We start from the raw sequence: 64,553 nt of genomic DNA on the forward strand, positions 1-64,553 counted from the left end.
GGATTTGATGACTTTTGCAGACCTATGCAGTCCTGTAACATCACACAGTCAAGCTACGGAAGATTTTCATCATTATAAAATGTTACGAGGTACGTCTTTGTAGTCAGTCTCCTATGTAGTCAATCTCCTATCTCACTCCCACCTGAATCACCTGGCAACCACGGATATGTTTTCTGCCCCAGTTGTCTTGCTTTTGAAGAATATTGCATAAATGCGATAATATAAGGGGGTTAACAACCCACAAGTTTGGGGTCAATGCAGTGCAACTTTAATTGGCAGTTTTAGCTCCAGAGCTCCCCATGGGGTGAACCAAAGGAGACTCGGAACTCAATTTCTCCCGCTGGCCAATCTTGTTTCTTTTGCCTTCCTTCCACAAGTTTGTTTCTCTAATAAACATTCTTTGCACTATACCATCTTTCTCTTCTCCCCAAGATAGAGAACTAAAACAGTCATCGATAGAGGTTTTCCTTGAGGACATCCTTGCAAGATGACTACAGTGCCTCTAAAAAGAAGCCTCTGTGATAATGATTCTAGAATGGAAAAAGTCCTCACAAATAGCCTGCATCAAATAATAGAATGGAAATTTCAGCTAAATTCAAGCTAAATTAAATTATTAGCTATAAATTAATAAATTTAAATTCAAATTAATTCTTATTTGAGAATGTACATTTTGTTTCCAGAGAGAAAATAAAAGTGAGAATCCAGGAGAAAAAAATTACAGAAAAAGAATAAAATTGTTTTTGTTTGAAGGTAATCATGACAGAGAGGAAAAGGTAAAATTAAATTAAATTAAATGAAATCTAAGTTCATTCCATTGAGACTTGAAGTGATAAAATGAGAGGTATCATGTAGAAGGGGTGATAAGGCTTATTTCTTCAGTTTCTCCCCATTTTGGAGGGAAAGAATTCAGTCTTTCAAACTAAGTGGGATGCTAGTTGTAGGATCTATGATGAATTTTCTTAGTTTGATGAGAGATTTTATATGATTCGATGTTGTTGTATTTTGTTAAACTCTTTTATGTACCTACTGGAATGATGATATGGTATTCTTTAGTCTCTTGATATGGTCAGTTAATGGTTGGGTTTTGAATGCTATACGAACCTTGTAATCCTGGGAAATTTTATCTGGTCATGATGTATTTACATATAAGATTAAAAAAATGTGAAAAAAATATAACACACTAACCCTAATCAACACAAAGTGAAAGTAACTATATAAATAAACCTTAGAAAAACAGACTTCTGACAAAGGAATATTACCGAAGATACAGAATGATATTACATGTTAATACAGAAAACATTCACAAAGGAGAGTAAAAATCTAAAAATGCACTTAACGCAGAACCCAATAACACAAGTATAAGAACAGGAAATAACTAAAAGGAAATGTGGACAAATTCATAATTATGGTAGATAGTTCACTAGATCTCTCATTATTTGAAGGGAATAAAAGTAGGCAGAGAATCTGTAAGGATACTGAAGCATTGAAGAACACTAACAACTAATGAGTGAAATGACACTGATCGAATGTACGGACTTAAAGAACACAAAACATATTCTTTCAAGTTCACGTGGGACATCACTAAAATAGACCATTTCCTACACCGTAATACAAAAGGTGTTAGTCTTAACCAGTGTTGAAGAATTACCCCCTCTTACGAAGTATTCCCCAGGCCACAATAGAATTCAGTTAAACATCAATAACAGAAAAAGGTCTAGAATATCTTATCTGAAAATAATTGGAGACTACATACCATACTTCTAAATATCAAATGGGCCAAAAAAGAAGTCACAATAGATATTAGAAAAAAGTAAAAATAAATGGCAACCAAACACAACATCCAGATTTGTGAGGTGCGCCTAAAGATGTTTAGAAGGAAACTGAGACAATTAAATACTTATACTAAAAAGAAAGAAATTTTCTCAAATCAGTGATCTTAGCTTCCAACACATAAAATATCCTATCTTCAAAGTTGTAACAAAAAGTCAAGGTAAAAAAATATCACCAGCATCGTGTATTTTTTTTTAATTTTTATCAGTGATATTGAAAAACACTGCACAGAACCCCTTATTTCTGTCATTTTAACTCTAACATAGTACTCATAACAAATAGAACACATAGTCAAGACATTTAAAACTTGCTCTACATTTGCTCAGTGAATCTGTACTTTGCCTAAAATATATATCAGCTTTTCAGGTCCAAGAAATAAATATATATTCGTGACTTTTAAGTTATAAAATTAATGCCGTGAGTATAGAACAGATTAATAGATTTTATTAAACATTTTTAAGATTTGACTTTTTGAATTAACTTTATATTGTGTAACAAATAACTGTTGTGCAATTAATGTTTGAAAATGTGGCTAATGATTCTATAAAGATATACCTAAACTAACCTAAAGACAGAGTTCGTATGCCATTAGTAAGTATATTCTGCAATGTCTTCCATATACACATCCTGAATTTTCAAGGGCACCTCTGCTTAGCATTATTGCAAGACATTCATGTGAAATTTCAATAAATTGGCAAAGTATGTTCTTTGTCCACAGTCTCCGTGGACCTGAATTTTCTTCTTCCACTGGCAGGCTCTTTTCCATTTCAGAAATGCATGTAAATAAAAAAAAAAAAAAAATGTAAAAAAACAAAAAACTCACAAAAATGTAAAAAACTACTCATAATTGAAGTATTTAATAAAAATGTACAATTATTCACCTGTATTACTTAACCATAAATAGTGCGTTTTAAACATAGACACCTTAACTGTTTATCGGAAGGCAAATGATATAATCTCTTAATATGAATATTAAGTAATCTTGGTCAAAATTTAAAAAATATGTCAGGAAAACTAGATCTTTCCCCAGGCTAGCTTATCTTTTAAATGTAAGCTCAGACAAAGCCTTTTCTCTGCCTTCTTTCAGAAAAAGTCCATGGTTTTTTGTTTGTTCGTTTTGTTTTGTTTTCAATTTTAGTTAGTAAACATACAGTGCAATATTAGTTCCAGCAGAATTCAGTGATTTTTCACTTCCACACAACACCTAGTGCTCATCACAACAAGTGCCCTCCTTAATAGCCATCACTCACCTAGCCCATCTCCCACCCACCTATCTCCACCAACCCCGTTTGCTATCATTAAGAGCCTCTTGTGGTTTGTTTCTCTCTCTCCTCTTCCCCCCTTCCCATATGTTCATCTGTATTGTTTCTTAAATTTCACATATGAGTGAAATCATATGGTATTTCTCTTTGTATGATTAACTTATTTAACTTAGCATAATACATTCTAGCTCCATCCACATTGCTGCAAATGGCAAAATTTCATTCTTTTTGATGGCTGGGTAATATTCCAATATTAGCAACATTTTCTTCTAATATTCCAACTAGACATTCTTGCTGTATAACTGAGAGGACCATGTCCCCTTGAGATGGACCCACTGTATGATGCCATTTGGGTCATTTTATTTCTATTGTCATTGATTCAGTAGCCCCTCTTACTACCTTATTCGCAGAAACTAGAATTCTCATAAAGCATATCAATAATGTCATAAATTACATCAGTCTTGTCATTGATATAATGTTGTTTTCTCAAAGTTCTAAGTGCTGGAATTTCAGTTTTCTAAATCCATTGTAATATGGTAATGATATTGCACATTTCATCAGAAACTTTGAACTCTAGAAAGCAAGAGTCATTTTATCAACAGTATAGTCATAACTTTTATGTTATATAACACTAAGGATAAGGCAAGCACTGATGAATAAAGTGTAAAATATGGGGAGTTTTTGTTTATTCTAATTTTATTATCAGTATTTAGTGTAAGACTAGTAAGACATTGCTAACTTAATCTCTATTCATTGACATTTTTGATCTAAGATAAAGAAAATAATAACAGTAGTATACATATAAATAGGATATGTCTATAATGGTGAATTAATATCAATAGTTGAATTAAAGATATCAGAGGAGCAAAGTTGAAGGTGTTCAGAATAAAAAAAAAAGCTAGGAAACTTACAAATTTGTACTAATTATGTTCCTTGAAATTTGAACAGTTGCTGGCACATCATAAAAGTCTAATATGTTTAAGAAAAATTATTTAAATGAATAATTGAATGGCATGATAGCTCAATTAAAAAATAATGTTTATTTTTGAGAGAGAGAAATAGAGAATGAGTGGGGGAGGGGCAGAGAGAGAGGGAGACACAGAATCTAAAGCAGGCTCCAGACGTGGAGCTCGAACTCACAAACTACAAGATCATGACCTCAACTGAAGTCAGACACTTAAAAGACTGAGACACCCAGGTGCCCCGTGATTGAACAAGTTTTAAAGATAAAACATGGGATAATACTTGTGCATTTTATTAAGAAGACCATGATTCATCATTTCTTATGAATAAGAACTGTCTTGATTCATAGGAACTATCTTCTCTGTTAACTGATACTTTCTACTTTATATATATTTTATATATATATATATGTTAGAATATAAACATGACAATGTTTAGCAAACTATTTCATATCTCATCATATACTCTTTCAAAGGTTGTTTATATCTCATCTCACATTTAAGTCTCATCCATTTTGAATTTATTCTTGTGTATAGTGTAAGAAAGTGGTCCATTTTCATTCTTCTACATGTCATTGTCCAGTTTTCCTTGCACCACTGGCTGAAGGGACTGTCTTTTTCCCATTGGATATTTTTCCCTGGTTAGCCAAAGATTAACTGGTCATACATTTGTGGGTCCATTTCTGGGTTCTCAATTCTGTTCTATCAATCTATGTGTCTGTTTTTATGCCAGTACCATACTGTCTTAATGATTACAGCTTTAGAATACAGATTGAAGTCCTGAATTGTGATGCCTCCAGCTTTGCTTTTCTTCTTCAAGATTGCTTAGGCTATTTGGGGTCTTTCCTGGTTCCATACAAATTTTAGAATTGTTTGTTCTAGCTCTGTGAAGAATGCTAGTGTTATGTTGATAAGGATTGCTTTGAATATGCAGATTGCTTCGGATAGTATAGTCATTTTAACAATATTTCCCTTCCAATCCATGAGCATGGAATGTCTTCTCATTTCTTTGTGTATTCTTCAATTTCTTTTATAAGATTTCTATAGTGTTTAGCATTCAGCTATTTTAACTGTTTGGTTAGGTTTATTCTTAGGTATCTTATGGTGTTGGTGCAATTGTAAGTGGGATAAATTCCTTGATTTCTTTTTCTGTTTCTTCATTATTGGTGTATAAGAATGCAGTTGATTTCTGTACATTGATTTTATACCCTGTGACTTTGCTAAATTCATGTATCAGTTCTATCAGTTTTTGGTAGAGTCTTTCAGGTGTTAAATAACTTGAATTCAAACAAATATTTTTTTTTTAAAGTTGCTATTTAAAATAGATCTCTTTTTCTAGATTGTATGCCATTTAGAGAAGACAGATTTTTTTTTTTTACTTTGATGGTAATTGTTACTAAATCTATATTTGAGGATTTACTTCCTATAATTCAATCTGATTCCTGAATGGTGAAAAAATTAAGCTATGAATTAAGAAAATTATTTAAAATATCTGTATTTCAATAAAGAAAGGCTTTTTTCAAGATTATTATCTTCAGGTGACTCTAATATTTGTTCATTTTGTGAAGACCTTTCAAAATTTTTGAAACTGTAGGAATTGGGAAAATTTACTCTCCCAGCACACCTTTTTTTATTCATTTCATACCCATTTTGCACTTTCTATTGCTTCTCTATCACACTTAGAGAAAAGACAACCAGCCTTTAGAGAATTTAAGAAAACCAAGAGTAATTTGATAAACTGTTAAATGGGAAATAGCTAACCTCAGCTGTGATAGATACTGACTGCTGTTTCCTCTTATTTGCCCCAAGGTCTAGCCATTCTCTTTTCAAGGTCAGTTTACCTTGTCCTAGGCTCAAATCCAGATCAAGCTTATTTCCTACTTTCTGAAAATAAATAGAATTTGTGAAACTAATAAGATAATCAATGTAAGTTGACTCATTAAATAGTTAACGAATTATTAACCAAGAAGCGAAACAAACAAGCCTGACCACTGTCAAGTTAAATACAGGTTTACTGAAGACATTGATCTTCAAACAGGTAGCCATACTCGTGGGGGCTACACAAGTTTTCCAAAAATAACAGCGTACTAATAATCTTAAAGAAATCGGTCCAGATAATCTGCCTATATTTACTGTGTACTAGCGGTCCTTTGCCATATCCACTTTTGCAAACTGTCTCCCACTTTACAAAACAAAAGCATACTTCTCACCTGGCATCAATCTTACTGTGGTACATTACTCCATATATAAAAACTTCCAGGGAATCAAACAAAAAGCGCAACAGGAAATATTATTTTCAGAGAAGACTCCTTTTATGGTTAATCAAGGCACAGTAAACAACTCTGAAACTTTTCTATATAAGCATGGTGTTAGAAATGGTGTACTTCACCTTCTACACTGCTAAATTCAATCTTGTACAGAATATGGACAGTGGGGGATTTTACATGTTCCATTTCCTCAATATTGTCAAGTAACATATTGCCCTTATGAAAGACTGTGAGAACAAAGTAAAGAAAGCACCGACTTTTTTCAAAAGTGCTATTTCTTCCACAAACATAAGAAATTTAAACATAAGAAATTCTCTCCTCAGCTATAACTGCTGAAATAAAAGTATCTACAAACAGCAGAAGAAATTCAATGTAGTGACACTGACACAACTGAATGTAACTGAATGTTTTCAAAACTACGGTTTTTTGTTATATTGGCTATGAGTCAAGGTTATGATTTTATATACTTTCTATTACATGTAATATGCTCAATATTTACAATGGTACTTATAATCTATTTACCCAAATCAAATTCTGAAATATTTATTCCAATTACAGTCTAATCTCATTTCATTTCTAAATTTTTACTGTATTTTAACTTCTAATAACAAAACTACAAATTAACAGTTAAAGATGTTAATTTAAAATAGTATAGACCTTCATCTTTCCTTAATTGCTTTAAAGAATTTCATGATGTCTCATGAAATTAATGGAATTATAACTGAATTTTTATCACTGATCTGATTTATCACTGATCTGTAAGTATTTTTAAATCAGAATACCAGACATCAACATACTCATGTCTAAAGTAATTACTACTAAAGTAATAACATGCCTTATATCCTAATTATTATTTTATAAATATCTTATAACATTAGTTATGCATTATAAGTTTTTGGCTATTTAGTAGTGACAAACAATATGTATTTATGCTAATAAAACTACTGTTAAACTTGAGTTAATTATGATTTAATTCCTATCAATAATATTTTCATTGTATTTGTGTCATTTCATGCTATAATATAAACAGCTTTATCTATTTCATAAATGATGTTCCTTCTTGTCTGGCAAAAAGTATATCAGATTTGGCTGATTGGTACAAGATTGATCACTGACTTTGCTAATATAATGTGGTAGATATATTCATTCTGTACACTGGATAAGATAAATATGTACATACAATATTTTGACAAAAATATGTAAAGTTCAAAGAATATAAAAATATTTTGTCCAAAAACATAGTGTTGTCATAGGTATATTAACTTCTAAAAATTATATCCATAACTCTTTCTAACTAAATTGGGCAATGAAGTTGCCATGGGTTGAAACAAAACTCATTACAGAAATTTTTATTACTCTTGTTAGAACCTTTTAAGACATGAAATTAACAAAGTTCATAGTTCTACTGAGTGGGTACAAATGCTTTATAGACACAATAATAATTTTTAATTTTTATCTTTAACGAAGAATGAGGAAAAACTAAAATCTAAGAGATTTCAGTTTTTATATTATTGCGATATGTCACTATTTTATGTCTCAATCATAATCTGAGATAAGTTTAAAGAATTCAGAGGCTTTTCTTTAACAATCCGCCTCTATAAAAGTGAAAATCAGTAACAAAATTGATTACAAACTCAATCTAATTTTTAAAAATTTTAGTGTCATTAGCATACACTATGTTAGTTTCAGGTGTAAAATATAATGATTCAATAATGCTATATGTTACTCAGTACTCATCATGATAAGGATACTCAATCCCCTTCAGCTTTCAGTCATCCCCCGCACACACCGCTCCTCTCCTAGCCATCATTTGTTCCCTATACTTAAGAGTATGGTTTTTTGTTTGTCTCTTTTTTTGGGGGGGGGGGGGGGGTTGTTGTTCATTTTATTCTTTATTAAGATTCTTTTTTTTTTAATTCCAATATTAACATACAGTGCTATATTAGTTCAGATATACAATATAGTGATTCAACAATTCTATAGATTACACAGTGCTCATCATGGTAACTGTACTCTTTAATCCCTATTGCCCCGCCCTCCTTGCCTCTGGTAACCGTTTGTTCTCTAGTTGAGTCTGTTTTTTGGTCTGTCTCTATTTCTGCTTTGTTCATTTGTTTTGTTTCTCAAATTACATATGAGTGAAATCATATGATATTTGTCTTTCTCTAATTGACTTATTTCATTTAGCATTATACTCTGTAGATCCATTCATGTGCAAATGTCAGGATTTCATTCTTTTTTATGGCTAAGTAATATTATGTTATATATATATTATATATATATATGTGTATATATATATATATACACATATATATATATATACACATATATATATATATATAATATGTATATATATGCAGAGTCCAAATGTGGGGCTATAATTCACAAACTGAGAGATCTTGACCTTAGCCAACATCCAGAGTCAGAAGCTTAAATGACTGAGCCATCCAGGCACCCCTAATGCATGGATTTTTAAAAAATTATCTCACTGATCTCATTAAGAGATTGAGTTACAATAAATTCTTAGTTACACTAATAATTATTAGTATTTAACACTTTTCATTTTATTAAATTATTTATAAATATTAATAATCCAATACAACTGATTTTTTTTTCCTATTTATATATAACTTTAAAGTCACAAGATTGTTGAAAATACCAAAATATTAATTTGCCTATTTCCATTGCCAAACTTTGGTCACCATGAATAAGTCTTCTTACACTAAGATACATGAAACTAGAAAAAAATTCTGAGGCATAAGTGAAATGGAAATACATACTCAAAAGAATGACATAAAATTGCCTACTGTTAAAAAATCTGTTTGCATATATTTTAAATGGATAATGTTGTATGTCACATCACTATGGTGAAAGAATGAGTTAACATTTTTATTTTAAAATGTAGATATTGACAACATTCTGAAAAGTATGCCATTTGAAACAAATATTGAAAAGCTGCCCTATGACAACCACTAGACTGTGAAAAAGTCATGACAACACTGAAAACAAAATTCTTACCCTGAAAACTTACATTACATTCTAGCTGGAGATAGGGTAAACATTTATGACTATGGATTAAGTATATTAATAAATTATTTAAAGGTGTTATGACAAACAAGACAAGAGAAGGAATAGTAATGCCACAATGATTATAGCATTACTGCTATAGTGAATTAATTATATTCATACATGATATTTTATTTTTTACAGTATGTTATGTAATTTATGAATATGATGAGGTGGCTTTGAACAACTTTAAAATTAACCTGATATTTGCTAACTTGGTAACAAATGCACATCCTAAAGTCTATTGATACTTTTATATATTATTCTAGGTGTAGTTGATAGTTTTACTTAATTGATGTTTATCTAAGGTATATGATACATAAATTAGTTAATATAGGTAATATAAATTTATAAAATTTCAAGAAATTAATATGCTCATATATTTATATTTCTTCATGTAGGCTATTCTTCAGTGGTGTGAAATTCTGCGTCGCTTTTTCAAGGAAAGTACCTTGCCCTCCATTCTGTCTTTTCTCCTTCCCTGGGGCTGCGGAGTGTACATGTAGGTGGTAAGACAGTTTTAATCATGTAAATAAAGAATATGCCCTAGAGGATAACAGGGCAAGTTAGAAGTAATCTGGATGCAAAATTACATTATATAGTAGAACACATATATCTATCCTAGAATATTCAGGTATCCTACACTGTACACAGAAGAAATACATTTCTATATTTTTTGACCCACTGCATTTCCTCTTTACAGTAACATAACCAGTGACAGATTCCTTTCAATTTATTGATATAAGGAGACAAGTAAGCCTGTTGATGGGCGAAAATATCATAAAACTATGTGAATTTAGAATGAATGAAAAAAGTTCAGATTAGTCAATGTGGGAGAATGTAATAAGAAAACCCCATGCATGTTTCATTGTCCCTAAAAAAAAAAAATACATATGGTTTCTATTTTTGAAAGCATATTACTGAGACAGGGTAGGAAAGGTAGATGGCATATTTATAAACTTTTCAGGAATGAGGTTACAGAACATTTCTCCAGGAAAGATTACTTTTGTCATCAGTATTTGACTGAGAAATTCTACATCATCAATGCCCCATCATTTTGGTGATATATGATACTAATAAAGCATCTTGATGACCATGATGATGTATATGTGAGTCAAAATATATCATCACAATGGTATCTCTGAAATGATTTATCAGAATACTATATCACTATGGTGGACATTGGATTGATGTTGAAGTACCAGCAAGAAAACACCCCTTAGACTTAAAATCTTATTTTCATAATAAATATTTTCTTTTTATGAATTCATTTTTTATGAGAAATGAACAGTTACAGTGTGTCAAGTTGGTGAAAAAACATAAGAAATTCAATATATTAAATCTGTATACTTTACTACCATGAAAAAGATATTATTATATAAAGAAATATTTAAGTACAGCAATCACATGAACAATTCAATTGTTTCTGGAAATGTTTTACTTCCATAATCCAATTAAATATAGCTAAAATTTTGTCCCAGAATTCCAATTTCCTTTTTTCTTTTTGACACATGTTGTAGATTAAACTCATATTAGTTCACAATGATGTTGTGAACAGGGGTTTTATGTTCAAGTTTATTCCTGAGAACCATCAAAATAGTTATATCTGAACATCAAAACCCAGATGTCCTTCTGAAATTATCAGCCCTTGGTGACAGGTGAATGTATGTGTTCTTCTGATTCTCTGAGGACTTGAAAAACAAACAAAAAGCAGATATCCATGGTCTTATTAATTTAGGGCAGAGACCTAATTGGTTTGGAAAAGTATGTGGGTGCAAGCTGAAAATTTACTGTACACACTACAGCCCCAGCTAAGGGGGATCCTGAATGAGGGTAGTACAGGGAAATCTTCCATTTGGGCACAACTTTGGGTGTAGCTGCTGATTATCTACTCTGTTTGGAAAGAGGAATCACTCAAGGTAGGGATAAACTTGGCCTTACAGGCAGGGGGAAATGTCTTGGCTTACTTTATAGCAGACTGAGAAAAGCAAAATTAAAACATGGAGAAGAGTATGTCAATGGACATACCAGGTGAGGAGCAAAGTACGAGAATCTTTTTTACTGCACAGTAGTATCCACCAGAGAGCAGTCACTAAACACAGTTATGGAAAAAAAAATGTATTTCTAAAAGTCTGTTGGATATTTCCAATTTGAAAACTTGAGGATATCTCAAGTTGTCCCCAAATGAATACATCGTGTTACTTCTTAAAGCTTGCTTCTGTTCATTACTTTATTAATGTTAGTTAATTTGCAACACAATGTTCTAGATTTTGGAGAATTTTATCAGGATAAAGGTCAATCTCCTCATAAGGTTTCTGGAAATGTTGGCTTGAATGTTCCAGTTGTAAATTAAGAGAGAGTGGGCTTCCAGTTATTAAATGAATAAGTCACAGGAAGAAAAGGTACAGCATACAGAATATAGCCAATGGTGTTGTAGTAGTTACATGGTGAAAGACAGTATCTACACTTGTGGTAAGCATAGAATATTGTATACAGTAGTTGAATCATTATGTTGCACACTGAAGTTAATGTAACATCACCTATAACTATACTCAAAAAAAAAAAAAAGCAAGAGTGAAAGAGAGAGAATTTGGGGGGAGAGTTTGAAGTAGCTCTGATACACTCAAAATTAATTAAATACTTATTCTCTATTAGGAAGATAAACTTCTCTATGTAGAAATCACATACACGTAGATAATTGAGAATGGGAAACTTTTCCTGATACCAAGGGTTGAAGTTACAGAATCAAAGAAAATACCTACTTGAGAATTTTGTCTTCAAAATAGAATCTATGAGAACACAGGGATACTCTTGAACTTTATATGGTTTCTCATGTACTCAAATAAATATTTGAAAAGCTTGCTTTTTAGTTAAGCCACTTTCACTAAAGCGGCTAAAAGCAGAGGAATTGAAAAGGAATATGTTTAAAAGTATTTTTTTGACAGTGTGCAATGTGTATCCAGGCAACCACTGGTCGATTAATGATCCCTCTCGATACTTACTCGTCAGAGAAGCCTGAGTGTAAAAGGCAAAGAACTTCAGCTTAAATATATTTTTTATGAGTAGGTCATAGTAAATAATTACATAATATTCATTCATTCGCAAGTCAACCATTAAATATCTAAATATCTAAGGACTGAGACTGGGATTTGGTCCTCAAGGAGATTTAAACTGCAATATTATGAAGGAAACAGATGGGAACGTTCAGGAGGAGAATTTATTGGGATTGCTTCTGTTAAATTAAGATTATATTTAAAGAATTTAATAAAAATATATATACCAGTAAATTAAATAAATTGAAGTAAAGAGAAAAAAAATGTGTGACCCCATTAGGAAATAAGGTATATTCATGGTGGAACTATTTTTTTTACCTTTTTTCTAATGTTAAATATCATAAAAACTTATTCAATTGATCTAAAAAAAAGCATAATTGACATTTTTTTCTTACATCACTACATGTTTTATTTTGCTTTTTATTTGGGGAGGTTGGCCATTTTGGGAAGAAAATACCGTCAAAACCAATGATTAAACCCTTAGGTACAGATGTTTTTGAAATTTACCAAATTTTAGGCGGGTCCCTTCGTGTAATGGTTAGCCCTCTGGACTCTGAACTTTATCAAATTTTTATTTTTTTTATTTCTAGAAATTCTTCTTTGAACATATTCATCCTCATGTAAATTTCTTACCTTAGAATAATTTACAAACAAATGACACTTCATTGCTAGGAATTAACTCAAAAACATAACTTGTTAAACCTATTATTTTAGTGGCTTCCATCATTTCATTGTTAGCAAACTTGGAAGCATGGAATTTAATTTTTAAAAGACTAATTTTCTGATATTTTTATTAGTATATTTCAAAGACAGTGTTATATTAGAAATATACTCTGGATGTGTGACAGAATTCATAGAAAGAGAAGAGAGGAGAACCTCAAGGTCAAAAATCAGGTGTTAATAAGAACAGAGTTTTTCAAAGCCTTCCTAGCACTTCAGTTGAATCCCCAGATGTTCCAAACTTGTAAAGGCAGGGAAAAGGGTAAAAAGAGGTTATTGCTTTCAGGGTTTATATATTGAGGATCATTTTATTGTTGATGGTATTTTTAGATATTTTACATGTCAGAGATAATGGATGACTTTTTTCACCTTTATTTTCATATTTTATAAATACATGTATAAACTACATAATATATTTATAACCACATATACATAGTTACATGCATACATGGTTATGATTTTTGTGAGTAGAATTTTGAATTACATGAATTATTCATTTAAAACTAAATAATGGAGAATTAAATCTTATGTACAAGCATATGAAGTCACATCCAAAAATGGCTGATGGGAAAATATAAAAATAGTATTTCAAGCTGAGCATAGCATCGCATTTGAATATCAAACAAATAAATTGACACAGCTATACAAATTACAGCGAATCTAAATTGCTTTACCAAGTATAGATGACACTGTCACCTGGGGAACAAACTTGTAAGTTATACATAAGGAATGCACATTAGATTTTAGAATCTTTCTTTCTCTACATTCTCAGTTGCACACACAAAAAATAATAATCAACTGCATTATTTAAAGAAACCATTGTGGCATATTGTTGACATGTGTGTCTGTGTGTTTCTGTGTGCATGTGTGGCCATTCCTGCGTTTCTGATCCAAGAAAAAAATCACAGCTATTTACACTTGTTTAAAGAAATGCTCAGCATTGCAAGTTTCCTCCTTGGAAAAGACAATCCGTTATTATTTCTCGAGACACTAACTGAAACCTAGCAAACGGTGTTTTTGTGATTCAAGTCATATACTCCTGTGTCCTTTTATGAAGAAGAAAACATGTGGAGTAGGGTAATGATTTAAACTTTTCTTTTTTCAGAAACACCCTTTTCTATTGTGCTTACAACTTTTGTGATAATAACAAACGTTACATTTCCACTTACAGAGACTATAATAGCAATAATGAAGTCCCTAAGCCGATATAACTAAAGCTCAAAGAGTTAAAGTTGTCATTTTAATTTGAGAATCAAGACCACAGAAGGAATACCAATCTCCTGGTAACAAAATGCAGTTGAGAGAGAATCAAAGAATGGAAAACACGGAAAAGGGAAGGGAATTAAAAACTAAAATGAAATGAGGGTTAATGCAGTAGAAATGCACTATACTTGAAATCAATTCTTAATTTTTCATTAAAGATTTTGGGGTTTGTTTTGTACTGAGGTAAAAAAAATGATCAATATAATTTCTCTCATAGTTTTTAAATTTTTTAATATTTATTTATTTTTGGGGGGGAGAGAGAGAGAAAGAGAGAGAGAGAGAGAGAGAGAGAGAGAGAGTGAGAGAGAGGGAATGTGAGCCAGGGAGGGCCAGAGAGAGGGAGTCACAGAATCCGAAGCAGGCTCCAGGCTCTGAGCTTTTAGCACAGAGCCAGACGCGGGGCTTGAACATGCGAACCGTGAGATCGTGACCTGAGCCCAGATGGGGGCTTAACTGACTGAGCCACCCAGGTGCCCCTCATAGTTTTTACAGCAAGGGAAAGTAATACAAGAACTTCTGTGGAATATAGCATATAATAGAAAAACAAAACCACCATAATTTCAATATAAGACTGCACTAAGTAGTTAGCATTTATATTTTCTTTCATACTAAAATCAAGCGTTATTTTAATACTTAAATATTTATTATCTGCACCTGAAATATACAATTGGAGCGAGTTTCCCCCATGGAGTAAAGGTGTGAGGTGGGATTAGTATGGGATAGTTTTGTTTCTACATTCAGATGTACTAACCCTGAAATGTGTTCTCCTAGAAAAAGTAATACTAGGGGCACCTGGTGGCTCAGTTGGTTGAGCATCTGACTTTGGCCCAGGTCATGATCTCATGGTTTGTGAGTTTGAGCCCCGCTTCAGCATCTGTGCTGACAGTTCAGAGCCTGGAGACTGCTTCAGATTCTCTCTCTCTCTCTCTCTCTCTCTCTCTCTCTCTCTCTGCCCCTCCTGTGCTCACAGTCTGTCTCTATTCAAAAAATAAGTAAACATTAAAAAAGAAGAAAAAGTTGGGGCGCCTGGGTGGCTCAGTCGGTTAAGCGGCCGACTTCAGCTCAGGTCATGATCTCGCGGTCAGTGAGTTCGAGCCCGGCGTCGGGCTCTGTGCTGACAGCTCAGAGCCTGGAACCTGTTTCAGATTCTGTGTTTCCCTCTCTCTGACCCTCCCCCACTCATGCTCTGTCTCTCTCTGTCTCAAAAATAAATAAACGTTAAAAAAAAAATTTAAAAGAAAAAGAAGAAAAAGTAATACCAATAGTTTGGGAAATAATATTTTGGAAATTGTAAAAAGTTTATTTTCAAAATTTGCTCACATATTAACAATGAAAATTATTCTGTAATTTTTATTGCATTATAAGATAACAAACGTTAGTGATGTTTTGTGACTTCTAAGTCACAAAATGAGCTTCCTATGCTGACTATAACCATGATGCTTCTTAACATTTTCCACTAAAAAATACTATGCAATAGCAACTATCCCATGCTTGTTATACTGTCAAAAACAAATGTAAATGAAAAATGCTATTTGACTTTATTGATTTTTTTCAGAAAATATACTGTTTTAGAAGAATGTTCTTGAAAAAAAAAACATGCTAGTGTTGAAATTTAATTGCAAATAATGGCCATGTAGCCTTAAATTTCTCCCTAAACTAATTTCTTTTTAAGAGCTAAATACTCCATTGTTAAAACATGTTAATTTTTTTTAAACATGTTTAAGTCGCAAATTGATTTCAAATGAGTTATGATCACAGTTTTCAGAAAATATATGTTGCCACTTTTGCAACAATGTTTCTGTTTTAATCCTTGGCCTTTTTGTCCTTGATTTCTGTGTCACAAAGTTGAGAGGATGTAGACAGTGATTAATATAATCCGGAATATAATTCCTCCTGGATAGTACTGCTTCTGTCTCATTGTATTAACTCTTCTCAGAAACATGCAGGTGATTATTTTCTTCCAAAAAAAAAAAAAAAATGAAGTCAAGGTCAGTGAAAGCCTGGTAAGTGCATGGGTTTCGTTTCTGAAAGAGTATACACTTTCACAGCAGAAGATTTACATTGTATATAGAATAAATACAATACAAATTATCCATAGCCAGTCATGGACTTTTATATAAAAAATAAATAGCCCCCTAATTGTTTCCTTTAGAAAAAATTATAGTAAATTATAGCATTAAGCAAACACAAAGATACCGGGTTTATTTTGTCACCTTCAATGCTTATTCTCTGATACCACATTTCAGAAGAGTTATGAAAGTAGAATATATTACATTTATGATACAAGTGGGCAGCAAGTATATCTATGGTAAAGATTGCTGTTTTTATAATGTAACAGCTTAATTTAGCATGCATATCTTTAAAATCATTATGCAAAATAAATATAATATAGTTATATTTACAAAGTAAGTTTACTCTGAGCTATGTTCAAATCAAATCCAGGTTGCATAGTAAAAGGCTCATTAAGGAAAAGACTTCATTTAAAAGTTGATTATTTTTCAATGCAAGGCCTATAATTAATGGAAAGTTATCAAACATAGTTCATAGAATTATGATTGCTTGTCACCAGAAATAATATCTAGCATGCATTATGTGTCAGGTATAGTTCAGAGTATTTTTTAGAATGTATTAATTAAGTCTTTCAAACAACTTCTTAGGTGAGAACTTATTTTCCCCAACTTGTATACGAGGAAGAAGAAAGGCTGAGTAACTTGTTCAAGTTCACTACTATGTGATAAGGCAGGCTTACATATTGGAGTATTTGTACTTGACTACCTCTCTGCGTGGCCTATGCTATAACTTTCCATTCTTTCTGCTCGCCTAGTCAATTCTTGGCCAGCAATGGCCATGGTACATAAATAGATAGTGAATTTTATTATCTTTATTCAGCTTGAGACCTACTTAGCGTAGCCTCTCAACGTCCTCTATTTCCATGGCAAAATAAGCGTTTTTTGCTATATGTCCAATGTTAGACAGAGTTCATATTAGTCTGTACCCAAAGGACAGTCCCACAATATTGTTACAGAAGCATCGCTGAATTTTCCAGTACGTAAAGTGCTGCTAGTTGACAAATATTTTTGAATAACTTTCTTAGTGACTCCCATCAGATATAAAATCTCCTTCATCTTCCTCTCTGGAGTCAGTAAGTGAGAAAAATTATAAAAGAAAAATATGTCGTCAAATGATAACCTAACATTTAATTGAGCATATCAATTTTACTGCTTTACAGAAAAGTTTGATTATTTACTATTAGTTGTTATTATGAATATATCTGCTAGATCAATATCAATGACACAAAATATCTTTAAGATATACAAACATTTATTTACTTAATATGATTAACTTCCATAACAAAATTAACTACCAGTATGTGTACAGTATATATAAATGACGGCATAAAACTTGCCAATATACCTATACATAAGTTACTTTTAGTCTTTGTTAATGTGCCTGATTCAAATTTGATATTTAATGACTAGTTTTAGCATTTAAAATAACAAAACACTTTGCATACTGGAAGATTTAGAGTACCATTCACTTATTTGATGGCATTTTTTGGCAGACATGCCTTCTTTTTCCCAGCTGTTTGCCTCATGCATTTCTGTCTTCTGTCCACAACCCAGGGACTTCCTGAATTGTTTGAACCTGGGCAAGGTTTCGTATTCAAGTTGAAACTTTTTTTTTAACTGTTGGGTTAAATGTTTCCTAAGGATTTAGAGAGATCATTTGCTATGTATTTGAGTGAAGAGAAATTTAAAGTGCTTTGCTGTAATTTATGTTTTTTTTTTGTTTGTTTGTTTCTGTTTTTGTTTTTTTTTTAATGATGCTGTGGTAAAAAAAAAAAAAAATATTTGAAACATCCCACAGTAAGAACTACAACTGGGGCATGTTTGGAAATGTATTTTTTGAAATTGGGACTGGGTCAGAAAATTCAAGATATGCAGTCAACAAACTAAGGATAATGGAGACACAAAAGTGAAACCAATATAAAGCAGAGATGTTCATAACACACGCACACAGTTTATTACATCCTTTTGTCTCAGTGCTATATCTTTCAACAGTTCTATTATAGTAATTTATTTATTTTTTATTTTTGAAATGTTTTTATTTATTTTTGAGACAGAGAGAGACAGAGCATGAGCAGGGGAGGGGCAGAGAGAGAGGGAGACACAGAATCCGAAGCAGGCTCCAGGCTCTGAGCTGTCAGCACAGAGCCTGCCACGGGGTTCGAACTCACGGACTGTGACATCCTGACCTGAGCCGAAGTCGGATGCCCAACCGACTGAGCCACCCAGGTCCCCCAGTAATAATGTGTTTCAGGAGTTGATTAATCTGGGAGCTTATGTGGCTTAGTTCATCTTCCACTTTTGATTTCGGCTCAGGAAATGATCTCAAGGTTTCATGAGTTCGAGCCCTGCATCAGGCTCTGTGCTGACAGCATGGAGTCTGCTTGGGATTCTCTCTCTCTGACCCTCCCTGCTCATGAACTCTCTGTCTCTCTCTGTCAAAATAAATAAACTTAAAAAAGGAGTTTATTAATCAATATTCGTTTTCTGACTCAGATATTTATATAGCCTCTCAATTCAAACACCATGAGAAACACTTTTGTGAAATATACATTTAGAGTACATTTTATTTGGTCACCATTTCATTAAATATTCATGAACTTCCAAAACCTCTTTTTTGCCTTTCTTTAAGTATAAATAAACTCAATATTCACCATGGTTGACAAATATTAGAAGTAGCAAGATGATGATATGCATGTTTCTCAAAGTTCATGGGCACCTGGAAGTCCACAGAAGTCGCCCTGAGTCTAGGAATTTTTGAATATTTATTTTTAAGTTTCTAAAATTTTAATGATAAGCATATGGGCTTCTTACACATATCTATCTCTATCTCTAATCTCTATCTCTATCTAGATATCTATATCTATGTCATGTATATCTAATCTATATCTATATCTGTATCTATATCTGTATCTATATCTAAACTTATCTATATATATCTGAATATCTGGCTGACTACCATCAGTTTTTCCTTCCTTTGTGTGTCTCTGTGTGTATTCTTTTTGTTTTTAATAACCAAAGAGTAGCACTTAAATTATCATGAGATAATGTGAAAAAGTTATTAACTTTATACTGCACCAAGGGATTCCTGCTAGGTGAAGGCTGAATATTGTTTTGACACTTTGGAAACATTAAGGTTGTTTTTTTTTTTTTTTTTTCCATAGTATAAATAGAGAAGACTGAGCAATAATTGACCCAGCCCCTAACACACAGAAATGTGAGCGTGACCAGGTTACATGAACCTGTGCTACAGAGGTCACTACCATCCCTGTATTTTTAGTAGTGGCCCATTTCAGCAAAACAGCACATCAATAAAAATAGTTTATAAATTTATTGGTTTTGCAGTATTTCTCCCTTTTAATTTGAAAATTGGTTTTGTTCGTGCATAAATGGTATAAGCATTAAAAGTTTATCTCTAAATATGTATACATATTTAAATAATATTACAATAAAGTCTTCCTACTTGATCATCCAGGAAATGCATTTTGCTTTAAAAGTTAGCAAATAATAAGCAGATGTAGAAAAAATATTTTACATATCAAAAAAGGGATGAATTATAATATTTAATGTAATATCAACATTTGCTATGACATGTACTTATATACTTAATGATAGGTAATATATTAGGTTTACATAAAATATAGAAATGACAATGTTTAAAAACGTATTGTAGGCTTAATTTTCTACCTATTAAAATGTAAACTATTCTGTAGCTACCTTTCTAAAAAAAATGTCAATTTAACCACTTTGGTGTATCTGGCATTCCTCTAAAGTTATTGGCAAGTTTACAGAATATGACATGTGAAATATATGGCTTAATATAAAAAAATGGGAACATATCTGAAATAGTCACCTTTGATTTAACTGTATGTTAAATGCATCAAATATAGTGTTGAAATTGAAGTCCTTATAAATCCTGAATAACAGTGTTCATCTTGTAGTTTAATTTCTTTATATATTACATTTAATTTCAGTAGCCTATTAAAAACTCAGAGGTAGAAGAGATGAAAAAGTATTGAGATTCAACTAAAATTTTTCCTGACTTTAGGCAAGTAGAGTTTATTTTAATGAAATTAATTCAATGAAAATAGAGTAGATATTACTGTTTTACAGGAATAGTTACAGAATTAATATGGTTTCTCAAGCCTGCTAAATGACTTACGGATGGAATAGGCCACTAAAAAATCACACTGCTGCTCTGCTCAACATTACTGTAGAGTTAAAAGTGAAAGGAAGCCATATAGTTTAAATCAATGTATATATTCTTGTGCTTTTCTATATTTCAGAATAAGCGCTTTTAACCAAGCATATGGGAGAATTAAGAGTACAGACAATTTAAAACAAATCTAAGGAATTATAGAAAGTAATAAAGAGGTTGAAAAAATATGTCCAATGTAAACAATTTTATTTATTTGTTTTTATATTTCAGATATTTTTTTTATTTCTTCATAGTTACTTACTAGGAGTGACTGAAATCAAAAAAATATAATTGAGTCCCATCATCATGGAAATGGCTTTAAGAGAAAACTGGTCAGATGAATATTATTGCTTTCCATTTTCAACCAGTAAACAGTGGCCATTGATAAATGGACTGCCACCAGTATGTCAAGAATGCTCAAGAAATGTTAGATAATTCAACACGCATGTTCACGGGGTAAAAAAAAAAACAAAAAAAAACAAAAAAAAAAAACAACTGGAAAATATCTTAGGTGAACGTCATGATTTCATCATACAGGACAAGTACGAAACCACCACCCATTCCTCTGAAAGCACTGGACTGTGCACCCTTGGAAAAAGCTTTCACTCCTTCGTCATGAACAATCTTCCTCCAACAGTCAAGCATGCCTTTGTAAATGATGCCAGTTCCTTTGTGCCCTGACTGCATCATCATGTGGCCGTGAACAGTGTCGAATGGATAGAAAGTCAACCCAGAAACCACTGTAACAGATTGTGCAATCATCCAGTTGATGAAGACATGAGTACTCTTGGGATCTGGAAGCAGTGTCATAGATACCAAAGTAGGCAGCTGAGTAGATGATAATACCCCTACACAAGCACATTAAAGCCTTGGTACAGTCCCTCAATCTCATCAGATTTGTAGATCCTAACCAGGCAGTCATCAAGACCTCTGAATTCCCTTTCAGCTCCAAGTTTGCTCACATCGGGTATGGGCAAAATCAAGAGGATACACAAAACACCAGGAAGCAGTCCCAGGGGCAGCACCTGATGCCAGATTCCCTGCAAAGTAGCACCAAAACTGGGTTTTCTTGTCCACACCACCCAGGAAGATCTGCTTATGTTTACCTTTGAGGGCAAAATTGAGAGGTTGGGTGGAGAAGTAGCTGATGACATTAGCCAGGTTACCATGCCAGAAGGACACCATCTGCTCCCTGGGGATGTGAACCAAACAGTCTACAATACACTTGTATTGCTTATCTGTGACAATTTGCTTGCTTGCATACTGCACCTGCAGCAGCAGCTTGACTCGCTCGGTGGGCTTTACTGCAGCCCCTCTACCCACCAAGAGCTACTTAGTGAAGGACAGAGTGCAGCGCCATCTGTCAGGTTGAAAGGAAAGAAGAGATGGGTGACGGCTGGGAATCCAGTAGCAACCTGCTGGGGCTCTGAGGCTCTGGGCTCCAATGTAAATAATTTTAACTGGTGTAAAGTTACATTGAGATTTTTTTCCTCAATATGTAAGAGAGCAAGAATAAGTTAAATCTTTCAATCCGAGGGAGAGCAAAGAACCTCAGATTTAGTTAACAATGGATATGTACCACCCATGGTCCATATATTAAAACAGTCAAATAGAGTTCCTGTTGGATTAAATGATCTCAAACACATAAAGCCCTGGAACACCCATGCACAGCACTTGGTTCTCAGTAAGTTTTAGTCCCTCTTCTTGCCATTTTCTCCTTTTCCAGCCTAATATTATGACCATTTGAGATAAAACAATTTTTTTCCCATTGCACATGACAAATGATTTTGTTTAGTATCATCATAAAAAACAATATGGACACTTTATGCAAAACTATATTTTCCACATGCATGGATTCTGAAACTTATGAACACTGGACTACCTGAAAGTCTGTACAAAAATATTAGGTAAGATGGGGAGAAGAAAATAGTATGCAATAGTTTATCCTAAGAGAGAGAATAAAGTCATCATCATGAAGCTATTATATGGTCACATCTCCCCTGATCATGATTTTCAAAGAACTGGGAGTGGTTTATCAAAATTGAGAATTCCTGTGTGAATGGAAAGTTATACAGATCTGATGCTACCCACGCAAATGGTGGAAAAGCAGTAAAAATATTAATGGCTGTGAAAAAATAGGGTTTCAATAAAAGACATTTTAATATGAAAGTTTACAAACTTTAATATGAAAGTTTACTAACAAAGAAGTTAGTAAACTAGGAGACAATGGGAGTCTACGAAAGAAGTCCCTGATTATATGTTAGTACTTTGTGGTGGACGATAAGGATGAAAATGTAAGTAAGAGACTTTATATCAGAAATTGCGTCTTCATGATCTGACCTGGTTTCTTTACATTTTCTGACCTCCTTTCCTTACTCCAAAAGCATTCTCTGTCCTAACCTATTTAACTCATAAACCACCTATTATGTAAGTTTCAGATTTCATGGGAAGGACACTATATTTCAGAGTAGGACACATTTTACAGAGTAAACACATAGCAACGAAGACATATGATATTTAGATGTGAGAACAGAATGTCACCCCTGCTCAGGTTATGGAACTGGCTGGTTTGGAAGAAAAAACGTTGTAACTAGTGTTAAGAAACATTTAAACAATGAAACAATGAAAGTAGCACAAGAAGGTCAGAGCTACTTACAGGTAGCCACTTGTTACTTGTTACTAGATATATATATATATTTGTGTGTGTGTGTGTGTGTGTGTGTGTGTCTCCCTCTCTCTCTGCCCCTCCCCAGCTCATGCTCTGCCTTTCTCTCTCTCTCTCAAAAATAAATAAACATTTAAACAAAATTAATAAGAAAAGGTGTTCCGGTTTTGTTAGATCTATTTTATAATTAGCCCCAAGTCCTTTCTTTCACGTGGAATATCTTAAATGTGTATGTGTGTGTGTGTGTGCATGTGTGTGTGTAAATACAACATATATATATATATATATATATATATATATATATATATATATATGTATATATATTTTAAGGTGTTCTGGGGGCACCTAGGTGGCTCAGTCACTTGGGCATCCTGCTTCCGCTCGGGTTATGATCTTGTGGTTCGTGAGTTCAAGCCCCACCTCAGGTTGTATGCTGACAGCTCAGAGTCTGGAGCCTGCTTCGGATTTTGTGTCTCCCTCTCTCTCTCTGCCCCTCCCCAGCTCATGCTCTGCCTTTCTCTCTCTCTCAAAAATAAATAAACATTTAAACAAAATTAATAAGAAAAGGTGTTCCGGTTTTGTTAGATCTATTTTATAATTAGCTTCAAGTCCTTTCTTTCATGTGGAATATCTTAAATGTGTATGTGTGTGTGTGTGTGTGTGTGTGTGTGCATGTGTGTGTGTGTGTGTGTGTGTGTAAATACAACATAGGCAATAGCATATGAATGTGCACATGGATATGCACGTATGATAGAACACGGACACAAGGCAGCTGTTTGCAATGCTTTGTCTGCCATTGGGTCAGTGTTCAATGCGATGTGCTGCTTGTATGGGCACTGTTAATAAAAATATGATTTGCCTTCACATATTCCAAATTCCATAATAAGGTCAAATGCCAATTTGGAAATAGGTCATCAATCCAGCCATTCCTTGAATCCAATAGTTTTAGAATGCTGTATATCCTTTGTTCTAAATTGAAATTAGAAAGAAATATAATGAAATGGACATAAAAGACAAAAGGTCACATAGCACCCTCTGAGGTGCGTACTGGGCTTTCTGTGGGATAGGAGAAAAACAGTCTTTAGTGATGCTACAAATGTCTTTTTATTTATTTGTTTTTTAATTTTTTAATGTTTATTTATTTTTGACAGAGAGAGAGAGAGAGACAGGGCATGAGTGGGGGAGGGGCAGACAGAGAGGGAGACACAGAATCTGAAACAGGCTCCAGGCTCTGAGCTGTCAGCACAGAGCCCGACACGTGGCTCGAGCTCACAGACTGCGAGATCATGACCTGACCCCAAGTCAGACGCTCAACCGACTGAGCCACCCAGGTGCCCCTACAAATGTCTTTTTAAAAGGTGGCTGACACTGTCAGGTGTTGTAGTTGAGAAATCCATGTAATGTCATGTGCTGTTGAATGCAAGGACAAAGTACTGACTTCGCTGCCCAAAGTGGGACTGTTATATGAATAGATACTTCTATTTCTAGGTCTGTCTGTCAGGAAATTTTTGAAAGAATGCTAGCATATCAAAAAATATACCTCGGGGCGCCTGGGTGGCTTGGTCAGTTAAGCATCCGACTTCGGCTCAGGTCATGATCTCACAGTCCGTGAGTTCGAGCCCCGCGTGGGGCTCTGTGCTGACAGCTCAGAGCCTGGAGCCTGTTTTGGATTCTGTGTCTCCCTCTCTCTCTGCTCCTCCCCTGTTCATGCTCTGTCTCCCTCTGTCTCAAAAATAAACGTTAAAAGAAAAATTAAAAAAAATATATATCTCATTTTTTAAGAAGATATTTTTTAGTAGTTCTTGATATGCTAAATTAAATTAATTTGAAGGAAATACTTTGCATTATAGTTTTGTTAGCATTCAGAAAATGTAAGCAGAATTGGGGAATGAAAAGTTATTGTGGAAGTCTGCTATGTAACTAGAAGCAAGACCTTAAGATGTTAATATGCGAAGTCCTTGTACATTTTATTGAAGCTTCTTAGGAAAATGAGTTGTAAGAATTCACCACTGATTGAGCAGAAAGATGATGTTGCTCAAAATTTTAATAAACAAAATTAAATACATTTCTGAGAAGAAATCACTGGTACTTTTAATTATATGAATGAGGCCTATCACTATATGGTTTTATGAACTACATTCCTAAAAGATACAGACTTTGTAAAATGTTAAATGAATTCGTGTACTTTTTCTCTACCAAATTATAAGGGCACTTCTAGAGCTCCAAAAAAACTGTTTGTATACTTTTCTACAATGTCTCTGGCTGCTACCCCGCAATGCAAATTGTTTTATTTTTCTCATTTCGCAGTGTCTTGTTTATGAGGAGTTATCAATGTCTAAAATATCTGCAAAACTTTAAAAAATGCAACAAATTGAGGGTATCATCTAACAGCAGAGGCAAATGGTCAATGTAGACAAAAAAGGAAAAGCAGCAAGGTTAGGGAAAGATTACTGTATATTTCACAGTGTCAAACATTCAGTCAGTTCAATAAATAATACAACAAATGTGAAATCTACAATGTCAACTAGAGACGGAGGCTGGGGATATTACAGACTGACATTCCTGTAATTAAGGAATGAAAAAAATAGCAACATTTCAGGACATAACAAAGTACACCATCTGGGCCTCCAACTATAAATATTAAATATGGAAAAAGAAAGGACAAACAAAGCTAATATAAGCATCAAGTCATTTTGCAAATTCATAAAGAATCAAAGAAAATCAAAGAATCATTATAGCCTCTAAATGCTTCTAAGGGTAATTTGTTGATAAAAGGAGTTGGCATCACTTCATAATTTACAAAGGAAGATAGAAGACAGATGTCAGGAGCAGATGTACACTTCCCAGAAAGGGGAAGAAGGAACGCTGAAGCAAATCAGGATCATTTGCAAAATAGAAATCAAATAAAATGGAAAAAAAAATAAGGACTGAAAAAGCACTTCTACAGAGTTGGCTTAGTCTTCCTATCAAACTGATGCAAATCTCCAGGTCATAGCTCTCAAATTTGGAAGTACATTGGTTGAATAGATAAGTTATTGCTTTCCTACTCAGTGCATAGCATTACGCCAGGTCAGAAAGTCACTTGGAGGCAAAGAGGACAACTAGCTGCAGAGACCTCAAGGGAGGACCATTTACAAAGTGTACAAGTGTTCACACAAGTCAGAGTGTGTTGATAAATTCTTCACAAGATGGTGGAACAAGTGTGGTTCTTGTATCTATCAATCAGCCATTAACTCAACTATCCATTCTCTATCCATCCATCTACAAATAATTGAGACCCTATTCTAATTATAGCCTGAGACACAATATATTGAGAGTATTTTAGAGGTCAAACAGATATAATAAAAAGATAATTAATTTCAAATAAGAGCTCTTTATCAGATTTGAAACATTGGAATCAGTCATTCTTTATTTAAATGCATAAATGCAAACTCTACTTATCTAATTACCTCCTGAGTATTTAAAAGAGTAAAATGAGAGAGATCTATTTCCTTAGATCATATATTTTATATATATGTGTATAACACCCATATACACTTCTGTGTATATGTTAACAGAAGTGTATATGTTAACATGCATATATATGAAGCAAAAATATAAGTCTATATGTGTAATATATATTGTATATGTGTGCATATATGTGTGAGATAGAGGTGAAATATATTTATTCTTAGATTCAGCAATAGAATTGTCCATACACACATCATCATATATAGATGATTTTCAGCTGACAAAGTATTTGAGACTCGGCAAAGCTGATCACAACTTTAATATATAAAGTAATATATATATATATATATATAGTCATAGAATTATTTTACTTTTACACCTCTTATCTTTCATCACTCAAAGCAAGTAAACAATGTGACTGAGAAAGATTTTACAACTGGTAATATTGATCACACATGCCCTCTCTTTTTCTTCGTAATGACCCTAGTGATCTTCATCTTTCAGGACCAGCTGTTCAAGTCCAATCTATTCCACTTAGTCCTTCTTAGAAAGACAGGTTCAAACACATCCTTTTAGCCCTTGAACTTGCAAAACAGTTAATGTCAATTTACCCCTTTGTAAACTAACATTATGAAAAAGAAAGAGGCTTGGAGGAAAATATTGCATAGAAAGAAACACACAGTTGATTCTATTTAGTAAATGTGTTTTTAGTTTACTGCCAGAGGTTTACAGGCAGGGGTTTATTTGAAGCATATATCAAACCATACTTAATAAAAGCCCAAACAACCGTGTAAAATTCATCTATATAATCTATAGATATAAACACTTCCAAATCTCTGGCTTTATTGAGCTATTACTATTTGAGGTATATTGAATGAGGTAGTGGAACTGCCAGGTTTATAACAACATGAGCTCAGCTATGGGAAGTCACGAGTTATACTTTCATGGGCTGTCAGTACAATCACTAAATGGGAAACAGCATATACATACCATTGGTCTCGAAAGAACCAACTGAAAGAAAGGCTTAGCACAAATCCACATTAAAATGCGCAATCTGTGATGTGTGTGTGCACCTAAACATGTATCGTGTTTTTCCAGGGGCAGTATTGGTTTATACTTACTGTCTTGGTATAACTATTAATAGTGCTTCCTTTCATATACATATAGGCATGCAATGGACAAACTGAATAGCTCGCACATTGTATCTCTTTCTTCTCTGAGACTACTTCTTTTCAAGCATATCAGCATGTTTATATACAAATATATATATTTACACTCGTGTAGGCACACACACAAGCATAGATTTACAGAAATATATGTACTTACACTCACTAGTAGACAGTTCTTTATATCATAATAGTTCATGGGTATAGTTTTTGGCACATAGATTTTTCCTTCTAATTCTATATGCGACATTAGTCACTATGTTAGGATATTTTTTGTCTTCAACTGAAAATTCTGATTTAAAAAGGAAGATAGTGACATGCACGGGATCGGGATGTCTGGAAGTAATAAATCTATTTTTGTTCGGTGAAGCTGTGGGGCTGATTAATAGTAAGAGCTATAAGGTGCAACTCTGCAAATGAAAATGCTTCTGAGACGGGGCACCTGGGTGGCTCAGTTGGTTCAGCTTCCAACTGCAGCTCAGGTCATGGTCTCACAGTTCGTGAGTTCTAGCCGCGCATCAGGCTGTGTTCTGACAGCTCTCAGCTCGGAGCCTGTAGCCCGCTTCAGATTCTGTCTCCGTCTCTCAGCATCCCCCCTTCACTTGCTTGCTCTCTCTCTCTCTCTCTCTCTCTCTCTCTCAAATATAAATAAAACATTAAAAAAAAAAAGAAAAGAAAATGCTTCTGAAGCCACTAGATGAAGCTGGAAGTCTACCTACCTAAAGGAAGTAAAGGTAAGTTGTTTACAAATGTATTCCGTGTACCTGACATAGGATTTAACTTTTGCAAGACCTTTCAAGAGATGCATTTAGCAAATGGTGTTGGAGAATCCACTCTATCACTTCTAAGTTAAAGTCTTTTTTTTTAGACACTTAAAATGTGTTAAGTGTCGCTGGATGCCACGTCAGTAAACTAGAAGAATAAAAGGCAATAACAATTTGTGAAACATGTTAGGGACCATTTCCTTCCCATTTTGAATAAAAGGAGGTAATCTGAAAAAAAACGTAAAGGTCTAGGAAACAAGCTACCGTAGATACAGTAGCAACAATAAGTTTCTTACTAATTGTCCAAAAATATTTGGCCTGGATAAATATCTCACATACTTTCTTTTTTAGTTCCCCTATGACTATTAAACAAAATAAAACAAAACAAAACAAAACAAGACCTACCTCCACTACCCCACCCACATAAATCAATTCAATGCTCCTATTGTTTCCCGGTGCTTCTACCAATCTTATCAATATTCCTCCAAATACCCTCATCTGCATATCTACTACCAGTTCTGTCTCAAGAAAAAAAAAAAAAAGTCTAGAAAATATAAAGTAACTACTCCTGTTCCCTGACAAACAAGGTTGTGAGGAAAAGCAACAAATCACCCAATTCATTGCCCATAATGTTGAGAGGGGGGAGTGGGGGAGGATAATGGTGATAAGGGTTGGGCAACAGAATTCAACAGGTATATAATGGATTTAAAATGTGTTTGCTAGCAGAAGCAGTGATCTAAATTTCATAAACAGTTGGATTAGAGGACTGTCAACTAAGGAAATTGCAAGGGGCACATCGATCCAGAAAAGCAACATTGGAGGGACAAGAATTGGTGGTTAAGAGACTTCCTAAGGAGACATAAGGATTCTGTGTGTGTGTGTGTGTGTGTGTGTGTGTGTGTGTGTGTGTGCATTGTTTCTTTCTTTTTCTTGAATGATATAATTAATTTGGAGATCTTACCATCCTTCCCTTACAGTATGCTTTCTCTCTCGAATATGATGTGAAGAGTGCCCCAGGAGGTAAGCAGTACATATCCATATTTGAAGTTGAAACTCTTGTATCTTGCTTAGCTATGATCCCGTGGCAAGATATGTTCTGAAGCCATAACAATCTGGGAACACGCTCTTAAGTTGGCCTCTCCCTAAACTGTAAAACCTAATTATAGTTACTGCTTCAATAATGTAGTTCCAAAGAAACAACTTATGAATGACAGAATGATTGCTCATATACATAATTCTTTAATGTGATGTAGTTGACATAAACACAGTGTAACCACAGGAATGACAAAATAATTGACAAGTTATTTTCAAAATGAGAATTATTATGTTGAGTTGGATGTCCATTAAAAGTTGATTCTAAATTCAAGGCTTGGTATTGAAAATTACTTCAAGGATTTAAAAAGTCATTTCATTTCTGTATGTATTTGCAAATATAAGTATTTTATATAACTTTCTATATGTTAATGAAAATTTCTGTATTTTATATTTTCTAAACGACCAATGGATTTTGCTGTTTGCCTCACTGAAAGATGAAAGAATTAAAGTTAAGAGTAAATATATATATATACATTTCTTAAAGCAAGTACCTCTCCAATAGTAAGCTTTCATATATACTAGGTTGTTAAAAGAATTTTATATTTCTAAACCTAGTTTTTCTTCACTTCTTTATAGTACTTAATCATGATATCAATTAATTAAAACATCAATAAAATATTTTTGGTGGTCTTAAAATAGTATGCATAACAATACAATGATACAATCTCAGTTTATGCTCTGTTTCTTCCAAAAAATTAAAATTTCATATACCCCGTCCTCCCCATTAAGCAAACCAGTGTTTTTCATTTTATCAAATGCAGGTCAGAATACATTTTTTAATTCCCTAAAACTGAACATCTTTTCAAAGGATATGCTCAATGTTATAGATATATCTCTACAAATTAATACATATCTGTCATTATATATATGAATGTTAAGAGCTTCATCATCACTGCATATAATCAAGAGACTATACCAGATTTCTGAAGACAGTCTCAAAGGAGAGTTCCCAAACATCTTGAACATTATTGTATCATTAAAATTATCATTTCATCTCAGAGTGATGACTTTGAAAGAGTCTACATCACGTATTTGGATGTGTGTGATTCACTCCCTGGGAGTTGGGCTAAACAGACACTATTTGAGTGACTCATTGAGGAACGGGGTACTGAAGAGTAAAGTTTCAGATTGAGAGCTGTGACAAAGGCTATGAAGAATGCCAGCAACCAAGATCTTGAGCCAAGAAAATAGTTGTACCAGAAACCTAAATTTCAAAATGACTATGACAAAGGTTAGTAAACAACAAAGTCTTAGAGAACAAGGCTGGTGATTGATGTTAAAATCATAAAATAAACAATTTGAAGAGAGGTAGCGATAGAGTCCTGGTTCAAGCTGCTTAGGAATTACTTGTGTCTATCTGTAAATTGAACAGAAAACTCATGGAGGTCTGTCTCCTTCTTGTAAACCACAACCACCCCTCTTCCTGGCTCATCCTTCTCCTTTTCTATTGTTTTTTTTTTTTTCTCTCCTCAGGGCTTATCAGCTTTGTATACTCCATAACTTATATATTTATATTTTTAGGGGAGGCAACTACAAGAAATGTTCAGTCAAAAAGGTAGAAAACAAGGGGGCCTTGTTAAAGGAGAAGACTGTGCTACATAACAGAAAATAAACTCAGAGACCAGAATTATCTGTGAGAATAAAAGGAAGAGGAGGAAAGAGAGCAGAAGTTTTGTGAGGGTGGTGGCTTCCACACTGCATGATACACCCAATGGTTTATCCCTCACACAAGCTCCACAATAAAAACAGTAGTGATTTTACTAGAATTTAACACATCCACTCATGATTGGTATAAATGACTTTCTTCTGTAACTCCTGAAGAGCTGGTTTCACATTGCTGGACAGAGGTAACACTCAAGGACTGAAGAATACAAACAGAGATATAACCCTGAGACTAGAAATCATGTAAAAATACACACAGATTCAGGAAGTGGCTTCTGAAAGTTTTGGATATCAAAGACACTTTTCCCTTTAAAGTTTTCAGCAAAATATCCATTATTTTTTAAGAAAGATTTTTCTGTTTATTTATTTATTTTGAGAGACACAGAGAGAGACAGAGCGAGTGTGAGTGGGCAAAGGGTAGATAGCAAGAGAGAGAGACACAGACAGAGACAGAGACAGAGAATCCCAAGCAGGCTCTGTGTCGTCAGTGCAGAGCCTGATGTGGGGCTTGAGCTCAAGAACTGTGAGGTCATGATCTGAGCTAAAATCAAGAGTGGGATGTGCTCCTCCAATATTTAAAAATTTCATTGAATTTAGGAGCATGGAATAGGTCTTTAATTCCTGATTTGGTAAAATACTGCCTCTTCAAGATTCTCTATAAAAGGGAAGAAAATATAAACTATTGTAAGAATGTGATGCTTTTGAAACCTTTAAATTGGCTTTCTCAAACATAATCACCAGTTGTCTACTCAAATGAAGTATTTGGGAATGAATTTACTTGTTTCATTTGTTTGTTTGTTTGTTTGTTTGTTTGTTATTAAATAAGCTTACTGAAATTAAATGGTGTAGGTAAGCAACCACAGTTGAATAGGTACAATTTGAAATGAGGGATTATTTTGATAGTTCTATTTTTGTGTGTTCTTTTCCTAATGTATACTTACTGTAATTAACTACAAAGGAGTAAAAACAATTTAAAACTAACAATATTGAAATCTTTTCAGTTTAAATTGTGAACTGTTCCTATAATAGAGTTCAGGACAAAGATTTTAATGTCAAATATGAAGATTAAACTACCATCCAATCTGAGAACACTTTTGCTATTTTCTATATACAGTTTTTGAAAAAGTAATTGAGAGTTCAATCCCCAAATGTTCTCTTGCTTTTTTTCAAAATCACTGTAGCTGTTCTTGATGATTTATTCATACTCACAAATTTCAGGATATCCTGTCAATTTCTGTATGAAATTATTTGGATTACTAGAGGATACTGATGACTTGAAAATGTGCCGGTCTCCATGTATTTTAGATCCACTTTTATTTCTTTCAAGAAAATGTCATACTTTTCCCAGAAAAGTTTTACACACACTTCATTTGTTATTTCTAGTGATCTTTTGGTTTCTGGGCTTGGTTTCAAATGTTTTTGTTTTTGTTTTTTTTTAATTGTTTATTTTGTTATCACCTATTTCAGACAAAATTTTAAAGCATTTTTAATATTATTTATTGACAAATTATTTTTAAAGTTTTTAAAAATTTTATTTTTGTATATTTTCAATTTCTTACCCCTTTCTTCCTTGAATTCTATTGATAAGCTCTGTTATCTACTTTTTGAAAGGTATGCACTCCTTTAATAATCATTTAGCAGCAACCTCTTAATTTTTAACTTGTGAACTTGATTTTACCAAGTCCTAATGTAATCAATATCTCTTATCTCCCTATGAAAAAATAAAGGACTTTTAGAATGCTTCGACAATTTCCTCCCTTCCAGCTATGCTATCTGGAATTTGAAGCCCTTTATGTTTTCAACTTTAAATAAAACCTTCTATTTTTATTCAGTCAATGATTAATTATATTCACCAAAGATTTACCAATTTTTTTATACATGCTACATGCATTTCAATTTTTCCTCCTGGATTTATGTACTTTAGCAATTTATCTGGTGGACCCATGAGTGATACTCACTTTTTATTCTGAAATATCTGTATATAACTCTTCATTCCTGAAAGATAACTGATCTGGGTATAGAATTCTAGTTTAATGAATATTTTCTTTAAGTTTTTGATGAGAATTCTTTGGCCAACCTTATTAACACATTTATACATAATCCATGTATTATCTCTAGTCACTGCTAATATCTCTTTGAAAATATGAATTTTATTTTTTAATATCTTACTTTAGACTCATCATGCATGTCTGTATAAAGACTCATGTCTTTCTTCAAATCTAGACAATTATAAAACTTTATAACTTCTAGGAATGCCTTTTCTCTATGCTACCCTTCGGGCACTCAGTAAATGAATTCCTTATGGGCTCTCAACTTTATGCAAGAAGTTCAGTGGGGACTGTGCCTTGAATGTGTAAAACTTCTCCTGCCCTCGTCACTATGAGATTTCAGCTTTCAATTCAGATGTCAAAGCTCTAATGTCCTGTTGTCACTTCATTTTTTTTCTGATAGTACTCTATTTTAAAAATTAAAAATATTTTAGTCTCCACTGTACTTCTACATAATTTTAGTGAGAATAAGACCAAATCCAGTCAATTCCTTTGGCCATATATTTATTCATGTATTTTTCTAAATTGTAAACAGCCAAAATACAGAAAATACTTAGCTTTCTTCCAACTGAAAATGACCAAAAAAAGTCAAAACATTAAATCTGTGTAATAAATTGCTTCTTGCCATATAGCTTCTTCTCAGCTCAGTTAAGTTTAAAGATATGTTGGCTTTTTTTCTTTTGTCTCCCCAGCAGGTTGACTGTGTCTTTTTCTTCTTTTTTTTTTCTTTCTTTTTATTTTTTTTAATACCCTTTAACCCAACTGTTTAGGAAGGACAAGGCAGCTTCTTAAAATTCTGCCTATGTTCTCAGGAAATGTCATTCATTTGGCAGCGATCCCAATGTGTAGCCCAGCTTGATTCTCCTTCATAGTCCCCAAAACAGCCAGGCCTGATACTAGGAAGCTCTTTCAATGACAGGCATTCATTTATCTGAACTTATTCTGAACTTAGAGAATATGGTGGTGTGTGTGTGAGTGTGTGTGTGTGTGTGTGTGTGTGTGTGTGAGTGTGATGTACTTTGAGAGGCACATTTAATGTCTCTCTGCAACCAGTCAGTGTTTCTTCTCTAAAACTTGTTTTATGTAATAAAATGGTTTTAAGGGGATTTATTTTCTTTATATTTTGGTGGAAGCCCTGAAGTGTCTGAATGAAAAAAAAAAAAAAAGTTTTAAAACATTTTAGGTAGTGTCCTTGTTTTAAAGTTGGTGTTTAATCAGAAAGTAGACCTTAAAGTTAACTCCTATTTAACTTCAATTTAGAAAAAAGGGACAAAAGTAAAAATGACATGGTGTAAATTTTAATGACAAGATTTTATATAGAAACACTATGGGACCTCTTAAAATTTTACATTAGGAGCTTTTCAAATCAAACCAAAATTCCACAATTGTAGATTCTAAAAACATGTCTTGCTCTATGTTAATCAGTATATTATAAACTTAATCTGTGCATACGCTTTCACTTATTACCAAATCTTATTTTATAAAGAAAAATATTACTTCAGAAGCAGAAGCTCTAGGTCAAATCCTGTATCCCACCGTTTCCTACTTGTGAAAATGTGAGCAAATGACTTAGGTTTTCTGTGCCTCTTTGTCCTCTATCTTATATAAGGGTAGAAGTAATGGGTAGAAGTCGTATTCATCTCAGAGTAATTTTGAAGAATGACTTAATCAATCCTCACTGAGTACACACTAGTTGTTAGCTCTTAGCTGCTACTAGTGTTTCTAGGCTACTTTCACCCCCAAAGTCTATCAGTTGCAAAGAATGTTGCTTTCTTTAATTAAACTCTCTTTGTAAAGTCAGATTTTTGTTATGATATTTCTTATTTACTTTAATTTTATTATCTATTTATTATGTATATTATTGAGTATAGTTAACATATTTCTTACTTATAAAAAACTGTTTTGTCTTATTTAACAATTGCCAAGGGCATTTTCTATTTTACAGTTCTACAGTTCTATATAATCCATATTATATCTGGGCTCAGTGATGTTACTGGGAAAATTTACTCCAATGAATGAGCTAAAAGCAATCCTTAGACAAAGTCACCTCTCTGTCGTCATTGCCCTTCTTGTAGTCAAAACAATGTTCGTTTGACAAAATTTCTATCTTATAAACCTTCTCTCATTGCAAATATAACACTTTTTCAGTAAAAATCTGAATCTCTATGTATATACCATATAAATTCTAGTCATAATGCGGGCTTCCATTGCATTTGGTGATTTTATTTATTGATTTAACTAAATCTCTTTGGCCACTGTTCAGTTATCTTGTTATAATATTTCATACAATGGTGAAAAGTTAAATCTGTAAAGTGATTTTAACATTATATTGAAAGTCATAATTATTTGTATTCTGACAACAGAAAGCTCATAATAAAATTTAATAGATTTCTTTCTAACGATACTAAAACATACACAAACACGACCTATATAAGTATATATACATATGTATATATTTTAAATATCTCATACTATTTATTGCTTTCACACTACAATAGCAACAACATCCCAAGATCATTCAATATTTTAATACCATTATTACAATGGACTTTTAGTTTTCTATTCTATTTATGTTTATAATTATCTAAATAAAAATTATCTTCTATTGTCCAAAATTGTTAGTATATAAATAGTGTTCTAAAAGAGAAACTTAAGATTACATGCAAATACATATTTGTAGACCTATAAAATTATTTTTCGGTCTTTTTCAGGTTCTTGAGCAAAAGCCTGAAGGAATTTATCTTTTCCTGTTAAAGAAGACACACATCCGATCCAATGAGCATTGGTCCAAGTGACAGTTTTGGGCACAGCTGGAAGATTTCTTTGTAATATCCTATATTCTGCTATGTTTCCTTGATTAAGGGATTTTAGATTCATTGAAGATTATTTCAAAAATACAGAAACTTTCCATCAATTTCCCACCAATATGCATTAAATTAATATATTTGCATTGCTCTTTCAATGCCTAGATACTACTGATTTTATTTTCTGGATTTTTTAAGGTTTTAGATTTTCTCTAATTTAAATAGTTTTCTTTTAATCTTGTCTTTATGTAGGAACAATTTAAGTGTTTTCTAGGTTCCTTTTTTACAGTATTTAAATTATAAATTCAGTTTAATTTTACTAATTGATATGTAGTTTATTAATGTGTTTTTTCTTGCAAAATTTTGTTTCTTTGTTTTGTTCTTTTATTTTTTTAAATTTTTATTTAAATTCCATTATTTACCATATACAGTGTAATATTAATTTCAGGTATACAATTTATAATTCAGCACTGCCATACGTCACCCCAGTGTTGATCACAAGTGCATCCCTATCACCTATTTAACCCATCCCCCCATTCACCTCTCCTCTGGCAACGATTGCTTTGTTCTCTATAATTGAGGCTCTGTTGTTTCGTTTGCCTCTCTCTTTTTTCCCTTTATGATTGTTTGCTTCACTTTTTGGAGCTAGAGTATTATGCTGAGCAAAATAAGTCAGTCAGAGAAAGACAAATACTATATGATTTCATTCACATGTGGTAGTTGTGTGTATTTATAATTACCTTTGTGTGCATACATTTGTGTATATACATATATATTTATATATATTTGTATTTGAGTGCATATATATCTTTGCAAATATATGCATATCTTTCTAATTAGATTATACACACACACACACACACACACACAAAGAATTTGAATTTCATAGTAAATACAAATGATACACATGAATGTGGGCATTGAATGTGTATATATCTCTCCACATGCTTTCCCTACAGAAATCTTTCCTTATCTAAAATGTATGACCTTTACAGCTATTGGTGATTCCTGTTTTGTAATATGTTAAAATCTATGCACTGAATATTCTATTAGCTAAATCTGTGTTCATATCCTTTATAATCTCCTTAGAGTAAATTCCTTGATATGAAATTGCTTTGTAACACATTTTTAAAACTGACTCATAATGACAAGATTCCCTTTTGGAAACCTGGCAGTTTATAAGTATAACATATGAATATGTGTATCTTAAAGATTAGAAATTTAATGTTTTAAATCTGCATCAATTAATTTGTCAATAAATACTAACTAAATTTTCACTTATATTTATTTGCATTTATTTGCTTATTAACGACATCAACAATTTTGTGTAAGTTTTTAGTTCAGTCATATTTTTTTTTCTCCAGAGTTTCCTCTTTTTTATTGTTTGTCCTATTTTATTTGTTCAACCACACTTTTCCTGTGATGAAATGCTGTTTCCAGGTGAATTACATTCTTAGTTTAGGAGTTTATATGATTCAAATATTTTTCCAGGGAATGTTTACTTTTATATTTCTTTTATCAGATATTAGTGTTTTATTATAAGAAAATATTTTTATTTTATGTGGTAAAATCTATACATATATTATGAAATTTAACTTGAAATATATTTCTCACAGTGATACTTTATAGTATCAAACATTTTACAGTATACACTATATATTTATATGTATATAATTTTAAGCTTTTAATAGTATGTATCTATGGATTAATTTATTTAATTGTAGAAGATAGAAATATGGGTTTGTTTTCCCAAGGTATGAATAAGCCATTTACTTGTCTAACTTTGAAGGAAACTAAGGGGGAAAAAAAAGACGATTTTGAGTGAAATTGTACTAAACACACAAATATTTTTAAATAATTGGGGCGCCTGGGTGGCTCAGTTGGTTAAATGTCTGGCTTCAGTGCACGTCATGATTTTTCAGTCTGTGAGTTCAAGCCCCACATCGAACTGTCAGCTCAGAGCCTGGAGGCAGCTTCAGATTCTGTGTCTCCCTCTCTCTCTCTGCCCTTCCCCCACTCACTCTCTGTCTCTCTCCCTCTCTCAAAAATAAATAAACATTAAATTTTTCTTAAAATAATTGACATATTACAATATTAACATGATATTAAGGATATATTTGAAATATTTTTTTTCTTCATGTTATCTTTTTTGTTCTTAATAAATTTATACTAAATAAGTAATATATGTAATAATAAAATGATTTTTCCATGTATTTCATCATAAATATTTGGAAATTTGTACTACCTTTATTATCCTCTCTTTTATAATAAAGTACCATATACTATAAAGTGGCAGTAATGAGAATAAACACAGGCTTTCCAACCCCAAAAGTCATGCATTTAAGCAGCAAGCTAAATTGTTAATGTATAAAGGAACTTTGCTTCTCTGTGTGTGTTTTTGTGTGGGTGCCCTTTATATTCATGGATATTTATTTTTTACCAAGCTTGATCAATGAGTTCTCTCATCAGATCTATAGGTTTTTCTTTTCTTTTTTTAATATTTATGTATTTATTTTGAGACAGAAAGAGACAGAGAGAGAGAGAGACAGAGAGAGAGAGAGAGAATGAGTGGGGGATGGGGCAGAGAGAGAGGGAGAGAGAGATTTTCAAACAGGCTCTGTGCTGTGAGCTCAGAGCCCAATGTGGGGCTTGACCACATTCAACCAACTGAGGCACCCCAGTGCCCCAAGATCTATAGGTTTCATTTAATTGATAAATTTTATAGAAAATTTATTATTTGCAAATATTTCCTTTATAAAATATCTATATTTCAAATTTGTTTACTTTTATATTTATTATCTCCTCTTTATTTGTGTTTCTTTTGCTGCCCTTAATTTGGAGTCTAGACATTCATATCTATTCCTTGCTTATGTAATTATTGAAACAATGAATTTTACTCTACTGAATATTCCTTACTCCACCAGGATTTGTACACTATCTTCCAATATCTTTCAATGAGATTAGATTTTCTTAGTAGGCAGAAAGCTTGGGATGTATATATATATATATATATATATATCCCCTTTGGAACACAAACTGAGTATTTTGGTTAAAATCTATAGATTCATAAGTCATGGATAACTGGTTGACTCCTAATCAGGTACTCAGAACAACAATAGAACATCAGTGACAAAGGAAATATACATGAATGGATCTCAGAATGGGTCAGAGTGTGAAGATATTTATATCTCTCACAAATGAACACTAGAAGGTATCACTCTATTGGGGATATATTAAACTGTTGGATACAATCCTTCAGATGTTAGTTTTTCTTAGTCATCTCAGTTCTTGCTTAATAGACTCATTCACAAAGTGTTCATTGTGGCAGAGATGTGACTAAGCATGAATTCAAAAACATGAAATTATTTCACCAAGGCTATTTAGCTACAGTCACTACTGAGAAGATTAGATGCTGATACCAAAAGTCAATGTCGAGCCCTAAAATGGCCTAATACCCTGGGAGATCTGCAGGCAAGTAGCAGATTTATTAAAGTCTATACTTTTCATTGTGAGGTAGTGGGGCACAATTTCTCCCTGTAAGAATAGATACATATTCCAGGTATAGATTTGTTTTCCTTGCCCAAAACCATTATATAAGTACTTGTAGAATGTCCGTTGTATGGTCAATACCACTTCTGTACACAGGAATAATTCACAAATCCTACACTCTAAAATAAACCCCATGATATCAAAGGCAATATTTAGTTCTATCACCCAGAATTGGTTAGCTCCCTAAAACTGTTGTATGAGTTAGCAAAGAATAAATCATGGAAATATCATTTTGTGAGGTAGGGATGCATTTCTATAGCAGGCGATATAAATCTGAAACCAGCAGCCAATATACAAGGCTTTGCCTTCATAACCAGTCATAAAGAGTTCAGGACCTAGGTTAAGTTGAGAAAGATACCTCTCATGATTGCATGTAATAGAAGAAATTTTTACTTCTCTTCCCATGATCCCAGGTTCAGTGTTTACGGAGATCATAGAGCCCAAGAGAGGAATGCTTCCATGAGGAAACACAGCTATACTTTCACAAATATGAAAGCTGAAACTACCCTTTGTCATATTGGGCTCTTAATGGTACTAAACCAATAAACAATGGAAGAAAGCACTAGAGTGGCTAATGTGATATATTCTGCTGGTCAAGGGGATATTTGGTTGTTGCTACTCAATGGGTTCAAGGAGGTCTATATTTAGACCCTAAGGAATTCACTGGGGCATCTTTTAGTACCCCCTGTATAATCGTTTTCAATAGTGGAAACAGCTTTCCAAGGATTCAGATCCTGAAGGAAGAAAGCATTTCTTTTTTTGTTACCAAGAAAACTTTCTAGCTGAGGTTTTGACTCAGAATAAGGGGAATATGCATTGAGTAGTATATAATCCAGGAATAAACCCCTATTTATACAGTCAATTAATTTTTGAATAAGAGCCAAAAACATAAAATGAAAAATAGTAGCCTATTAAAGAAATAGTGTTGGATCAAATGGATAGCCACATACAAAAGCATGAAACTCGACCAGTATCTTACATCATAGACAAAAAGAAATTCAATTATAGGTTACAGACTTGAATGTAAGACCTGGAACCATAAAACTCCTAGAAGATAGCAGGTAAGCTCTGGGAAATTGCTCTTGGCAATTTTTTGGATGACACAAAACTAAGGTAACAAAAGAAAGAATGAGGAAGCGGGACTACATCAAACTATAAAGTTTCTGCACAGCACAGGAAACCGTCAAAAAATTGAAAAGGCAACTTATGGAATGGGAGAAAATGTTGTAAACAATATATCTGACACAGAGTTAATATTCACTATATGAAATGAATTCAAACAACTTCATATCAAAAAACAAAATGAAAAAAATTTTGATAAAAAAAAATGGTCAAAGGACCTGAATAGACACTTTCTAAAGAAGACATACAAATGGCCAGCAGGTACATGAAAAGATGCTCAACATCGCTCATCATCAGGGAGATGCAAATCACAACCACAATGAGACGCCATGACATACATGTTAGAATGGCTATTATAAAAAAGACAAGAGATATTATGTCTTTGAAAAGATGTGGAGTCCCTGCACACTGCTAGTGAGAATGTAAATTTGTTTGGCTACCATGGAAAACAGTATTGAGATTACTAAAAAAAAAAAAATTTAAAAATTGAACTACCGTATGATCCGTTAATCAATCTTCTTGGTATGTATTACACGAAAATATAAACAGGTTATTGAAGAGATTTTCATTCCCATATTTATTGCACCCTTTTTCACACTAGCCAAGATATGGAAACAAAGTGAAATGTGCTAAGGAATGACTAATACTGCATTTATATGTGGAATCTGAGAAAAAAAAAAAAAAGAAGTCAAACTTAGAGAAACAGAGAGTAGAAAAGTGGTTGCTAGGGGTTGTGGGGTAAGGGAAATAGGGAGAGGTTAATCAAAGTGTACAAATCTTCAGTTATAAGATAAATGAGGACCTAATGTATAACATACATTATAGTTGATGGTGTGACTACAGTTGATGTACTATTGAAATTTGTTAAGGGATTAGAACTTGAATATTGTCACCAATATATATAGATAGATAGATATAGATAGAGATAAATATATAGATATAGTGCTGGATGTGTTGATTAACTAGGTATGTGAAATCTTTTCACGAAGTATACATATATAAAATTGTCATGATATATGCCTTGATTAAATCCTGTAATTTTGTCAATTATACCTCAATAAAGCTGAAAAATAACCTATATTTCTCTCTAAAAATACATGTATATGACCTTAGAGCGTATATGCCTGTAGAATACATTTTGTGTATGTATATATATTATGTAGATAGATATACACGTATATATGTGTATACATGTGTATATATGTTACATATATATACACATATATATGTGTATACATGTGTATATACAATATATATAGCATATATATTATATTTAGCATATATATGTATATATACATGTATATAAAGAAATCTATGGTTATCAATTTAGTCTCCATGATTACGTAGGGAAGTGACAATTAGAGCTATGCTTTATGTTAAATGTTTGCCCCACCATTCCCTATTGACCAGTGGGGAAGGGGGAGGGTTCACCTCTAGGATAACAGGGTGAAGGAGATCAGAGAGGCCAATGTATTTATTTCTCTAGGCTTCATCTGCTGTAGCCTTGACTCATAAAATGATAAATTCTTAATTTTAAGGTAATCAATATATACTACTATAATATACAATGTCTAACAAGTCAATGACTTAACAAATAAAATATTTTAAATAGAAGAAAGATACAGAATATATTATATAAATTAATGTCATGTTAGGCAAGTACTAAACTTTATATGAAATTTTGTTATTCTGATTTTAGTAATATTACTTAATAATGGGTCTCCCTATTTCACATTACATTAAGATTGTATGGTACTTGTGAACAGTAAGACAGGTCTTTGAGCATCTCAATGTACTAATTTACCGTATGACTCAACATTACTGAAAAATGAAAGACTAATCATTGTTGACCACAGAGTTAAAAAGAACAACTGTTGTTTTTATACACTAAAAGTATTATTTAAGTAAACTAAACTGTTAGGGAGAGTAGTAGCATTCTCTAATGGCAAACTTAAAATTGAATTCCTGATATTTACTATACCTTACTGCTGGGTTAATACTTTTTAAGCTACTCATGAGAAAAAAAAATGTTAAAGATTTTATTAAAATAAAAAAAATTATTTATAAAAATAACCCACTATATAGCGATTAAATGCCAGGAGCTTTGCTAGATCCTACCCAAGATTATTCAAATCTTCACACAACGAATTTACGGATCAGTGTCTTTGGGGAATCCAGCTCTTGGTTAAAAACCAATGGGTGATTTTTCAGGCTGGAGAGTAAGCCAAAGAGGCACACAGCAGGGCATTCCAGTTTCTGAGGGGAGTTGCAGGGAAGGATGAAACCTAGCTGGTCACACTTTTCCAGTATTTGCATTCCTGGGGCATGCACCTTCATGCCTAGTGTCCTTTATTTCAGACTTTAGCCAGAGTTCTTTACAGGTGCGCCTGCTGAGAGCTCTTTATGGGGAGAGAGAGGAAGAAAAACGTTGAAGATATTTTTTTGTCATTTGATTCAGTGGCCAGTATTTTTCCACTCCTAGCCCTTCTCCCCTGCCTTCTCTCCTATCCCAGCTCCCATAAAACTGCCAGAGGCTTTTCTTTTGTGCTTCTTCAACAGGGACATGACACCCACGTCTGTGCTGATCTACTTGACTCTCCCCTGGAGTACTGTTTTTTGGAAGAAAATAAACAGGGGAGTTAGTGACTTTTCCAGTTTTATCCTCTTGCTTATACCATTGCCGTTAAGCAATTAAAGGCTTAAAACTTCATCATTTTTGGCTTGTTGCATTAACCAACTACTCCAACACCTGGCAACTCAGCCCACACACATACTCTCCCTCTGCTCAACTTGGTCCTAAGATTGTATCTCACCCAATATTGTCAGTAACTACTTCATTTCTCTTAGGCAGATGTTGTAGGATTGAGAGCCTTGTTTTACCACAACTCAAGTGTTTCAACAGGCGCAAAATATCGGAAAACTTATTTTGGAATACACTGACGTGAGAACAACATATAAACCACCATACTGCCAGTCAAATAAACAATGTGCCCTATATCTGGCAGTGTTTGAACTCTTTGAGAGTAAGAAATGCGTTATCATATTTTCCAAAGAAATCCATTTCTTTGCCCCAATATTGAGGATATCAAAAGGTCGATAAGTATGCACAGTCCTATTTTTTGAAAGCAATGTTGCTACAATACCCAAGTTGTTTCCCCCCCATTTAGGGAGATCCATCAGATAATTAGAGCTAATTATAAGGGTACCCACACTACAAGCATTACTTTGAATTATTAAGACATTCTTATTCACCTTTTAGTCATTACATAGAATTTTATGAAGAGATAGTAAGGAAAAGATGAGAACAATTTCTATAATTAAGGATTTCATACTAAATTTTAAAGCTTTGCTGTTTTATTCTTATGTCCATTTCTCTGTGTGTGATCCACAGTCAGGTGGATAGTCATTGCAAGACCTTGTCAAGAGTTTCATTAGCTGTAGCATAGAAGAAAGAAGAATACAAAGCACTTCTTCTGTCACAGGTATCAAGTGGCAGCTATAATTCAGAAGGCATCTCTTCAACTATTCTTTTATAATTAAATTTTTGAGTACTTTTAGAAAAGCTTGGAATCTCTACAGCGTAAAACATATATGATCATTACTGGAAATCCCTTCCTATGTTGCCCTGGTCCTGTGAGTATTATGAGAACAATATAAAAATGAGGATATTTCAAATGTACACACCATCATTATTTGATACGTGGCATGGCTGAGGGAGCATAGTGTATATCTAGAGTGTAAAATAATCTTTCAAATGTCTTACTACCTCTTTCTTAGCTGCCCTAAGTCCTTTCTCCACACTCATATTCCAATTCATAATTATTAGCCTTCATAATCGAAAGGGAAGGATCATAAAGAAAAATAAAGGAAAAAGTTCTGACTGGTGGAATTCAGGAGTGTGTTGAAAAATTAGGTAATGGGAGAAGCAATTCTGCATCTTAGCTTGGAGAACAAATAGAAGCAGGCAGTTACCACCTTTTTTTTTTTTTTTTTTTTTTTTTTTTTTTTTTTTTTTTTTTTTTTTACAAAGACTGACTTGCTGTTCTCAGCTTCAGCTTCCAGAGGTGGTCTTATCTCAAGTTGTCTCTGTCCTCACTTCCTAAATGCTCTAAAGGTGTCAGGTACCTGCCAGTAATAATTAGATCCATTTCCGTTTCATAGGACAGAAACTATTCTCAGAATTGCTTAAACAAAATAAAAATAAATTGATCGTTTTTAAATGGGAAGTTAATGGAGGCTTATAAAGCTTCAGTCAAGATAGGACCTAAAGGTTAAATGATGGAAGTGACTATATATCAAGTAAGCTGCCCTGTGTCGTGTTGTATACGGCTACTAATGTTTCTAGAGAAATGTAATGTTCTAAGCTAATGATCTTAAGGGAACCTGTGCTTCTTTCCCAATTTATAGAACACCATTTCTACGGAGGGACCTGCTTTATTCACCTAGATCACCTACTTACCATGCATCTCACCCTGTAGCTGTGAGTATGGAGTCGTTGACTGGCCTGATCTAAGTCAGATGTCCTCCTCTATAACTGAGGACTGTGTCAGTCACACAGGACAGCAAACAAAATTAATGAGAGGAGAGCTATGGAAAGATGGCAGGATAATAAGTACCAGGAACCTATGTCCCCACTTAAACAAAGGCACTGTCAGAATCCGTGTGATATAACTGTTTTGTAACTCTGGAATCTTTGAAGGCTCTATTCTTCCAGGAGAAGGCTCCCACAATAAATTTTAGTCTATTTCAGCTCTCACACAGCAGCAGCTACCCAGTCCCCACTCCAAGCTCCATGGAAGGCAGCTGTGTACATGTTCCTAGACAGTCTGCACACATCTCTGAGGAGCCAGAGGTGTGCAAAAAAGATATCTAAATATCAATGATATGCGCTCTGACAGCTGATTGCTCCTTCTGATCATCGAGGCACAAATAGGGGTGTGGCCACTGTTGTACGTCCTCCCATCTTTACAAGCCCTTCCCCCTAGGCTGAGTGACTGCCAGGGGATTTAAAGATCTGGTACTGTTTTGTTTATTTTTTTTTTCCTACCTTCATTGTTCTTCTATTTTTCTCCCTTTTGGGAGCCGGACAATAAAGACTAGAACATTAAAAAGCAATAGCTTTTACAGGTAAAATTAGAAAGAAAGTCACCACACATTTCAGGCACAGGCTCACAAAAGACTTTAAAGAGAGTCTGATCTTTGGCACAGAGGCAGCCTACAATAAAAATAAATCAAATAAGCAAAAACCAATCACAACACAACAAAGCAAAACAAAACCAAAAGAAAAAAAACAAAAACAAAAACAAACTACAGCAAACTTTGAGGAAAGGGATAGAATTTGATTTCCAGAGTTACCCCATCATTTAATTCAAATGTTGTTTTTCTTTAATTTTCTAAATATTTATTTATTTTTGAGAGAGAAAGAGAGACAGAGCACAAGTGGGAAGGGACAGAGGGAGAGGGAGACACAGAATCCGAAGCAGGCTTCAGGCTGGCAGTTGTCAACACAGAGCCAGATGTGGGGTTCAAACCCACGAACCATCAGATCATGACCAGAACCAAGGTCAGATGCTTAACCACTGAGCCACCCAGGTGCTCCTCAAATGTCATTTTGAACAAAAATAATCAAAAGGCATAAAAAGAAACAGCAAGATATGATCAATTCCACCCATGTAGAGTGAAATAAAAGCCCACTGAGAGTAAGTCAAAGCTGTATAAAGAAATAAGGAACGATCTCAATAAAGGTAAATACATGGGCAATCATGAAAGCTGATGTGTTAGAGTTCTCCAAAGAAACAGAAATAATAGAATAGACATATACAGATATATAGATACAGATAGATAATAGATATAGGTATATAAAGAGATATTTATTAAAGGAATAATTTTGTGTTGTTATTAGAGGACAAGAAATTCCACAATCTACCATCTGAAATTGGAGAACCAGGAAAGCCAGTGGTATAATTCAGTATGAATCCAAAGACATGAGAACCAGGGGCCCCTGGTATAGTCCCAGAGTCCAAAGGCATGGGAATTTTAAATTCCAATGTCCAAGGTCAGGAGAAGATGGATGTACCTGCTCAAAAAGAGAAAGTATTCACCCTTCCTTCAACTTTTTATTCCATTAAGCCCCCCTACAGATTGGATAATACTTACCCATATTGGTAAGGATAGATCTCTCTAGTCAATCTACTGAATCAAATGTTAATTTCTTTCACCAACATCTTCACAGACCACTGGGCATCAATTAGGCCAGTCAAGTTGATACATGAAAGTAACAATCATAGCTTATATTATTGTACCAATGGTTTTGTTTTCTACATGATTTAAGAGACTAAAACATATAAAAACCAATTTTTGGTCTAAGAGCTAATATCATGTAACTTTGGTTTGTAACTCTACTTTTGTTTTCTATATAATTTAAGAGATCGATGTATTTAAAATGATTGTTTATATTTTGGGGCACACAATGTATAAAGATGTAATTTTGTGAGATCAACAACTAAAAGGGGGAGGGATAGAGATATAAAGGAACAAAGTTTTTGTATATTATTGAAGTTGAGCTGGTATAAATTCAAGTTAGATTGTTATAACTTTACAATGTTAAATGTAATTTCCCATGTTAATCACAAAAAAAAAAGCTATGGAATATACAGAGAAGGAAATGAGAAAGGTATTTAAACATCTTAGTACAAAAAATTACTACACATAAAATAAGACCATAATGCAGGAAATGAGGGACAAAGGCTATACGTCATTGGCAAACACAGAGCAAAATGACAGAAGTCCCTTCTTATTGGTAATTACATTAAATGTAAGCAGACTGAACTCTCTACTCAAAAACCAGAATTGGCAGAATGGATATAGAAATGATCCTACTCTATGCTATCTACAAGAGACTCACTTTAGATCCAAAGGCACAAATAGATTGAAAGTAAAAGGATGTAGGACACCTAGGTAGCTCAGTCGGTTAAGCGCCTATTGATTCTAACTCATGTCATGATCCCAGGATCAAGGGATTGAGCCCGCATCTGGCTCCTTGCTGAGCATGGGGCCTGCTTGGGATTTTCCTTCTCCTTCTGTCTTTACACCTACCCAGCTCACACCACTTTCTCTCTCTCCCACCCTCTCTCTCTCTTAGCCTCTCTCCCTCAAAATAAATGGATAAATAAACATTAAAAAAAAAAACAGCAAAAGTGAAAGGATGAAAAATGTGTTCCATGCAAATGGTAACCAAGAGATAACAGGGGTGGCTATACTAATATCAGGCAAAATAGACTGGAAATCTAAAAAGTTTAAAAGACATAAAAAAGGATAATATATGTTTCAATAGAGCAAGAATATATAACAACTTTAAATGTTTACATACCATCAAAATATATGATGCAAAAAACTGACAGAGTTGAAGGAAGAAATACACAATCCTACAATAATAGTTGTAAATATCAATACTCCACTCTTGACAGTAGGTATAGAACCAGCAGATTGAGGATACATAAGGAAACAGAGGACTTAACACAATAAACCAACTAGATCTAAAAGACATACACAAAACACTACACCCAAAGACAGCAGCAAGTACATCCTTCTCAAGGGCATATGAAACATTTTCCAGGATGGAGCAAAGATAGTGGTCCACAAATCAAATCCCAAGATTATATTTATATTTATATTTATATTTATATTTATATTTATATTTGTATTTACTTATACATATACTTATACTTAATCGATATTATTTATATTTATATATCATACAAACTGTCTTTTCTAACCTCAGTGTATGAAGTTGGAAAGCAATAATTAACAGCAGGAAAACTGGAAAACTCACAAATTTGTGGAATTTAAATAACACACTCTTAAATAAGCAATGGATCACAGCAAACATCACAGGAAAAGTTAGAAAATACAGATAAATGAAAATGAAAACATAACCTACCAAACCTGACAGAAGAACAAAAGCAGAGCTAAGGGAGAAATTTATAGCTCTAAATACTTATGTTAAAAAGAAAGATCTCAAATCAGCAACTGAGCTTTAAATATTAAGGAACTAGAAAAACAAAATAAAAGGCAACAAAATAGAGAATATAAAATTAATAGAGATATCCAATGAAACCAAAAGTTAGATTTTTGAAAAGTTTGTCAAAATTGCACTTTTACTTAGGTGGAATTAAAAAAAAAGAGAGAGAGAGAAAGATTTAAATTAGATTGTAATTAGAAATCACATCGAGAATGAAATATGGGGCATTACCATTGATTATACAGAAATAATAATAATAATAAAAAGATGATTGCAAAGTACTAGGAACAACTAACTGTATGCCAATGCTATAAACTGAATGTTTGTGTACCTTCCTAAAGTCACATGTGAAATACTAAGTTAGGAAATTCAAGAAGCAACTGGGTCATGACTTTGGAGCCCTCGTAAATGGAATTAGTGCCTTTATAAAAGAAACACCAGGGAGTTCTCTGACCCCTTCCACCATGTGTAGACATAGCAAAGACGTGGCTCTCTGTGAACCAGGAAGTGGGTTCTCACCAGATACTGAATTTGCTAGTGACTTGACCTTGGTCTTCCCAGCCTCCAGAATTGTGAGAAATCGATGTTTGCTCTTTTTTTTTTTTTTTTTTTTAATTTTTTGGGTTCTCACCAGATACTGAATTTGCTAGTGACTTGACCTTGGTCTTCCCAGCCTCCAGAATTGTGAGAAATCGATGTTTGCTCTTTTTTTTTTTTTTTTTTTTTAATTTTTTGGGTTCTCACCAGATACTGAATTTGCTAGTGACTTGACCTTGGTCTTCCCAGCCTCCAGAATTGTGAGAAATCGATGTTTGCTCTTTTTTTTTTTTTTTTTATTTTTTTTTTTGGTTATTTTTTATTTATTTTTTGGACAGAGAGAGACAGAGCATGAACGGGGGAGGGGCAGAGAGAGAGGGAGACACAGAATCGGAAACAGGCTCCAGGCTCCGAGCCATCAGCCCAGAGCCTGACGCGGGGCTCGAACTCACGGACCGCGAGATCGTGACCTGGCTGAAGTCGGACGCTTAACCGACTGCGCCACCCAGGCGCCCCTGCTCTTTAAGTAACCGATCCTAGCAGCCAGAATGGACTGACAGCAACAAATGGAATAATCTAGATAAAATGAACCAATTTCTACGAACTTGAAACCTATCAAGTCTAAATCATTAAGAAAATATGAACAGACTTATAACTACTAATTCATTCAATATGAATAAAAATTAGTCCAACAAAGAGAAGTCCTAGACCTGCCTTCACTGATGTCTTCAACCAAACATTTAAAGAAGAACCAACAACAGTATTCTCAAGGGAACACTCACTAACTCATTCTATGAGGCCAGCATTACCCCGATGAAGCTAAACAAAGACACTATAAAATCAATATTCCTAATAAACACTGATGCAAAAATATTCAACAAAATAACAGCAAACTAAATTCAGCAGCATATTAAAATGATTATACACCATGAACAAGTGGGATTTATTCCTGCAATGAAAGATTGTTTCAACATATGAAAATAGATAATGTAATATACCATGTTAACAAGATGAGGGAAAAAATGCATGATCATTTCAACTGATGCAGAGACAAAATTTAAAAACTTCAACACCACAGGCGCCTGGGTAGCTCTGCTGGTTAAGAGTCCAACCTTGGCTCAAGTCATGATCTCACTGTTTCCTGTTCCCAAGTTCAAGCCTGGCATCGGGCTGGGTACTGACAGGTCAGTGCCTGGAGCCTGTTTCAGATTCTGTGTCTCCCTCTCTGACTCTGCCCCTCCCCCATTCATGCTCTGTCTCTCTCTTCTTCTCAAAAAGAAACATTAAAAAATAAAAAGTTCAACACCTTTTCATATGAAAACACTCAAAAAAGTAAGCATTGAAAAAAACTATCTCAACATAATAAAACTCAGAATGAATATCATATTCAGTGGCAAAAGACTGAAAGCTTTTCTTCCGTAATCAGTAACAAAGCAAGTATGCTGGCTTTCACCACTTCAATTCAACACAGTATTTGAAGTTCTACTCAGAGGAATAAGGCAAGAAAAACAGGAGTCATTTAAATTGGAAAGAAGTAAAATTATCTCTGTTCATCACTGATTTGATCTTATGAAATCAAAACCCATAGAAAACCCTGAAGATTCTACAAAAACAAAAACAAAACTGTAGAACTAATAAATGAATTCAACAAAACATCAGGATACAAAATCAACACTCAAAAAACCGTTGCGCTTATGGGTGTCTGGGTGGCTTGGTTGGTTAAGCATCCAACTTTGGTTCAGGTCATGACCTCACACTTCGAGAGTTTGAGCCCTGTGTCAGGCTCTGTGCTGACAGCTCAGAGCCTGGAGCCTGCTTCAAATTCTGTGTCTCCCTCTCTCTCTCTGCCCCTCCCCTGCTCTCACTCTGTCTCTGTCTCTCAGACATATTAAAAAAACAAAAACAAAAACAAAACCGCAAGTGTTTTATTTCTATATACTAACAACGAGCAATCTGAAAAGGAAATTATAAAAACAATTCCATTTGCCATGCCATCAAAAATAATAAAATGCTTTTAAAAAAGGAATTAACCAAAGAAATGAAAGACTTGTTTGGTGAGAACTACAAAGCATTACTGAAAGAAATTAAATAAGACATAAATAAATAGAAACACATCTCATGTTTATGGATTGGAAGACTTAATATTGTTCATATATCAATGATACTCAAAGTAGTCTACAAATTCAATGCAATCACTATCAAAATCCCAATGACATTTTTTACATAAGTAGAGAGCCCTTTGTAAAAGTCATATGGAATTGCACAGTAACCTGAGTAACCAACACATCTTGAAAAAAGGAGAAAAAAGCTGGAGGATTCACACTTTCTGAATTAAAAACTTACCACAAAACTATAATAACCAAAACAGTGTGGTACTGGCATAAAGGCAGGCATTGACACCAATGGAATACGATAGAGAAGCCCAAACATAAATCCTCTCATACAACCTCAAATGATTTTGACAAGGATGCCAAGGCCATTCAATGGAGAAAGGACAGTTTTTTTCAACAAATAGTGCTGGAAAAACTGGGTACCTACATACAAAAGAATGAATTTGGACCCTTACCTAATACCATATACAAAAAAATTAACTCAGAGTGAATTATAAACCTAAATGTAAGATTTATACAACTATAAAACTCTTAGAAGAAAACGTAGGACAAAATCTTTACAATACTGAGCGTAGCAACAATTTTGGGATATGATACAAAGGTTTAGGCATGAAAAAGAAAAAGTATAGATAACCTGAACTTCATGAAAATTAAAAACAAATTATGCATCATAAAGACAAAATCAACAGAGTAAAATGGCCACCCACTGAATGGGGGGAAGTATTCCAAACCACGTAAAGGATTAATATCCAGAATACGTAGAGAACTCTCAAAACTCAAAAATAAAACAACAATAACAACAACAACAAAACCCTCCAAACAACCTGATTCAAAATTGAGCAAAGGACTCGAATAAACATTTCTCCAAAGAAAATATACAAATGACCAAAAAAACACATAAAAGATGCTCAAGCTCACTAATCCTTTGAGAAATGCTAATTAAAACTCGAAGTGTTCATTTATTTTGCAGAGAGAGAGAGATGAGCAGAGGAAGGACAGAGATAGAGGGAGACACAGAATCCAAAGCAGGGTCCAGGCTCTGAGCTGTCAGCACAGAGTCCAATGCAGGGCTCAAACTCACAAACAGTGAGATCATGACCTGAGTCGAAGTTGGACTCTTAAACAACTGAGCCACCCAGGCACCCCTCAACCTTTTCATGTAATAAAGTGATTTTATGAAGGGATACTAACAAAATAAAATTGAGAGCAACTTTCTTCCTAAGAGGTGAAAAGTATGTCCAATATCATTCCTACCAAGACAATGATTCAAAGCAAGGACTCTGGCAGGAGACTAGCTGGCTTTAAACTCAGCATTTCCTTTCCTAGCTGTGTAATACAGTCAGATTACTTCACCTATTGGAGCTTCAGTTTCCTCCTCTGCAAAATTTGGGTTAGGAAAACAACCTAGTTCCTAGGCTTTGAGAACATTAGATGAGTCAACACACGTTCAGTCTTCTAATAGTGGGCACCACTGAGCAAACAAATTTAGCTGCTCAATTCAATAAACAATTAGGGAGTTTTATTTGCTACATCATCTTGGTATGTAACTTGGTGAATTAAGGCCAAAGAACAATCCGATAGGCTCTGCAATTCAGTTTTCAGATCTCTGTTAGCTTTTCTTGAATCTTATCCAGAAAATAGGGGCCCTTTTATGTGTTTGGGTAAATCCACAAACTCCCTCAAATTTCAACAAATATATTCTATATAATGGCGTTTTTATGTATTTTTATAGGAAAAAAATTCATATCCCAAACAACCTGTAAGCAATGATCTGCTTCTTCATTTCATTCAACCCTGTAATTGGCTAAACTGAAACTATTATGTTCGAAGTACGATGCTATAGTGGTTACAAGGACTTTTATTAGCATCGTTTTTCTGAAAAATCCTTCACCTCCTCTAAACATTTACAAGAGAGAAGTAATTATGCTTATTTTTTCATATTTCTGGAAATTATCAATTTCACATTGCAAAAAACAGTTGATCTGAGATACCAAAAACTTAATCCATTCCTGAAGATAATTAGACATTTCTGAAGCATATGCTAGCACATTTATACCAATACATTTCTATGCAGCAGTGATTTGTTGCCCACAGCTTGAGTGAGTTACTAGATTTTCAAAATTTGCCAAACCTCTGCTCTTTAGGGAATATTTGGCTCAATATACATTTTGGACTAAGGTGGCTCGCCTTTTAAAATTTCATTTCCTGACCTTAATATGTTGATTTTAGGATGTGGTAGACAGTAAGGAAAGGCAAGCTGTCACAATTAATAGAAGACTATGCCTTTGAAATTCCAGTTCTACTCTGTGGATTTTATATCTTGTCTTTTATGTCTTTAAATGAGTCAACTTATAAAAAAATAAATAAATATACTGATTCACACGTAGTATGCATTAATTGGTTTCACTATTTTAATATTCGTCGACCTGAACAAAAGTCTATTTAACTGAGCATCAAAACTCAGCCACAGGATAATACTGAGGTTGAATTTCTGTATTAGAAGTAGATTTTCTCTTTAAAATGTCAGACCCTACAGTTGTGTGTTTTAGTTTGACTCTATTTCTTTCTCTTTTTATACTATGATCTCTGACATTTTCCGGGACTCATTGTTCATAAAACTTCTGGAATACACTGTATGTGGTGTTGAAAAGTAAAGGGAGAATATTCCATTTCAAAGCTGGTGGTAGTTTAAATTTATTGCTATGTATATTCAAGACATTGTCATATGTCTTTCAATGTAAAAACAAACAAACAAACAAAAAAAAAAAACTGGAGAGACATTTATTATAGGGGGATGAGGCCTGTGAGGGGAATGGAGGGAAATGAGAAAGATGTTGGGGAAAAGGGTCAGTCACTCTTTTTTGTATATTGTCAATAACAGAAAGAGATATTGCATCAAATAAAGACTGAAACAATTATCATAAGTGGCAGAAATTCAGAATGCTCAAAAATAAGGGGAGGGAGAACATAGGAAAAAGTAGGAAATAAGAAAATCTTCTAGTAGCAAAGCTTGGAAAAACTGGATACGGTATTCCCTAAGCCTAGTAACAAATTTTTCCAAGAGTTTGCCTGCTGGGAATTCTCTTTTTCTTACAATGTCCTTTAAGCAGGGGTTGTTTTCTTTGTTACTTAGCCTGCACTTCATCAGAATTGCATTCCTCTTAAAATTCAAAGAGATATTCAACAATCTAAATATGTCTATGCCATATCTGTAAACCAGATAGCATCATCCCCTTGCTCTTAACCTGCCAGTGGCTTCTTCATGACATTTTCCAGAACATCCAGACTTCTTAGCATCCCCTTTAGCTGTCTAGTCTAAACAACCTCTCCTCACATACTCTTTTCAAATGATAATGACTGTTTTGCTGTTCTCAGAACATTCTAAACTCTTCCATCAATTTTCCTGTTCAAGATTTTTACATCTGCATCTTCTTTTGCTGAGAGCACATCCCCTCACATCGTCACATGGTTTATGTATATCTTTGCTCAAATGGCATCTTCTGAGAAAATCTTTCCTTTATGCTGCCTAAACCACAACTATCCCTGCTCCACACCAATCACAAAGTGAAAATTAACCACATTTTATTTTCCTTCACATATCTCCGCATAAAATATTGTATATTAAATATATATTTATATACTTTGTTATCACCTGTTTCTATCCTCCCACCAAACGCGTGTTCCATGAGGAACGGGACACCATTTACTGAGGAAACACAAATAATCTATCATCAAATCCTACCAATTTGGTAGTTTCAAATAATCACCTGCAGTAACTGCCTCCATTTTTCTCCAGTGAAGTGTCTCAGAGGTTCTGGCCGGTTGCAGGGGGCCATAACTACAGAGAGCTGCGAATTCTCCCCAGAATAACTGACTTTATTTCAAATAGAATGTGGGAAATTTCAAGACTATGGGCACTCTTCAAAATAATAGAGATTACTACAGTATTATACAGAGGGGTAAATGTAAAGCTTCTGGCATAATATGAGTGATCAATAAACAGTTACAATGAAAACAACAACAACAACAAAAACCAATCGAGATTCTGGTGGTAAACGATTAAGGTGAGGCTGGTAATACCATGAGAACAACAAACTAAACCATAAGCCTGCTAATTTATCAGAGACAACCAGGAAAACAGACAGCTAAGAGAAGCCCACGTGGGGTGAGGAAAAAACCTCAAAGGCCGACCTCAAAAATTACTGCAAAGGGGCCCAAATTTACCTAAATGGGATAGAACATTCTGTACCTCATGGAATTGTCAAAAACAATAGAGCAATCATGCAGCAATTAATGAAGCATTTCAGCTGAGTGTGATACCAACAGAGGCAAAGAGCTTAACAGAAAGATAAGAAAAAGTACAGCAGGCCAAGAAGAGCCAAGCAAAAATCAATGTCCTTTCAGTGTGACTGGGCTCATGCCCAAGGAGGTGATGTCTAAGGAACAGTGTCAGAGCTTTAATACGACAGAAGTCGACTTCACTGCAATAGTTCAGCCCAGTTATTCAACAAATAAGCAAGCAAACGACAACAAGACCAGGGGGAAATCATCCAAATATGTTGGTCTGTATTATCTAAAATATGTACTTTAAAGGAAGAAAAGTTACAAGGCATGTAACGAAACAGGAAAGCATAACCCACAGATGGGGGAAAAAACAAAAAGCAAAAACTGCCTGAGAGTCCACCAGAATGTCAGATTTAAAAAAGGCATCAAAGGGGGCCATTTAGAAAATGAGGAGTAACATTAGTAAGATGTTAGGTACAGTAATTGATGCAAGCATCCTCCCCCAACTCTGGACCCCCCAGCTCAAAATTAGAGTGCTATCCATGAACAAAACTAGCCCTGGGAGGGCTTGAGTCCAATTAAGAACCTACAGCAACAGTGGAGATAAAAAAAGGGGGAGCTTGGGGTGCAGAATAATGACACAGTAAGAGTCACGGGAAAGCTCAGGTTAGCAGGGAAGTCTAGAGACAGCTAGGAGGACAGAAGGGTTAGGGTTAGCAGCAACCACACAGTGGGTGTCATCATGGTTCCCAGGGGCCTAACTGTATGGAAGACTCTGGAAGCCTTTGCAGCTGAGGATGTCCACAGTCCACAGGAGAGCTGCAAGTCTCACCACAACTGTCACAGCGGAGGACGCCATAGTGTTTCCTGGCACAGACCGCAGGAGCCTGCTCTGCAAAGAAAACTGGCAGCTTTTGCCACTGTGGGAACCGACAGCCATCCCCACTGCACAGCCTTTGGAGAGGGAGATGCTGCCATACCTGCACTGTCCCAGAAGGAGCTACGGTTGAGCCACTCTGGAACACTGGCTGAGAGCTCCCTCTGGCACTCCAAACACCCCCAGCCGGAAGCCATGACTGACTTGTATGCACCTGGACTTCAGATCCCAGGTCTGAGGCCACTCTGCACGTGCCCCAGACCCTAGCCCCACCTGAGTCTCAGATGACGGAGCCCTGCCTGTGGAGGAGCCACTGCCTTGGACACCAGACCCACTGTTGATCCATGTGTACCTGTGCTCCAGGTCCGGGCTTTATGACGTGCCAGTGTCAGTCAATGCCTGAAGCCCAAAAGTCATCCCTAATGATGGCCAGTGCCACAGACTCAGAGTTGTTCTTACTGCACAGGGGCCCACATTCCAGGCTCTGGCTCCATGGCTGCTCTAGCGATAATCACCCACCAGATTTCTGTTCCGCCGTCACTGTGGGGTGCCTACAGGCTGGATGTGGTGGTCACAGGGATCCCTTTGGCCATGCTATCCTCCGTGAGAGAAAAAGAGGTCAAGTGGTCTCTGGTAGCCCATGACACCAAGACCCCAAGGGCACTCACCAGACACCGCAGCCTTTGCCCCTGGGGATCTCTACTCTCGTCGCCAACACTGACCTCTCAGCTGCCAAAAATGCTCATGGACTGCACAGCTGGTCCTTCTGGAAGCTGAAACAGCCACACCCCAACCCACGGGCACCCTCATGCTCAGCTGCAGGTCAGGTCTATCTCCATCAGTATCAGTCTCTAAAGTCTGGACAAGCTGACTGCTCCATCAAATGCATAGCATTAATGCTAGGGTTCCCAAGAAGAAGAGATCAAATATTGAAATTGTCAAAATCAGGAATAAAAAAGGGTGCCTTGTTACCAATCTTAAGGGAGAAAAAAATATTTTAAGGGAATACTATTAATGACTCTATTCCCAAATTATGTAACTTAGACAACATGGACACGTTCCTAGAAAGATATACCAAAAATTACTCAAGAAGAAATAGAATGTCTGAGTAGACTCAGAACAATCAAAGAGATGGAATAATTAATGAAAATTTTCCCACAAAGGAAAACTCAAGCAAGCCCAGGAGACTTTGCTCATGGATTCTACCAAACATTTAAAGAAGAATTAATACCACCTCTCCCACCCAACCTCTTTTAAAAAGTAAATAAAAGAAACATTTTCTTACTCATCCTGTATTATTCTGATACCAACACCACACAAAGACATCACAAAAAAATAACACTAAAGAACAATAGTTGTTATTAATATAGATGCAAAATTCTCTGCAACACACTAGTAAGGCAAATCCAGCAGTTTAAAAGTGTTGTTACACATCAAGGCTAAAAAGGATTTATTCCAGGAGTGTCAGGTTGGTTTAAAATCTGAGTATCAGTTAATATAATACACCACATGAATAGATAAAAGATAAAGCTGTCCAGTCATCAAATAAGGCACAGAAAAAAACATAAAACACATCTAACACCCTTTCATGGTAAAGACACTGAGCAAGCTGGGAATAGAAGGAAATTTCCCCAACTGATAAAGGGCATCTACAAAAAGTCTACAGCTAACATATTTAATGATAAAGATTGAATTATTTCCTATTATAAGCAGAAACAAGACAAGAATGTATATTCCAGTTACTTTCATTCAACATTTTACTGGAGGTTCTAGCCAGAGAAATTAGACAAGAAAAAAAAAAAAATTAAAGGCAACCAGATTGGAAAGGAAGAGGTAAAACTATCTCTATTTGCAGATGACATGATTTATATATAGAAAATTTGAATGAGACCACTTACAGTTATTAGAACTAATGAACTAGTTCTGTAAGATGACAGATCACAAGATAAATAGAAAACGTGGAATTTTATTTTCACACTAGAAATGAAAATCTAAAAGTTAAATTAAAAGAACAATTCCATTTTCTATGGCATCAAAAAGAATAAACCCCTTAGGAACATATTTAATGAAAGAAATGCAAAACTTATATTCTGAAATTTATAAAATGTTGTTGAAAGAAAGTAAAGATCTAAAGAAATGGAGAGATACCCCATGTTCATGGATCAGAAGACTTATGACATTAAGAAGACAATATTTCCCAAATTGATCTTTAAAGTTAAACCAATCCATATAAAAATATCTCTTGGATTCTTTGCAAACATGAAAAGCTAATCCTTAAATTAATACAGAAATTATTGGGCCACAAATAAGCCAAAGCAATTTTGTAAAAAAGAACAAAGTTAGGATACTTTTAACTTCCCAGCTTCAAAATTCACTCCACGCTACAATAAAAGAAGTGTGATATCAGTTCAAGTAGAGTCATATGGATTAGTAGAATAAAACTGATTATCCAGAAGTAAATTTCTGTATTTATGGTTAATTGACTTTTGACAATGGTGGCAAGACAATTACACGAGGGAGGGAGGGGGGTTAATAGCTTTTCCAACAGATGATGCCAGGACAACTGGATATCCACATTAAATAAATATCCACATTAAATCATTAATTAAATCCAGGAAACTGGATGTCTTTCCCATACCATATTCAAAATCTAAAAAAAATGAGTCATAGTCCTGGGGCACCTGGGAGGCTCAGTTGGTTAAGTGTCCGACTTCGGCTCAGGTCATGATCTCACAGTTCGTGAGTTCAAGCCCCGCGTCAGGCTCTGTGCTGACAGCTCAGAGCCTAGAGCCTGCTTCAGATTCTGTGTCTCCCTCTCTCTCTGCCCCTCCCTTGCTCACACTCTGTCTCTGTCTCTCTCTCTGTCTCAAAAAATAAAACATTTAAAAAATGTTTTAAATGAGCTTAAGCTATAAAACTACTAGAAGAAAACATAGGTACATTTTTCTGGCCTTGGGTTAGGCAATGATTTCATAAATATAATACCAAAAGCACAAGTTACAAAAGAAAAGTAATTGCAATTCAAAACATACTATCAAAAAAAGTTAAAAGTCAACTCACAGAATGGGATATAATATTTACAACTCATATATCTGATAAGGGGATTATACTTGAGATATAGAACAACACTTAAAATTCAATAATAAAAAGGCAAAGAACCCCCCCACTGCCCGCAAAATTGAGCAAATCATCTGAATAAATATTTCTTCAAAAACAATATACAAGTGAACAATAAACATATTTGAAGATGGCCAACATTGTTAGTCAATATGGGAGTGTATATCATGAACGCAATGAATTCCCACCTCACACTCCCTGGGATGGCTATAATAAAAACAGAACAAAACCAGGGCACCTGGGTGGCTCAGATGGTTAGGCATCCATCCTACTTGGGCTCAGGTTGTGATCTCACTGTATGTGATTTCGAGCCCCACATTGGGATCTCTGCTGACAGCTCAGAGCCTGGAGCCTGCTTCAGATTCTGTGTGTGTGTCTCTCTCTTCCCCCTCCCCCGCTCACACTCTGTCTCTCTCTCTCAAAAATAAAGATAAAAAAAGAAAGAAAGAAAGAAAGAAAGAAAGAAAGAAAGAAAGAAAGAAAACCAAAAAAAACCAACTATTTATTTACACATGTTTGTGAGTTTATGGAGAATTTGGAACCCTTATATACTGCTGCACATAAAACAGAGTTACTCCCTTGGAAAGTAGTGTGGCATTCCCTGCAAAGCTTAAAAATATAGTTACTATATGTCCCAGCAATTCTATCCTAAATATATACCCAAGAGTAATGATGACTTAAATCCACATAATAACTCCTACATTAATATTTATAACATTATTCATATAGCTCCAAAGTAGAATACACTTATATATCTATTAACTGATGAATTGATCAACAACATGTGGTATGTTTGATACAATTGAATATTATTTAGCTATATAAAGCAATGAAGTACTGATACATTTACAACATTAGTAAACTTTGGAAACATTAAATGAAAGAAGCCAGCCACAAAACACCACATATTATAGAATTCATTTTACAGTAAGTATCCAGAATAAGAAAATTCATAGATATAGAGAGTAGAATAGTGATTACTTATGCCTTGGGGAGGTGGCAGTAAATGAGGAGTAACTTAACGGATACGTGTTTTCTTTATGGAGCAATGAACATGGTCTAAAATTGTAATGACAATGAAAAAGCAATTAAAGATGATATATTTTAAATGGATGGATTGTATGGCATGTGAATTATATCTCTTTACAGCTAAGTTTCTTCATTTATTTTGAGAGAGAGAGAGAGAGGGAGAGAGAGAGCAGAGAGAGGAGAGAGAGAGAGAATCCCAAGCAGGCTCTACACTTTCAGCACAGATCCCAAAGTGGGGCTCAATCCCATGAACTGCAAGATCATGACCTGAGCTGAAATCAAGAGTCTGGTGCTTGACCAACTGAGCCACCCAGGAACCCCAAGGGCAATTCTTATTTTTACAACCATGTATGTTTGATTACTTCAGATCTCAAGTTATGTTTTATTATTGTCTGAAATGCCCATACAAGAATTTGTAGGGAAGGTTTCTTACAAAATGCAGCATCCGCTGTAAAACATCTTAGATTAACAAATTCTCATAATTAGATAAGTGCAATATGCTTTAAACATATGTTCATTTTTTGCAGCTTTGATTTTTTTTATTTGGATTTTATATTTTTTTCAGATTATATCAACTTCTTTTTGACTTATTAGTTGCATGTTCTAAGGTTTTTGTAATCAAATTTCTAACATTTTTTAATAAGTATGTGATTCTACAGAAGCTAATTAAACATTTGTGGACATTATTTATGCCATGCAAATTATACTAGAAGCCTGTATCAATTTTCTTAGAATTTGCCTCTTAGAATTAAAGGCTAGAACAAAATAAATGAGCAGGAACAAAAATAAACAAAACCAGAAAGAAATTTAGAAATGTACCCATTGCATTATTTGAAGTATTAAAATATGTCTATATATATATATATATATATAAGTATGTGATGTCATAGTCAATTAAAGTATCTATATATAATAAAACTTACAGAAGTGGAAACAGGAAGTTTGGGGCCAAGGATAATCTTCAGAATTAATCTACAGGTAGTTGCTTTGCACAGTAGGGTGGGACTCTAAAAATGTGACAGCTAAAATTTTGAAAAGAGATACTAATCATAGTGAAAAATTATGACTTCCATAACCCAGAAGAATTGTCAAAATATCAAAATATCTTTTAATATCTGTTATAAATGTAAAGGGAAATGAAAAACAGAACTAATATTTATTTGATGCACTGTTATTTAAAACATTAAGATATTTTTATTTTTTTTAAAAATACTTATCAGGAATAGTTCGAACAATGCTGGCCTTTTGTTTATAATGTAACTGTTAACATGGGGTGTCCACCTTTTCAATGATTTAGCAGATTGTCTTAATCCTTTCCAAATTTGGATCCCTCACTTAATCCTCCACACTTTAAATGTTGTGAAATATCTCTGACAGTTACTTTACTGTGAAATGTTTTGCTGGTGTCACTTTCTCTAGAACAAATTCATCTCTTTTCTTTTTGTTGTTGTTAAATCATTTTTCTCATTTATGTCAGTCAGTTCACTTTCACTATGTTTCTCTAGAGTCTAGAAAAGCAGTGATGTCAACATTTCCAACAGCAGGTAAATGTCTTTATGACCCCATTTCTGTTTTAATTCTGATTTCTCTTCCAGTGTTCCCACTTCTCACTTCTTTGCTGTACTTTCAGCTTTGTCAATTACCACCTGAATTATGCATTTTGTAACATGATTAGGATGGATTTACTAAGAAGGCAAGAAATCAGGAAAACTTCACATTATTATTTTTGTCTGTGCGTGAACTGAATAACAGCTACACACAGAACAATCTTTGACAGACTTTGAAAGAAGTGATTTGTTACTGATCATGATGCATATCTATTATTAATGTAGTTAGTGATTCACTCATAGACTGAAACAGCAAACTTTGTGCCTTGTGTAATTACTGACAATATGCCATGGCAAATGGGATATGAAGCATGTTACTGAGGAGCCAGGATTACTTAACTAAACCATGGTAACTGAAACCTTCACATACCATAATGTTGCAATTGAGGATGGGTGGTATTCTAAAGAAACCACTTGGAAGCTTTGGGATGGCTTCAGGAAATTCATTTTATAATTATCATAAACATAGTTTCCTATTTTGTTGAGTGTTTGGGGATTTTATTGTGAGACAAAATAGAAATTAAGGATCAATTCCTAAAACTCTCTGGAAAATTCCAGCATATAGGATTGAAAGTAAATTTATTCAAAATAATTGAACTGTCTCTTATTTTCTTATAAAGAAAATATAAAATAGGTGAAGAAAAGTATTATTTTATAAAGTATAAAATAATTTTAAAAGTACATGTAACCATAGTATTACAAATGCTGACTATAATTAATGTAATTTTTCAAAGTCTAATACTATGTGACAGGAATTATGTTAAACGCTTATATAAAATGATCACGCCTAGTCTTCAAAACTCTTCTAAAAGGTGGGTGTTATTTTCCCCATCATATGGTTGAGGCAACCATAATTTACTTTTTTTTTTTTTTACTTTTTTTTTAACGTTTATTTATTTTTGAGACAGAGAGAGACAGAGCATGAACGGGGGAGGGGTAGAGAGAGAGGGAGACACAGAATCGGAAACAGGCTCCAGGCTCCAAGCCATCAGCCCAGAGCCTGATGCGGGGCTCGAACTCACCGACCGCAAGATCGTGACCTGAGCCGAAGTTGGACGCTTAACCGACTGAGCCACCCAGGTGCCCCAAGGCAACCATAATTTAAAGTAATGTTATAAAATTCCCACCGCTAAAAATTTGGGATCACAATATGAAACTATTTTGTTCTAATTCAAAACCCTATAATTGTTGGTCACCAAATTTGATAGAAATAATGAACTAATATTTAATTGAAGCTATATATTTATAACCATTATTTGTATTTTTGTTTGATTTCTTGCATTTACTAATTTTTTTAATGTTTACTTATTTTTGAGAGAGAGAGACAGAGGGTGAGCAGGGGAGGGGCAGAGAGAGAGGGGGACACAAGATCTGAAGCAGGCTCCAGGCTCTGAGCTGTCAGCATAGAACCCAATGTGGGGCTTGAACTCATGGGCTATGAGATCATGACCTAAGCTGAACTTGGATGCTTAACCAACTGAGCCACCCAGGTGCCCCTATTTACTAATTTCTTAATCTCTCCCTCCCCTCTCTTTGACACTTTTTATATTTTTTAAAAAAATTATTTTGAGAGTGAGAGAGAGAACATGCAAGTGCGGGAGGCTCAGAGGGAGAAGGAGGGAAAGAATCTTAAATTAAGCAGGCTCCACACTCAGTGCAGAGACCTACGTGGGGCTCAATCTCACAACCGTGAGATCATGACCTGAGCGGAAATCAAGAGTTGGATGCTTAAACAACTGAGCCACCCAGGCGCCCCCCTCTAGATCTAGATTGTTGTTACTCAATGTGTAAACTGCAGACTGAAAGCATGGGCTTTACTTGGGAATTTATTAGAAATTCAGAATACTAGATCCCACACAGAACCTATTAAGCCAAACCAATTTTAACAAGATGGTCAGGACATGTATTTTCTTTCTTCTTCTTCTTCTTCTTCTTCTTCTTCTTCTTCTTCTTCTTCTT

At 34.2% G+C, this 64,553-nt stretch overlaps 1 pseudogene; it reads right to left on the bottom strand.

Moving 5' to 3' along the window:
• Window positions 1-21,194: 21,194 nt before the first annotated feature.
• Window positions 21,195-55,516, bottom strand: LOC125922329 (ADP/ATP translocase 2-like; annotated as a pseudogene).
• Window positions 55,517-64,553: the final 9,037 nt, after the last annotated feature.

This window comes from Panthera uncia, chromosome B1 (assembly GCF_023721935.1).
Source record: "Panthera uncia isolate 11264 chromosome B1, Puncia_PCG_1.0, whole genome shotgun sequence".
Taxonomy (NCBI): domain Eukaryota; kingdom Metazoa; phylum Chordata; class Mammalia; order Carnivora; family Felidae; genus Panthera; species Panthera uncia.